Source organism: Conger conger, chromosome 1 (assembly GCF_963514075.1).
Source record: "Conger conger chromosome 1, fConCon1.1, whole genome shotgun sequence".
In the NCBI taxonomy this organism is placed as follows: Eukaryota; Metazoa; Chordata; class Actinopteri; order Anguilliformes; family Congridae; genus Conger; species Conger conger.
In genome coordinates this window covers 67,372,459-67,425,377 of record NC_083760.1, presented here as the reverse complement: position 1 = coordinate 67,425,377, position 52,919 = coordinate 67,372,459, and the positions used below count along the sequence as shown (strand labels likewise).

The following is a 52,919-nucleotide window of genomic DNA, read 5'->3' as shown; positions in this document are numbered from 1 at the left end:
CTGGGCAGAACAGAGGAGATGTAAAATTCTAAATCTTACATGACAATTCGTTTGTTTCTTTCAGTTATTTTTTTATGAATTGACTTAGGAGAGAGTCCCTGTGCTTCTACCACTTCTGGAGAAGTTGTTAAATTAGTTTCAATTATGTTACTGTTTTGTCATGGCAAGAGGGTATTCCTTCTACAACCGAGAGGAAATAAGGTAGTATAGGTAGCAATATGAAGGTGTGATACAGGAAGTAGAGGGGTCAATAACAATATGAAGGTGTGATATAACCCTGGACCTGGACAGGCAGCCTCTGCTTGTTTTTGTTAATTGGCAACACATTTAGACCTCAGAAGAGCTGAGTTAACTGTGTAATCATGTGCAGTGAAATGCACAACATTGAAAAACAACCACAATCTTTCAAACAGAAGTACTTACTGTACATATTTCTGTCTGAATGTTTACTGCTGGGAAAAAATGTCTTAAAGGACACAACAGGATACTTCAACTCCAGAGTGATCCAGAAATGTGGGCTTTTTGTCTGAGAGGTTGTTTGTTAATCTTGGAAATGTCCTGATCTGATGTACAATGAAGCCTGATTGCAGGTGATTATCACAGTTGGCATTTTTAATGATATTACATGGCTGCTCATGGAGAAGGTTGTGAGGTGAGCATGGTAAAAGACTGTTGGAGAAAAACAAAGAAATTGGAAAGATATATTAGAGATGAGGTGTAGAAGAGAGGTGTAGAATTATGTATATGTAGAGGGTAGATTATGAGAGAAACACTGAGAGTAACACTGAGAGTTTGTTTAAAATTAAGCAGTCTTTTCCTATTGTTTTTCCACATGGGATTTCTTGGAGTCTGTTGATGTTGTCAGGTGGAAGGCGCTGTAGGGGAAATGCTCAAACTGAGAGAAATCAGAAACTCTGAAATTTCCACAAGGGGTGGGCCAAGGGGAGATATTTTTGAGTCTTGACTAATTGTGTTTCATGACAGATAATGCATTTTATTTACTTTAGCCAATTTCTATAAATGAGCTAGAAAAGGGTAATGAAAATTTAAATTGAAGTCCATTCAGAGATTCAGTCATCACTTCAGAATAAAGGATGCCTTCTTCTTTCTTCTATTTATCTACATGTAGACCTACTTGAGTGCTTATTTCACCAATATATTATCATATTATTTTTATATGTTCATGTACAAGTTACTCATATCCATCATGGGAAGATGCTATGCAGTATTTAGACTTCCATATCAGGCTCAGAGAACGAGCATCTCAAATCTACACTGCAGTACATCGAGCAGATAGTCATAGCTTCTTTATTTTCCTTATTGATTTCTTTTCTCCCTGTTTTCTCGGTCTCTGTTGTTGTCTCTGTTCACTCTCTGAGCACGGTGGCTCTGGTGATGCTGATGAGATGAGCTTCCAGCTGCCCCCCTCCCCCAGTGCCGTTCTGCCTGAGGAGGCATGCCAGTCTGTGGCCACATGTGCTGCTGTCACCCCCTGGCATTTCTGCTCTGTGTGCAGTGCCGAGTGGCAGCTCTCCATCTGTCTCTGCTTGGCTCCTGCTCTGAGCGGCAGCCTGACGGTGTGTTAGCCTCAACCTTCACAAACAAGAGAGCCTGCGCACATACACGCTCATGAACACACACACAAACGCACACATGTACGCACACACTCACACACATGCTCACCGGACCTCTTGCACACACGTTCACATGGGCTGCCTGCCGTCATTATCCTTGATATTGACCTTGAAAATGAGTTTTGTACAGGCAGAAGAAGAGCAGCTCATTGTACTGACAGTGCTAAAGCGGTTGGATGTGTGTCAGTGCACACAGTGTGTCTGGTACAACGGAGGCCGAGAAACAGTTTTTCACCCTGCCAGGGAGGTCCTACAGAAATAAAATGTGTTTTGGCCTGCATGCTGTAGTGCTCTGTATCATCTGCAGGATGGTGTTGGCAATAACATGGAGTGAGGACTGAGGGGTGGTCAGGTGGCTGATAGCACCACCTCATCACTAGACAAGGCAGGCAGGCAGGCAGGCAGGCAGGCCACTGGCAGGGTGCGTGTGTGCGGGGGTGGGGAGGGTGGGGGTGTTAGCGCAGAAACCTCTCTGTGCAGATGGTGCTCTGGATCAGGATGTCCTATTCCTGTCCTGCTCAAGGTTCCTGGTTAAAAAGCCCCTGGAATCACCTCACCTCATTTACCTGCCTCCTCCCCCCAAAGCCCCGCCTACCCTTTTTTAGCACACATTGGCACATTCAGATAAACTTTTTACAGAGAAGAGGCTAATTATTTTAATGTGGCATTTATTGTGGCATTTTGATGTGTTCAAATTCCTTAATATGGCATTCCACTCAAAAATGTGAGTTTTAATGTCATGGATTTTTTCTTGTGTATGGTCACCCTGCCTGCTTCGTCTCTATTGGAGGCATATTAGAGTGGCTGTCCCAAGCATTCCTGTGTGTTGGGCAAAAGTGAAACAAGACTTTAAAAGTGGTTCCAAGGTCAAGTATCATGTAAAATATTTTGCTCAAGAGAAAATAAGATTTCAGTGAATCTATTGAGGAATTATATCAAAGACCACATCATCAGAAACAGCCAAGTCAAGCCAAGTCAAGCCAATTCCACCTTACCACTCTTTTGCTTTGTACTTTACAGTAGCTACAGTTATATATACTTTATATAAAGGAATAAAAGTACAACAAACTGCAAATACTAAAAATTAAAACATTCTCAAGTGGAATTCTTAAGCTTCATCACTGGCAATCATTTTACTGAATAATGTAGGCCTAAATAGTGACTTGATTTTTTCGTTGGAAGGAACATAGTCTCATTGAGGAAAACATTTCTCAGCTAATTCTAAGGCTAATCCTCAGATGTATGTATCTAGGGTAGATGCATTTATGGAATAATTGCATTCTATAGATTTGTTCTGTTACTTTTGTTAATTTGACTTGCCGCTGATTGTTTGACTCTGTTTGTCTGTTCCTTTGCGAGTATACTTGTTTCTGAAATGTGCTTCATTGTGCAGATTATTCCTGACACACAAAGAGAGTGGGCTGTGTATTTTGATATTCCAAAATGGTTTTGCCTATTGTTCTCCTCTCCAAGACTAATTACTTGGAACAAGTGCCAATTTTACTTTTCTTAGAATGATAATTAACAATGGGAAAAACTATTTAAGCAGTGTTGTTTTTCCCCTTTGTCTACATAATGCTGTAGGATGTGATGTAGAATTGTTACCATGGATACAGTAAGTTAATTACTGTACAGTACATCATTTTGATGTGCAGTAATGGAGGGGTTCCTTGAAACTGGAGCAGATTTGCATAGAAGTGATGTTTTGAGTGGCACTCAGCTCAGTAAGGGTGGGAGGTACCTCACTGTCGGGGGAGATGTGATATGTGTGGGAATGGGGTGAGGGTTTCAGCTGCTGGAGTTTCAGTTAGCAATTAGCAAGTGCAGTATCACCTTAAAATGGGGGAAGTTGTTGTTTCTTATCATGGGCTCCCTGGTTTAAAGACTAATTTGGCTTTGACGAAGACAGCAAAGTTTAGATTGGTTCATTGAGTCGGTGATATGGAGTACCGTGGATGAGTATTATTCCGTCAGTGTGCCTTTGATGAGCCACCGTTTTATTTCAGAGTCAGTTGGTGCTTTAAGAGCACATGCAGGAGATGAGATGGGGAAGGAAGATAGCACATGGTGCTGTTGTTGAGGAACCATGCTGTATTTTCCTTTTTTCCTCATTATGTCCATGGTGTATATATGGTGTTTATTGCAGTTTGGGGGAGCACAGACACACATCTGCCCCCCTCTGAAGCACATGATGTCAGCCTCCACTTCTTATCACACCGTAGTTTGGAGGTCGGAGGTGGAGGCATAATGTACAGCTCAACAGGTGGACGTCCTGCTGCTCATGGTCCCCCGGCTGATTGAGAACCACCTGTCCCTGGGTGATGATTGAGGCAGCTGTGTGATGGCTGTCAGCCCTGGCACGGTCTGGATTCAGGATCACGCTGTGGGCTCATCCGTGCCCTAGAACAGTGCCTTAACAGGACGTGCCGCACAGCAGCCCTTTAGATTTCCTCCAGGAGATTGAGTGTGAGCTGGGGAGACAGACAGATACACTAACCACACACCCATAAAAAAACATATTGAGTGCACGTGTTGCAATCTTACCGTATGAGTTAACAGTTACTTGGCAATCTTGGTTTGACGTAGAAAAAGAAATGAACAGCATTTAAGCTGAATTGCATTTGTAGCTCTCTAGTTGTAGACATATATAGATGTTTTGAATATTTTGAATTGAAACATAAGGGTGACATGGCTCAGGCAGTAAGAGCAGTTGTCTGGCAGTCGGAGGGTTGCCGGTTCGATCCCCCACCCGGGCTGTGTGGAAGTGTCCTTGAGCAAGACACCTAATCCCCAAATGCTCCTGATGAGCTGGTCAGCACCTTGCATGGCAGCCAATCGCTGTCGGTGTGTGAGTGTGTGTATGAATGGGTGAATGACAATCATAAATTGTACAGTGCTTTGGATAAAGGTGCTATATAAATGCCAACCATTTACCAAACATTAGCTGTGCACTTCAGATAAAATTAGTTATATTGAGAAAGCATTATGAAACAGTTAATTTCAAGTGATAATTACTACCTGTTCTTTGGTTATGCATAATATTATTTATTGTAACCCAATGGTTTCATCTTGATTAAAATTGTTTTTGAATGCTGCAAAATTCAACATAAAAATATGGAAAGAAAACAATAAAACATTGTTCACAAAAAAAGACACAATAAATGAGAATGATAAAGGCCTCCCAAAATATCTAATCAAATTGATAACAAGATATCAAAAGAAGGATTTTGACAGGGGGAAGGGGGCATCTAATCTCTCCAGTCTTCAGTAGTTCTTGGTCCACAGGCACTCACCACACATGTGGGAATCTTTACTGCAGTCCTGGCTGCGCCCCTGCTGCCTGCTGTGCTAAAGAACACAGTTGTGTTCTAAATGCATAATTGTTATTTTTATTGTCTGGCTGCTATATTTAAATTCACTCACCAGGAGATAGCATGTGTAATGGTACATGTGCACAGGTTGTCTGCCAGTGCAGCTGGTAAAGTGAAAGTGAGCGAGTCCTGGTGAACACAGTCCTCAAACCCTCACCAGTGTTTTGTTGAGATGAGATGAATCAAGGCCACACTGGTACCATTGGCAATCCAAAAAGCATACGGGGCAGAGAATTCTTGGGAAGTGAATGAATCAGTCAATGCATAATATACATGACCAGGTTGGAATAGATAAATGCATCAATATATAAATGCAGGCAATTGCAACCAGAGAAACAGGGACATTAATTACATTTTCCTGACAAGTTGGGGGTTTGATGGAACATGCACTGCCTACTGTTCCATCTGGTGCTGATGACTGCATGGAGTATTAGTACTGTGTGAGTTACTAATGTATTCTGGGGAGAGACTGCACCTGCATACCAATGGACCCCCACGCCCCACCACTTCTCCTTTGCATGTCACTTTGACACCTGCCTCCCAATTTTAATCATCTGACGTCTCTTTTTTCCTTTTCCATTCATCTTGCATATCTTCCATATCTTTTTCCCAAAGCTCAGCCTTTGTTTTCTTTTTCTCTTTTTTGCTTTTTCTTTTTCTGCTCCCCATAACTTACCATTTTGTTCTATAACCCCTTCCTGTCTCATTTATTCACAGATGTCACTCTGAGCATGTGTGTATTTGTTACTTTAAACAGTTTATTCTTCATTTATCAGTCTATCCCTGTTATACTGTATGATGTGGTCAACAAACAAATTTCATCACACCGTATGAAGTACTGTACATGAGCAAACATACGCACATGTCCCCACAGGGGTGCCATACACACGCATGTGGACACACACACTCGCAGACACACACTCGCTGAAACAGACAAAGCAGTGCCAATATTAAAATAAAGATATTATTTTTACAACAATCGTAAACTTGGTGGCTTAGTACACCACATAGGGTTAATAGAACAATGAAAAACAAAAAGGAAGTAAAATGACTTTAAATATGATGTATTTATGTATGTATACGAATTTATGGCTGGCCAATGTTAGCCAATGTTAGTTTTTACAAATATATATAATGTTTTAATTATTTATTATTTTTTTTCTGCACTGACAGATCGGGGGTGGGGCGGTGCCCAATGCACTCCTATTGAACAACTGCCACTGTGTCCCAGCTGACATATACCGTCATTGTGTCCCAGTTGACATATACCTTCATAGTGTCCAATGCTAAGTGAAAGAAGGCCTTTGATATTAGAACATGAAGTTATTATACTTGTATATTGCAATATCAAGATTTTTGCAATGTTGCCCTTGATCTTACACAGTAGTCTGTGGTGAACACACTCTTGTCAGAAGATATTTGAATACCTGACTATTTTAAATCATTAAAGAAAGAACATTGCTCCAAAAAGATGTTTTGATGATGATATTTTACGTATTCTGCTAGTCATTCAATGACATAGCAGCTGTTGGACAGCTAATATGCATGCATGCACACTCTCAGTAGTGATTGTGTGTGCTGTGTTATACCGTTTGTACTGTATGTGTATTGTAAATAATTGTGACCATGCAGTCAATAGCAGAACATGGAAAAATGTTCATACTTCTATCCTGAATGTAGCAGGCTCGTCAGTACTGTACTTGTAGGTAATGACATCCATTAGGAGTGAGGTGAAGTTGAGGTCTTTAGTGCACTTTTCTGCTTAAATAAGCGGCTGGGTGCCCTCAGTTAATGGCTATTTATAATGCCACAGTGCTTCTCCAAATGCATTAAAAGAAATCTCTTCGCACACAAAATGGAAAACACTTCACTCCTCTTGCAAGCACCAGTGAATCATTTAGCATTTCAATATCTATCCTGATATTACCTATGAAATATTTATGGGATCTGTATTTGGTTTCCAAATCACATTTATCATCAGTTTTTCTCTCTCTGAGAAAGCTACAGCAGAAATATCTAATAAGTGAAGTCTGCTTGTGAAAACAACATGTCTCCTGTCTTTTTGCCACTTTCATTCAAAGCCATGGAAACTACACAGGGAATTTCTTACTGAATAAGTACCCACTTTAATGGCATATTGCTGTGGTGAATGTTTATACAGTACTGAACCCTATGTGTGGTATATACAAAATAATCTGCAGCTCATCAGCTGTTAAGTGTATATGTTTCAATAAATATGAAAAGTGAGAATGTATGTGGGCAAGATGTGTTATATACAGTATGCCACAGAGCAATTGTATTCACAGAGCAGGTTTTCCAATGTAATAAAAAGACTGAAGTAAAAGTACAAGCAAATTTTGTTTATTAATTTATTATTATTATTATTATTATTATTATTATTATTATTAATATTATTATTATTATTCATTTAGACATAATGGTTGCTGAAATAGCTTTGAATGTCAATGGATTATTTATTTCACAGGATTATAGTCACTGAAAATCAACAGGTACAAAAGCTATGAAATGAAATTACTCTGAAATGTCTTCCTCAGCGAACAGGGTGTACTATAGGTTAAATTGAGTGTGGGCCTCAGAGTCTGTGCAGCATCGTATGAGTATATAACTCCAACTCCGTCGGGCAGGAGACTTATTGTAGCACGTTACACGCTCGGGGGAGCCTCTGGCCCACCCACTGCAATCCCCACCCCAAGGAAAGAGCACTACTTAGGAGGAGGTGGGGGGGGGCAGTATTGTCTGTGCTTGGATGGGCTGCATCATGACTGCATGTTGAGATACGAAGGCGTTTACGGTCACTGCGGTGATGAGTGCACGTGTGGGACGTTCATTAGAGGAGAAGACATCTGCCCACCTTGCAGGACAGGCGCGGTGGTGCTGCAGCAGATGGGATAATGAGCCCTATGCCATCTGAGGCCTGCTTGGAGCATTGCCTCTTTGGGAGCATTGCACAAGGCTCAGGGACTCATTACACTGGTCTGGATTACAGTTATCCAGCCTGCTCTTGGATGGAGCCCGAAGTTGCTTGTTTTCACAGTTGGGTAGTGATGATTTGGATGAACGACTGGTGCTTTGACTCATTACCACAGGGTTGTGGGTTTGAATATCTTTGGGTTAATGCTGCTGAACTGCACACTAAACAGTCACAGTACTCCAGAAGAGGTGGATAATATTGCCCTGGAACAGGGCAACTGCAGACATAAAAATCTTGTAAGTTTTTAAGGTTTTAATACTCGGATGATTCTAACAGTGGAGTTTTTGCAGAGATTCTATAGAAATTTCACCAGAATTCTGTTAAATTCTGTTAAGCCGCTGAGGGGATTTGTGTGTAGTAGGAGTAGAAGTAACAGAAGTAACCCATTTCTTAATGGACTGAGCTGTTGCATAGAATGCACAGGATGGAAAAGTTCCTGTTATTGATGATATTCGTACTGTCTTTCACAGCAATGTTTGAGTTGCATCTCGGCTACAGGACAGTGGCTTCTCACCTCTTTAGAAAGCCAATTCAAAGTTCAGACTATGGCTAATATACAAGAAATGAAGACATGGTGTGCCTTGGTCAACAGATTTTAGTCTTCTTTGAGGCCTTTGCAGAATGATTGAAAAGGGGTGACAGAAGACGTGATTCACCCTTACGATTCGAACTGCATGACTGACAGGCCACTTGCCAATCTCACTTTGATCAGAGTTCTGGATGGATACTGTTTCCAGATGTCTCTCTTTTGACCAAGTTGAACATCAGTGCACATAGAAAGCCCAGGTGGTTTTTGGGTTTGGGTTTGGGTTCAGGTGCATTTATTAGATACAATAACATGTCATTAGTCATTCCGGAACACTGCACGATGCATACTGCATGCACATAACATGACACATAACTCATAACTCGGAAAGCAATATTTTATTTGGACCTACAGTACATTTTTAGATGCATAGTTCTTCCACAGAAAATATAACCCAGATAAAGAAAATGTAGCTGCTAAGTATGCAAGGAGTTGTGTGTATTTAAGGAAAGACACAGAGTGCCCACTGTCACCAGCTTCTAACACAGTTGCAGCACATTCTTTCAGTCACCCAGTTCATGGATCGGGTAGCTGGACGATCATACAAGCAAAGCTGTAGCATTTTGACATCCGTGTGTAGTCATGCGAAGCAAGCTGTAATGCTGCAGGTCAAGTGTATTATATTCTCAGCAGGGGAGAGACTGCAGATAGAAACCATAATCAATTGTTCGTGTTCAAATTGTAATTGTGCATTCTAGTCTGTGACAGTGGCTATTATGTATGTTTATCATAGCAGATTTGCGTTTCAGTGTGCATATGCAGATGAGGTAGTTGAGTAAGGTCATACTTGAATAGGGTCATAGAGTAGGTAATTTTTTAAGAAGCTGTCAGTAACTAAAGTGAGCAGGGGTAAAATCAGTGTATTGTTAGATGGGGAATTACTTACAGGGAGACTGGCTGTTTCTGAGTGCTTTTATTGGAGCCATTGATGGCTACCCATCAGCGCTTTTGAATTCTGTTCAAGGTAAAGTTTTGTACAGGGGCTGTGAAGCCGATGAACAGATCTGTTCAGGAAAGCTAAAGCAAGGCCTAAAGAGGAGTCTGTGTGATGGGCACATTACTGACCTCCATTAGACAAAACTGTCAGTCTGTAGTTGAGGTTTCAGAGGCTCATTATGGATGAAGCCTCTTTCTGTATTCAATTCTGATCCCATATACTATGATTTTTCAGTCCTTCTATTATTTTTTCCCTTTTATTTAAAGGTGGCTATATTTGGGGATTTGGTGCAGACTTTTGGGAAACATTCTATTTTGAGTTGTATGAAGAAGTAAATAAAATGTCAACTGATTGATTTTTCTAGGTTGGGCAAAGTCAGGAATGTATGCAGTATGAGCAGGAAAAATTAAGGGCAAGAGCTGGACTTGGCATTTATAAATGTAGTCAAAGCAAGGATTACTGTACCATTAATTACATTACACATTAATTAAATGAATGAAACATAGGCTAACATTTGAAAAAAGAAGCACTTAATATGTCATTCCTTGTCATGTGTTTATCATTTTGCTTTGCAGTGTGTATTGTTAGTCTTTGACGTTGATGTAGATGAAGATGTAATGCCAGAACAAAACATATTATGTTCAAAGCACAGTTGATAGAAAATTTGCTGGTTTGAAATAAAGCTAAAACCTTTTCAAGGTTTTTTAATTGTAGGTTTTTCCTCAAGAACTGTACAAACATGGCCAGTTGTCACAGTAGATCTTTCCAACTAGTGCTGATGTCCTTCAGTGTAAGTCAGCCTGAAATGGATGAACCTAAAATGGATTGCTCTTATAGAGAATAAGAGGGGAAGTTCCCTAATACAGCTCTGCATTTAATATACAGGATAGCGGATGTGCATCATTATTTCACAGAGTACAGTGATTGTCTTCAGTTTTCAGGTTTAATCCTTTGGTTCATTTTGCTGAACGCAAGATGATCCCATATTTTATTTAGAAAAAGAAGAGAGAGCTACCTAGAGAGCAATACGATGATTTCAGCAATATCTTTTCTCTTTTAAAGATTTAGATATTATTACACAATAGATTATGTATGCTGTCTTGCTATATTAAAATATGCCAGAAATTCAGACTCAGCTGCAGAAAGAATTGGTAGCATGTTCTAGCATGTTGACTCCCAAAGTGAAGTTGTCCTTGTTTCCCTGAGATCTGTCTTTTTTCTATTAGTGTTTAATTGTATTCTTGTCCAGACTGTATTCTTGATTCTAAATGAGACAGTGCTTGTTTTAATCCCGGTTCTGCCGGTGACAGCAGGACATAATCTTGTGCATAGTGTAAGAATTAAGTTAAGTTATTTTTAATTTAATATTTTGGTAATTAAATTATTTAATGTATGCATTTTAATGTCAATTTCGTGATTTTGGTCTCATACAACAGGCTGATTTAATAGTCATTTGTACCCAATTAAATCAAAGACATTTTCATTTTCCAGTAATCTTTAAAAAGTTTATCTGTCATGTACTGGAGATTGTAGTAGGTGTGCTTATTTCCAAGAAAGCTAATTAGGCTCCTACTGAAGATATGACCCAGATAACTGCTCCCACACATTTTGGGGTTGAATTTTATTGCACTTTAATTACAGCCTTGATTCCAGGTCAGCATGCAGCATTAGATGGAAAGGCTTGCATAGAGCCTCTTGCAGCCACTTGTTGTTGGGTCCGACATTTTATGTATGATCTCTTTCTGATTTATTTAAATGTGCATTTATCTATTTGTCTTTTTATTTTTTTAACTGTTCTCTCTATTTATGCCAGCTTTTGACTTAATGTTTTTCTTGGAATGTATTGTTTCTTGGGTATTTGTTCCATTTATTTGATACATGCATGTTTCTCACACAATTCCAAGGAGGGCTTGGGTATTTGGGTAAATGTAATGCCTCCCCTTTTCTACTAGCTTTTATTTATTTATAAATTTATTATTTTGTGTGGCTTGGTAATGTCACTGGGATTTATATTTGGGTAAATATACATATCTCAGACACATGCCAGCTGAACCTGAAAGCTTGTTGCTCTTGATAAAATATAAATGAAACTTATTATTATTATTTTTATATAGTCAAGGGCAAGATGAGTTTGGCTGTTCTGTTTGCAAATGTTCTCATGTTCATTATCATAATCTCTCTCTCTCTCTCTCTCTCTCTCTCTCTCTCTCTCTCCCTCTCTCTCTCTCTCTTTCTCGCTCTCTTCTGCTCCCAGGCCACACTGAGACGCATTCTATCATGCCAGACTCACCTGTGGATGTAAAAACACAATCCAGGTCGACTCCACCCACTATGCCACCACCTCCTCCCACACAGACGGCCCCCAGGACCAGCTCCTTCACTCCCACTGCGTGTGAGCATTAAGCCACTTTCACTGAAACACCCACTGCCAGTATTCAAATCGTTATTTGCTAAATAGCAGCCCTGCCCTGCTATATAGTCATGATTTGGAATTGAGCGACTTTTTGTATTTTCCTCTTCAGTAACCAATGGAAACAGCCACTCTCCCACCACATCTAATGGAGCACCCTCTCCGCCCAGCAGTTTTGGCAATGGACCTTCCTCGTCATCCTCTTCCTCATCTTCCTCCTCTTCCTCGCTGGCTAATCAGCCACTCCCACCTGCATGTGGGGCCCGGCAGCTTAGCAAGCTGAAGCGCTTCCTGACCACCCTGCAGCAGTTTGGCAATGACATATCCCCCGAGATCGGAGAGAGGGTGCGAGCTCTGGTGCTGGGTCTGGTAGTGAGTACAGCCTGCCTCAGATGTATCCCACAATGTTTCACTCACCATCCAGATTTCTCTCCTGGTTTTTTCATTGAAGCCAGTGGCACACTAATTAGTACTAAACGTTGCATACAAAAAGCTAAATATGATGTCAAAGTAGGTCAGTGCAATATGTGTCAAGAGACACAGAAGCAAAGGCTCTGATCAGAAACCTTTCCTGCAGTATGGAACTATTTTGGGGGAAATGAAATGGTGAAACCTTCCCCTTCATGCAAAGTCACAGCTAAGTAAAGGCGTAAATACAGGCTTTACTATGAAAATATAATCTTCAAATGGATCCAAATAATCACATCACTTTTTTAAAAAGGTCAGGTACCTGTCCCAATAAAACAATGGCCCATCTGAGACTCAAACTTGTGGTTACTTGTGGTTTAACTTGTGGTTTAATTTATCCTGTTGAATACATGCTTATGCATTACATGGAATGGCATGTCTGTGTGTATTATTGTCTCTCCCAGAACTCAACCTTAACCATAGAAGAGTTTCATTCCAAACTGCAAGAGGCAACAAACTTTCCACTACGACCATTTGTTGTCCCGTTTCTGAAGGTACTGCACACTGCTCTGGATGCTTTCACACAGGAGTACACACTTTCACATGTACTGCAGGAGTGGATGGTGACTAGGTGACTGCACTGGAGTGGCTGCACTGTAGTGGCCATTTTTCCATTTGCTGAGATAAATTGTTTTTCAGTCATACTGTATCTGTATCAAAGTTGTTACCTTGAGTGACCCTCCTGAGAAGTAAAAAAGTAGAAGTGTCATTTAGCTTTACTAAAAATGCATCTTTCTGCTTAAATCCATTAGCGTGTAATTATTGTAAGTCATTTTGCTTATAATGCATTTAGTGCCCAATCGCTTTAAAGTGCTACTGCTCTTGTTGAAATGCTTAAAAGGCTGAAATATGTGATGTGCCTCTGGCTCTCCCCGCAGGCCAACCTGCCCCTCTTGCAGAGGGAGCTCCTGCACTGTGCGCGGACAGCCAAGCAGAACCCAGCCCAGTACCTGGCTCAGCACGAGCAGCTGCTCCTGGACAGCAGCACCAGCTCGCCCCTGGACTCCTCTGACCTGCTGCTGGACGTCAGTGAAAACAGCAAGAGAAAGTCTCCAGACAGGTGAGTGCCCAACTGTCTCTGTCTTTTTGTGATTTCATTGCACGTGCCCTTCTGATTACGTCTTTGAAATGATACCAGTGGGACATTGAGCTGACATTATCAGTACTGTGTGTGTGTGTGTACGTGTGAAGTGTTATTACATACATACTTTTACAGGTGCAATTATAGCTTTAATCACAAGTAGTATATATATATATATATATATATATATATATATATATATATATATATATATATACAGTCAGGTCCATAAATATAGGGACATCGACACAATTCTCATGTTTTTGGCTCTATACACCACCACAATGGATTTGAAATATGCTTTAACTGCAGACTTTCAGCTTTAATTTGAGGGTATTTACATCCAAATCAGGTGAACGGTGTAGGAATTACAACAGTTTCTATATGTGCCTCCCACTTTTTAAGGGACCAAAAGTAATGGGACAATTGGCTGCTCAGCTGTTCCATGGCCAGGTGTGTGTTATTCCCTCATTGTCTCGTTTACAAGGAGCAGATAAAAGGTCTAGAGTTCATTTCAAGCATGCTATTTGCATTTGGAATCTATTGCAGTCAACTCTCAATATGAGATCCAAAGAGCTGTCACTATCAGTGAAGCAAGCCATCATTAGGCTGAAATCTAAACAAACCCATCAGAGAGATAGCAAAAACATTAGGTGTGGCCAAATCAACTGTTTGGAACATTCTTAAAAAGAAAGAACGCACCGGCGAGCTCAGCAACACCAAAAGACCCAGAAGACCACGGAAAACAACTGTGGTGGATGACAGAAGAATTCTTTCCCTGGTGAAGAAAAACCCCTTCACAACAGTTGGCCAGATCAAGAACACTCTCCAGGAGGTAGGTGTATGTGTGTCAAAGTCAACAATCAAGAGAAGACTTCACCAGAGTGAATACAGAGGGTTCACCACAAGATGTAAACCATTGGTGAGCCTCAAAAACAGGTAGACCAGATTAGAGTTTGCCAAACAACATCTAAAAAAGCCTTTACAGTTCTGGAACAACATCCTATGGACAGATGAGACAAAGATCAACTTGTACCAGAATGATGGGAAGAGAAGAGTATGGAGAAGGAAAGGAACTGCTCATGATCCAAAACATACCACCTCATCAGTGAAGCATGGTGGTGGTAGTGTCATGGCGTGGGCATGTATGGCTGCCAATGGAACTGGTTCCCTTGTATTTATTGATGATGTGACTGCTGACAAAAGCAGCAGGATGAATTCTGAAGTGTTTCGGGCAATAATATCTGCTCATATTCAGCCAAATGCTTCAGAACTCTTTGGACGGCGCTTCACAGTGCAGATGGACAATGACCCGAAGCATACTGCGAAAGCAACCAAATAGTTTTTTAAGGCAAAGAAGTGGAATGTTATGCAATGGCCAAGTCAATCACCTGACCTGAATCCGATTGAACATGCATTTCACTTGCTGAAGACAAAACTGAAGGGAAAATGCCCCAAAAACAAGCAGGAACTGAAGACAGTTGCAGTAGAGGCCTGGCAGAGCATCACCAGGGATGAAACCCAGCGTCTGGTGATGTCTATGCGTTCCAGACTTCAGGCTGTAATTGACTGCAAAGGATTTGCAACCAAGTATTAAAAAGTGAAAGTTTGATTTATGATTGTTAGTTTGTCCCATTACTTTTGGTCCCTTAAAAAGCGGGAGGCACATATACAAACTGTTGTAATTCCTACACCGTTCACCTGATTTGGATGTAAATACCCTCAAATTAAAGCTGAAAGTCTGCAGTTAAAGCCCATCTTCATTTCATTTCAAAACCAATGTGGTGGTGTATAGAGCCAAAAAGATGAGAATTGTGTCGATGTCCCAATATTTATGGACCTGACTATATATATATATATATATATATATATATATATATATATATATATATATATACACATATATATATATATTATTTTTTTTCAGCAAAAGCAGAGGAAGTAATCTGAATGATTTCCATAATGAGGACAAACTCTTCTCAATTGAACTGTAACTTAAGTTTATTTTTTGCATGTGCATTATTTTGCATTGTGTACCTAACGCTTCATACAGAGACACTACGTATGCCTTCATTTTGTGAAAGTATATTTGTGTGAGCAGCTGGGAAGCAGGATGGAATGACACACCCTCGCTCTCGCCTCAGTGTGTGTAAATTGCAGATGCTGCTCAGTGAAACCTGCCAGCTGTCACTGATTGCTCAGTTCCAGATTTTGCCTGTGGCTCTTTCTTCATCTATTCCATGTTATGGACACAGTCATGTTTTCAGTTTATTCTTTTATGTTTCAGTGTTCATGTTTGGATACATAGACATAAAGGAAAAGAATATACTGTTGCTAAAAGTGAGTCGAGGATCTATACATGTCTACGTATTTTTTGGAGGTTGTGTAGTAGGAAAATGCAAAGGGCAAAATTGTGTCAGCCTGCTCATTAGCACACCAGAATTAGTCATATTTCTGTTTACCTCCAGAACATGCAGTACCTTTCAGCAATATCAAGTTATCTCAGTATAGTACACATAGTACATGCTTAAGTGGTGCTTGGCCTGCTGACAAGCCTATTGCACTGCAACATGGCCATCATATACAGTATGTTATGTTAATTGAATGATTATTTGAGATGATTAAGGTTCTGCAATACACTGATTGCTAAACAAGTCACTTCAGGAAGTCCTATATGGATCTTAATGTTGGAGGACTGAACTAAGAGTTTCATCCTTCCTGCCCAGAACCAAAGAGAATGGCTTCAACAGGGAGCCGTTGAACTCGCAGCCCCCCAGCAAGAGGCCCTGCACAGCCAGCCCTGGCCTGCGTTTCAGCCCTAACAGTGGCCCGTCCTACCAGCCCAATGGCCTGCCCCACCCGACACCCCCAGCGCCTCAGCACTACCGCCTGGAGGACATGGGCCTCACTCACCCTTACAGACACCTCGCCCACAGGGAGCCCAGGGACCGCCACAGGCAGCTGGGTGAGTGGGGCGGGGCAGGAGGATGTGTGCACAGAAGCATGGTCTGAGCAGGGTATGATTTAATGCCCCCCCCTTAATGACCCAGCAGGGGTTAATACTTGACACAGGATCTATTTTTTCCAGATGTTGGTTTTACATTCTCTCTCTTGCAGGGTATATACACTACTCTAAAGTGCAGGGAGTATACCAGCAGTTTAGTTGTATTTAATTGTACCTTTTACAGTTATCACACAGTATTCTGTGCACTTCAGATTGAGAGATGTCTGGTTACGTTAATTTGTTTTTCACACAAATGAGATGGAGGCTGCTTCTTAACTGCAGGCTGAGGAGGTGGTGTCAGTACTGCTTGCTCTCTTACAGGGATGCACGGAGCGCGTGCGGAGGGGGGCATCGATCATCGGCTTAATGACAGGGAATGGGCAGAGGAGTGGAAGCACCTTGACCATGTAAGAAAAGTAATGAAGCCTTTTTATTACTACACCTGTAAAATGTCTGTCTGTATATTGTGTGGGTCATGCTTTTTACTTGCTGTTTATTTTGTAATCCTGGTTAATCTTCTAGTCAAGCAGCATGAGATGACGATTCCTTATTGGCTGAATTGTGTTCTCAAAACAACAGTAAACACACTGTTGCTGTGATAATATTAAATTTGTTGAACAATTAAAACGCATTGAAATTGTATCTGTATACAGCAGTATAATAATCATGATGGGTTACAGTATGAATTATTCAGGTGTCCCTAGGATTACAAAATATGTGATGCAGCTTTTTTATCTCATGAGTGTATGTTCAGTGTATGTTTATGTGTGCCCGTGTCATTTTTCAGTGAAAGTCAATGCTCTCCTCAATGTGTTTTGCACATTTAATTTGTCCATCACTGTCCAGGGTGTGATCCTGCCTCTCACCCAGTGCGTGCTGGTCAGGGTCTTAGATAATGGGCGGATGGATTTCTCCATCGAAAAGGATTTTGATGGTGTAATTTAAAAATGAATGGATATCTAATGGATGACGAAGGTCCGGCTAAAGATTTGCATAATAAGCCTTATTTACGGAAAAGTACAGCAGTAAGGGGTCATTCCAACTCATAGGACATCAAATGGTTTCTTCATCTTCTCACAAGTTTAGTGCTTTCTGTACCAGAGTTGGAAAATGTCCCAAAAAAGTTGATTTTTGACCGTTGAAGCACTCTGTATACATTCATGTTAGATGAGTGAAATGTTTGGAATGATGCTAGATGTTGCTCCTTGCAGCTGCTGAACTGCATCATGGACATGGTGGAGAAGACCCGACGCTCACTCACGGTTCTCCGTCGGTGCCAGGAGGTGGACCGGGAGGAACTGAACTTCTGGATACGCCGCTACAGTGATGCTGAGGACCAAAAGAAGGGCACAGGCAGCAATAGCGCCCTCTCCAGGCAGCAGAGTCCCATCAGTCATGATGCCACCACACCAGGTACCATGGCTCTCTGGATTAGACTCACTTGGAGAATGTCAGTTACTGACATTGAGTAATTACAGGAAATTGGTTATCCATAGCTAAATACTATATTCAAATCCGTGTGTGATTTATTACTGAAATATGGTCTTCCTCTTTTTTTTTTTTAAGAAATTCAAAGGGAGTTATTCCACAGAACAGGGATGGGATATGTTCCAGAAGACATCTGGAAAAAAGCTGGTGAGAACCATGTCTTCTCTGCCATATTGTCTGCCTTTTATATTGTGGCCTGGTTCCATGGAGTTCAAAGGGGAAAGAAATGTCATGTTTTGCTTTCCTTAAAAACAAGGGTTTAATTAAATGAAAGGGTGACTTACATTACTTTTATTTGAAATGTATAACAATCACTACTGGTAATCAAAAGCAATGAAGTTCTAGAACACTAACATTCCAAAGAACCTACTGTTAACATAAAGTATTTCCACAGCACAATCTTTTGTAAGTATTTTCATGTTAAATAACCTTGTGCTTTGGGCGAAGTTGCCCATCTAGGGATTCAGACCTGCAGTCTTTTGAATAAAGGCTGGAATAACTGCCCATAACAGTAACTCAATAGCTTTCCCATCAAGAGAGTGGCAAGCATAAGTGATTCCCACATTAAACTATTATGTTGGAGCATTCTCTTAAGGTCAGTAATAAAACATAGGGATGTGGTGTACTCCCCTCATTATGTATTTATCCTTTATTTATCCAGGAGAAGGATTCCCATTGAGGTTTCCATCTCTCTTTTTCAAGGGGGACTGCTAAAATTACTTCTAATGCATTTTACTCTCGCTTTAGGGGGAATGGTAAATTACTGCTGGTGTGATGTCAGGAGGAGTCTCTCTTCTCCTTTATTCAGTACCATGTTAAGGGAATGTTCTAATTTGAAATTTTAGTATAAATTGGAGTTTGCCTGAAGCTTCATTTTCAAAAGTAAAATTGAATTATTTTAAAGTGAGAGAACACAGCACAACACTTTAAAACATGTATAAACATATATTCCTCCACTCATGTATTCACAGACTTCGTTCTTTGTACAAGAGCAAATTTGATAAAAGTCAGCTACCTCCATTTTGAAAATGACAGACATCCACCTCCTGGGAGGAAAACACCCAATAGTCAATGAACTGCTATTTCATGATGCATTTCAGTGAAAGGGATGAAGTTTCCACTCTCAACGGACAGCAGTGCAGAAAATAGTTTGCTGTGAAATGAGTCCATGTTTGTGTGTGTGCGTCTCATCTCTCAGAGGAGGCTGTGAACGAGGTGAAGAGGCAGGCGATGTCAGAGCTGCAGAAGGCAGTGTCGGAGGCAGAGCATAAAGCCCATGAGATGATCAGCATGGAGAGAGCCAAAATGGAGCGCACGGTGGCTGATGCAAAACGACAGGCAGCTGAGGAAGCACTGTCCCTCATCAATCAGCAGGAAGACTCCAGTGAGGTAAGACCTTTCCCTGGACCCCAACACATGCAGAAACACTTGGTCAAGGACAAGGGGTCGCGCTTCCGTTCTTTATCTATTGGCATTGATTCCCACTGCAAAGAGTAACTGGGTCAACAATATGGAGTTATTGCAAGGAACCTTGAATTGTGACAAGCAGGTCATGGATTTAAATTCTGAATTACTTTGGTTTTAAATCCATAATCCTGTTATTTTAATGGTTAATGGCCTATTTGTAATATTTAGAGCTCAGAATACAGAACACAAGCAGCATTAAGTGATAAAACTCCCCATCGATCCTATATTTTCCTAAAATATTTTTTGTTTGATTTGTTCATTGTTATAAGATACCAATTATCAGTTAAATCACCAGATATGTTGACAGGCAGAGCAACCTGGTGAACCAGCCTTGGCCAAATGTATAACGCAACATCAGATTAAAATTAAGAAAGGGTTTATTGTAGTTACAGTTACAACACAAAAACTGAAATAATTCAACATCTGACTCCAGACTCCAAAGACCCCCCAAAAAAACTAAGTGGAAAGTGCGCTTAACATGTTGAAAAGACAGTGGGAGACTAATTAATTAGGGGAGGACCAGAGAAGTACAGGTCTGTAGCCCTATTTTATATTATTGTTTTGGTCACTAAAACAAGGTTGTTATGAAAATATTAATCTCTCAATGAAAATCATGGAGACACCAAACCAAACATTTCTTGTCTTGCCCAACTTATTACATGTTGCCCTTATGGGCCATAAACACCTGTATTCATCGTATTTCTGTTGCTTATTTGATTTAGGCTTCTAAAGAGCCTAGAACATACCAAATGGTGGATCCTTGGACAGGGCCATCAAATGTGTAGCTGTCCCATCTATGTGTATACTTCATTCACATAGCATACATTTTCTTTGTAAGATATTCATGAAAACATAAAAAATGTTTGTATTAGCTGTATTAGAATGTGCTGTGTCTGTTCCCACCTGCGTCCTGTGCAGAGCTGCTGGAACTGTGGGCGCAAAGCTAGCGAGACCTGCAGCGGCTGCAACGCTGCACGGTACTGCGGGGCCTTCTGCCAGCACAAGGACTGGGAGAAGCACCACCACGTGTGCGGCCAGACCGCGCAGGGCCAGCCGCAGACTGACGTACCCGCCGCCGTCAGCTCCACAGCCACGCCCCGCAGCGGCCCAGCCAGCCCAGAGAGCCCACCCTCTATCCTGCCCCGCTCCATAACCCCCTGCTCTGTCACACTGGTCTCGCCCTCCACCACAGACACCACTCCACGTGGATAAACCCCACCCTCTAAATGGTCTCACATTCCTCATGAGATCAAAGAGTTGGAGACATCCAGACTAGTGCTTGCATGTTGAAGACCAATAACGGGTCATATTGACTTATGGTTAAAAACACACACAAGGATATTATTTACCTTTTGTTATTGCTGTTGTTATTTGAGCTGTTATTGATGTTGGTGTTATGTTGTTACTGTTGTTGTTATTTTATATTTCTGTTCTTGGAAAAAGGTGAACTTGTGTAAATACAGCAAAATGTTGACAGCAGATGAGCATACTTGACTTTCACCCTGTTCTTTTTTATCAGTAGCTGGGATTACAAACTAGCTGACCTCATTGAAAGACACTTTACAAGACCACTAACCAAGGGACTTATGTATGTTGTTAACAGCTAAAATGTTCATTAACAGAATATGGATTATTGTTTTGGAAGAAAAAGTGGAGAGAGTACAAAAAACCTCAAGAGCATGAATTATGGAAAGTGGTTTGAAGATCCCAAGGACTACTAATTGAACTGAAGCCACTCTTCTCTTACCTAATTCACAGCAGACTGTCAAGCAGCACAGATCTTCATACTTTTACTTATGCAAGAAATATAATAAATTATTTTTGAAGAGAAAAGGAATGGTGTCTCCTGTTTAAGAGTCAGCAGGACTGAAGATGGCTATACAGCAGCAAGAGGATGAGTAACAATAAAAACATCAGTTTTGTATCACTTTTGTAGTAACAAAATAGATAGTACATCAGCCATCAACTGCAGATCTAGTCCAGCCTGACATGACTGGTGAGACGAGTGTTAACGCCCTGAGTATTTTCCAGAAAAATGGGAGAAAGAAAAAAATTAACATATCTGAGGAAAATCTTTTATAATTCGGGCCACTTCATGTCTCTCCTTAAGTATTTTTTTGCCATTTACTTTCCATATTTTTTGTTTTTGAACAAGTTATTTTTGTGTAAAAACTGTCCTGTGTACTTTTATTTATTTATTGTGATGTATTGTGTATGGCAGTTGTGATGCAGAGTAGTGTTATCCATGTCAACAAGTTTCTTTGTTTAGACTGTGCAGAAGGAAAACTGTGTTTAAGCTGCTTTTAATATTTGTATATACAATTTCTCAAGCTTTTTGAATAGAAGAGTACAACGAGACAAGCTTTTTCTCACAGCTGCTACTGTACAGTACATCACGCAGGGGCTCAGCTTGTCTGAGAACTAGCATGCTTTATGGCCATCAACATCAATCATTTACAAAAGGGGTGTGTAGAAATGTGTCTTGCACCTTCTCCAAGGCTCCGAATTCATGGCTCTTTTGGCAAACCCTTTTGTTCGATACAAACTACTGTATGTTTCACAGATTTTACTGAGATTTGTTGCATATCAGTGATTTACACTGCAATTCTCTGAAGAGACAGAAGTCATAAATATTAATAGTTATTATTATTAGAAAATGAAATGAGATGGTGCATTCATATGAAGGCTATTAGGTATTCTGGATTCTGGAGATAAGGAAATGAGAGCAGATAGTAATTTTCCAAATGTAGGAGTGCCGATTGACAGCTTTAAAAATGGCTGGGTGCCAGTTTAGACAGTATTACAGAGTAAAACACAGAAGTCAGCCAAAGACAGACATGAAGGACCAAATGTTATTTTGATTGAGCTGAATGAGATGCATTCAAATAGAGGCCGAGTCATCTACAATTTTTTTTTAAATCCTTGGTCATTAGGCGAAAGCAATGCTTTTAACTTGTAAACCCATCAGCCTAGAACCAAATCATTTGACTATGTTAGTCTAGAAAGATACTATTGAAAGATGTGGATATGTACATGTGAATGTGCAATAATGTCATGTTGAGGTAAATCTGCTGTTTCCAGGGGACTAAACCAATATTGCATGTTACCATCATAACAGGTTTTTGTTAACCTTTGTAAGGGATTTTATATTATTTTCAGATCCATTAGGTGTTGTTGAAAACATTATTTTTGAGTACAGTTTGTTCAGAAGGCTATTATGACATTAAAATCAGTAGATATTAGGTTTCATGTTTTGATCGGTGCTAATTTATTATTGATTCCATGGCCACTTTTTTTTCTGCCACTCTTAGCAGGCCTAAGATAAGTGACAGAGTAGAGCTGTTATACTAGGGCATAGACTGTGGCTTGACAAACTCCACAGGACAAAGCACATTGTGTGCTGATGCCTTAGTGCAGGTATGTCTTGCATTACCAGTGATCTTGAGCTCTGTAAACGGAATGGAAAAATCTGTACTTGAAGAGGCAACAGCAAATGTACAGCAAACTCACTGTACAGTATACTCACTGAAATATAAAGGCCATCTGCGATGCTTGGTATGCCAGAAAATTGTAACCCGCAGGAATGGAAAATATAGTATAGGTGAATTATGGGAGTTAATCATATCCCTTATTATTCCATGTCTGAATAATTTGCCATTATGGTAATTTGACATTACCTTACTTATACAGAAATAAGATAAATGAAAGAATACAAAAGGGGCATCAGCCTAGTGTGAATAAGAGACAGGAGACAGGACAGGACCCTAATAAGAGTCTTATCTGTGTCTTTTGTTCAGATGGCTAATGTTATCTTTAGTTGTGCAGTTTGGGTAGCAAGAGCCGAGGTGCTAACCCTGTCGCAGACTGATCCCTGTTACATTCAGCTGGAAAGTAATAGCACTTACTCTGAGCAATGCAGAGAGCTCTTCTGGTCCACAGGCAGAAATGATGGCAACCTCTGATCTCTCTGATGATGTATGTGTGCTGTCTGAGATTGCTTGTTTTTGCATGTCATCCCACTTCCTGTATCGAAAGAGACACTTGCTCCAAAAGGTATCTGACAACTATTGATGTTTCAAAAGCTGTTATTCCACCTGGTTTTCCATCTGCCACGATGCAAAAAATGTGTATTTCTCGATAATATGAGATCAATTAATTACAGCACACTGTTAATAATAATAAAATGTCTCCTCTCCCCTGCTTTTATTTTGCCACAACCTTTTCAGTGTGAAGAAATGTCTCATTCTACCTCTGATAGAGTGCGTAAAGCACTAGTAGCAGAACTGAACTGGCCTAGGCAAACCAAATGCAAGAAACAGGTCAAACCAAAATGTACAGCTCATACAGCTGCAGAACCATATCAGTACTTGGTTACAATATAGACCTCATACACTTGATACACAGCCGTACAGAAACTTTTTTTCTATTACTTTATGCTTGTCACTCACACTCAAGTAAAATGTACCATTTGTTTGCTTAATGTTTAAAAATATATATTAAATAAAAATATTGACTTCATTTACAACAAGGAAGTGAAAATATTTCACTATTTTTATTGTTGTGGCATTGCCACCTGTTGATGGTGTTTCAGTGCATGTCAGGGAGATGTTTCTGTAATGAAATGAAAATTATAAAAGCAGGGTGGTTGGCTGATGACTGATGCATGCTTGTTTTGACAACTTAATAATTAGAGTTACACGCAGACTGATGTGGATTTTAAAGGATTCTTTGGGTTTTCGTCTTTGAAGAATAAAAGATTGAAATTAGTGCAATACTGTACATGATTATTCATATGTACCACACATTAAGGGTAGATGAGCAATGGGGTTCAAAACATCACATATTTTCAACAGATCCTTCAGCTTTTACACCCTCAATGTTAGGATTACTTTCCTATTTATTCATTTTTCATTAATTGAACTGTAATGTATGATATATAAATCTGTGAGTCTTCAAGGTAAGATTCGGGTATTGTTGTACTCTTTACTGTGTAATAAATATGGTAATATCTGTCCATTCGAGGGTGGTTGGTGTTTCTTTGTACATGTTATTACAACTTTTATTTATATCCATATTATCCAAAATAAAAGCCAATTGTGTGTTTCCAAGGGGCAATATGGGTTTCAGATACAAGTGATGCTCCCCATGTTCAAGCATGAGATTCCCACTGCACTGGTAAGTATGCTAGCAGTGTATTGCCACAATGACATCACCATTGTTGCTGAAGCCCAGCATATTTTACCAGTCAGATTGATGCATGACGCTGGTTTATACAAGGATTATTAATCAAACAGCCTAAATTAATCACAAGGAACTGGATTAAAATTGATTAGGGCAATTTACTTTTCTTTAAAAAAAGAAATTCAACAAGAAGTCAACAAGTACATTAAAAGGAATGCCAGTGAACTGAGTTGGTATTTGATACCAAACACATACACACAGTATAAAGTCTCTACAAGTTGTACAATATTTGCCTGTTAAAAACATGTTAGGAAAAATGCTCTCTAAGAATTGAATTACTGATTTTTCTATCAGCCAAGAAGTTATCTCCATCGTCAGGCCCATGTCCCCAGTGGAGGTAATAATGTGTGCGCAGACCTTCTTTCATTTAGTACGTCTCCAAACCACTGATACATTCATTTTTCATACCTTTTCCTTTATATAGGAAAAATGTAATGTAATGTAATGTGGGTGCTTGGACATACCTGCAGGTCACGGGTCATCAACCCTGTACCTGGAGTTGGAGTGAAAACCAATAGGACGGCAGATATCCAGGAACAGGGTTGGTGACCACTGCTGTAGGTGCTCGAAAGAGACATATCTCCCTCTAGTGGTGAGTATGGGTATTTGCAGCATAAATACTGAATGGAGTCTGTTGGCTCCATAAAAAGTCTTAATTCACAATTCACTTGACCCAGGTCATTTCCAAAGATGACTACTAGCCTATGTGAGGACCGCAGGCTGTTATAGCATTTGCTAATTAAATATTTTTGTAATATTAACAAATATAATGTGCGTAGGGGAAAGATAAGTGCGATGGCGATGACAATGTAAATACAACGGCATTTAAAGTTTAAAGTATTGTCTGTCTTAGAAAAATTTTAAAAAATTTTAAAAAATAATTTTACACGTTAACCACATCAATTTATTTCAATCACTGCTCTAATGATCACTAAGTGCCATAGAAATGTCAAATAGTAGGCCAGGCTACATGAAATGCTAGCAATCTTAAGGACTCACAACTTGGGCCTGCACCGGACACATAAGAATATAAAATTAAACAAACTAGTTAAAAATTTAGAATGCTGGTTTTAGTTAACATTGTAAGACATTTAAATATGCTGTATATTTATTTTTGACATCTTCGGGACAATGCAGCTAGCTAGCATTGGTTATGAAATGATAAATAGGCTACTCTATTTGAAGAACAAATAAGAGTTTTTGCGCGTCGGCTGCAGTCCGACAATTTACGTAGCACGTTATACCTAGCTACCTATATTATAACCACTTGCGCTGCACTGCGCAGCAATACACTCCACTGTAATTATATTTTCCACTTCCAAACTGCCAGTGAACGTCTTTAGCTAACCCCGCCCCTTAACTGCTATCCTAGCCGAAGCTTCAGGAGGGCTCTGAAAGCTTGGAGGATCCTGTGTTGTTCTGTCCTACAACCGCTACCGCTTTCGCTGCGGACATGGCTTCTGATGGCATGGATGAGCGATCTCCGCTGTTATCAGAACCAAAATCCGGGAATGCCACACCTACAACAGCACCTCCGTACCTAGGAGACACCAGTCCAAGAGGTAAAATAAGCGTATACGTTATGGCAGAATGGAGTGTGTTGCAATGCATCATACATGTAACGTCAGCTAAATTATCTTAGCTAGCTAGTACTAGCTCCGATTGGCATCTGCAGTATCCACTGGCCCGTTCGCGAGGTGCACAGTCAGATATGGCCTCACTTACAAGTCAGAAAAAGGCCTGCGGAGTTCTACACAAATATTATAACCCTTGTTATAATTCGGCAATGTATTGCTGACCAAACACACTGACATTACTACTACTACTACTAACACGTTAGCTACTAGCTAGCTACATAGAAAGCGCAAGTTATTAGTGTTGGATAAACACGGACGTCGGTGGAAGTCCACAAACGTTATTGATACTGATAGCTATGCTAGAATAAGGCAGCTATCGTTTCTTGCCTACTAGCTAAACCTAGCAAGACTGCTTGCTAACAACGTTAGTGTGGCAGCCTTGGCTAATACAAGGTAGTTCGCTAGATTACTTGGCTAACGTTATTAGCTAGTACTTTACAATCCATCATATGTGGCAAATGACCATTGAATTAAAGAAACGCAAACGGGCGAGGTTCCGCACAATGTGGTACTGTGTGCTGTCATCAACAACTATGTGATTATGATACAAATACATTGTAAAGAATTTCCTGTGGCACAGCTTCTATAATAAAATCATTGGGGTGAAACAAAATTTGTTTACAAAACAATGTCCAAAGATATATTTCAAGGGGATGATGGCAGATCTTGTTTAATTTGGAATTAATACATTTGGAATAACCTCCATTTATATTATATATACTTTATGTTGATGACATTAAGTTTCACGACAGTAAATAACGAGAGCAAATGATGGTCTCTCTGTTTCCTTAAATCTATTGATATTTCTACTGAGTTTATTTTTGTAATGATAATGGAGAGGTGATATTCGGTTACAGTACATGTAGACCTATTTTGCTTTTGCTTCTGGTTCTAACTCCAGAATGACACTTATTTGATCATTTGGGAATATTTCTTTACAGACTTGGTGTTTCTGAAGCTCAACTAGTTTATGTGACTCTGCAGGGGTAAATCTGGACAGTAGAGAAGCCCTGAAACTAAAAACCTACCCAGCAACAGGGTATAGTCTGGAGGGCTCTAATAATAAATTGGCCCACGGCCTTTAATTGTCAGGGATTTGCTTCATTTGGAGAGTCAAATAAATGCCACTGGGATAGTCGAGCTTAAAAAAAGTGTATGAATAAAATATTTTTCTGCCTTACCAGTTCAATGTAACAATCTCCTATTTTGCACCTATGTACAATGAAATATAAACTTAATTCACGATTGCTAACCATAAAAAGTTAGGCAACAGACTAACTCTCACAGAAAGTGATGCTTCCTGTACTGTGGGTTATACATATCATGTCTTATAAAAGCTGGAAAAGCCAAAAATACAGACGAAAGATGTAATATAAATTAATTCTTGACTGTATTTCACGTCTTTCATTAATACTGATGACAAAATGGAGGAATCTGTGGACTTGGTACTGCTGGTTATGTACTTGGTTTAAGGGAAGAACAGCAGTGCCACGTGGGCTTCTAACATGCAGTCCTAGGTTCACAGTCCATTTCTCTCAGCACTAACTTCTACTGTTACTACAGGTGTAACATACTGAGCCCCTTTCTCCCTACCCCCCTACCCTGGTTTTCATCTTCCTTCCACAGCTGAGCTCCCTCCCCCATACACAGCGATCGCCAGTCCAGATGCAGGGGGTGTGCCTGTGATTAATTGCAGGGTGTGTCAGTCTCTTATTAACCTGGATGGAAAGCTCCACCAGCACGTGGTCAAGTGCACCATCTGCAACGAAGCCACGGTAAGATTCTGTTGGGGATTGGCCCGGCTGCTCTGTTTATTTTTAGCAGTTGTTATCATTATCTGCCACCCCCCATTTCTTGTTAACAACCCGTGTCTGAGCAATGGGAAGATTTAAGGGAGGCCAAGGTGCTAATCTGCTAAGAGAGTTAGACTTCATGAACCCCAAAATGGCTGGAGATGGGGGCTGTCATAGATGTCATGACTTAATAGATCTCTACCATTCATAGTGTATTTATATGGAGAGTTAAAGCTACACTTGGTAAGATTTTTGTGTTAAAACATTGTTACAAGACCATTGTAAATCCCTTCCTATTATTAAAATAGGCTCACTGACATGTTGACTCACCCTCTGCCTTTATAGTCCTTAAATCTGGGTTTCAAAGTGTAGCCACGTTTGTCAGGCCGTCACTCTGTATCAAAACATTGTACAGCTTTATAACAATTCAAGCTCATTGGTTGAAAATTGCTTCTAACTGCCACAGCCAATTGGTATGGGGGCTTTTATTGCTTATTATCCGAGCGAAGACGACATATCTAGTTATAAAACAATACCAGTTTGCTATCGGTAGCAACAAGCAAATTAGCTATAGTTAGTTAGTAAATGTATAAATATCCACTTACGATAAAATATAGGCAATACGAACATAGTAGTGATGCCTCAGGTGGATATTTGTAAATTTGGGAAGCTAACTAGTAATAGCTAATTTGCTTGTTGTTACTGATAGTGAACTGGTATTGTTTTCTAACTATATAGTCGTAATAGTATACAGAGTTTGTGATCGCATGTCTGGAGTGCAGTTTGGGCAGCTACACGTTCCTTTTATCTCTTTACATGTTCAATCATCAATGTTTAGCTAAACCTTTACTTTTCTCTCAAACTGTAAGTTACAGTTGCATTGTTTGTGGTAGACTATCATTCTTAATTATATAGCCAGCTAGTTACATAGCCACATAACTTGCTTGCTCATAATATAGTTGGTTATTTAAAGTGAAAACTATAAATAGTGTTGTGTAGCACACCAAAGTCAAGATTTCATAAAGTCACCTGTTTTGCGAACATTTTCTTAATAGAACACTATGAAAAGATGACAGGCTCTGTTGCGTTTGTCACTGTCAGCTTTCCAAAACATTGAACACTGAACTGTATAATAACGCTTTATATTACATGTTGTATTCATAGACTGTGGGAACAGTGTTGTGGTTTGAGGTTGTTTGTTGCTGCAATTCCTCTCTTGACCGTTAGGATTACGAAATTACCTATTGTACCTTTAAGTCTCTTAATATGCTTCATGTAGTAACCCCAGCGGTTATGGGGTTCACATGGCATCACTACATAAAACTCCATGTATTGCAGGATGAATCCCTGCTTTTGCTTTAGATCAGATTGCTCTTGATGATGAAGAAAATTATGACAAATCATCTTGTTCTTCTTTTATTATGACTAATTTTATGTTTTGTAGCAGGTGCCTATATTGAGGGTGATATAGCGTGCATTGTTACATATTCTTCATTGACGGAAGTTGTTATTTATGTTCAGACTAGGCAGAGAAAAATATATTTTGTCTCCCAAGAGTGAATATCCAAATCTTTGTTCTCGGAGAACAGTATTAAACTATGTTCGTTGTTGTGTAAACAATGCTTCAGAGATATAATACATGAATGAATATTGATTAGAAAGATGAAATATCTATAATTATATATATATATATATATATATATATATATAATTTTTCTTCTTAATTGAAAACCATTAAAAAAAGCATTCAATTTTACTGACCCAGTGACTGTTCTGTCCAGCATAGTTCACAGGATTTGTCATTTGTGGCTCCCCCACCCCTCCAACCTCCCTGGATAAACAAGGCATAAATAAATGCTTGGCCTAGCTAGAGTGATGGATTAAAGTAAGTGCTGTGCTGTCAGAATCCATGCTTGCGCACCGCGGTGTACAATGAGATCCAAGCTAAGCGACATAATTGAACAATCGTAGCAGGCCCCCACACCCCACGCAGTGGTGTCCTTGTGCTCCAGGCCGGAATGGTGCATACAAACACACTCTGTAATGAGGAAGTGGCAGCAGCTCTTGCAAGTTTAGTATGAGATAGTAATGTTCCTCTCATACTTTACTTGTGGAGTATCTGTAAGTGCACATTTGCACTAATATTGTGCAAACCAGAATTCCCCTCGTTCTGCGCTGAAAATAAAATTAATTCATTTGTGATACTCATTTCCTCAATGATTGTGATGATTCCTATCTCTGCCTGTGATTTCTGAGTTTACAGTTCATTCTTAAGAACAGGTATTACCTGTTTTTCCCGATCACTCATCATTACTCATTACTCAGGACAATGGGCTCTATTCATATGTATGTTTTTCTTTACTCATAGAACTCTCCAGTTTTCAAAATGGTGGAATTAGTGGATTCTTAATTGTGAAATGCAAAATATAATGACATGGACATTTTATATTAAAGTTTACAGTACAGAGTACAGAAAAACTGTATATTTTAGTAGACTCTATTGTATTGTATTTGACACTCACATTGCCTTGTAAATCGAAAGTGTCTTCAGACCCCACAAATCTCTCCAGGATCTGGAGCCTTCCTCTCATCTGAAGTAAATTTAGTTGGTATGTTAGGTGTTGCAATTCTTCTCATCAGACTGTTTATGAGAAGCTCCTCACAGTTGACACGCTTTCCAGCAGGGAAAGCATAGCAAAGCAACATAGTTATGAAACCTGCAGTCTGGTCACTGATCCTTGTTATTCTTAGGTCATCACATCAATAAGACCTCAAGTCTTAATATTTCCTGTTTCCACGACTGTTTCTACTTCTGTTTGTCTGACTTGGCTGATCATGTGATCTGCTCATGTCATATCTACTGAAAGAAAGAAGTGGAGCTTAATTTATATGACCAACTTCTGTTTTCCCACCTTTCACTAGTTACTGTAGCTCGACAACCAATGGGCCTATAGGCAAAGATATTTTTGCCCAATAGGTTCTGTTACTTAAATGAATAAGCATACTTACTTTTTTTCAACAATCTTTGTTAATTGAATTAGTTTTTGTGTTTGTAAATTCAAACATGTTGCAAATTGTTGAAATTGGTAACCTTGTATTTATTCTGGTAGTATTCATAACAAACGTAGCTTTGACATGAGTAAGTTACAAATTGTGCCTTATTCGAATACTGTCATGCTCAGTAAAATCGGTTTTTAATTTCAGATATACTTACACCTTACATACAATCCCTGATCACTCCCTACTCCCCAGCTAGACCACTCCGGTCTGCCAGCTCTGGTCGCCTTACGGTTCCCTCTCTACGTGCACCTGGCGGTCGAGCTGCACGTTCACGCCTGTTTTCCGTTCTGGTTCCTCAGTGGTGGAATGACCTGCCTACCACTGTCAGAACAGCAGAATCCCTCCCCCTATTTCGACGCAGACTCAAAACCCACCTTTTCAAACTCTACCTTAGTCCTCCCTCCTGATTTCCTCTGCCCCTCCTTTCTGATATCCCTATCCTTGTCTAACCCCCCCCCAAAAAAATAAAAAAATAAAAATAAAAAATAAACTTCTGATGACAACTATGTTTAGAACAGCATTTCCTGTGTATTTTGCTAGTTTCTGGATGTGATGCTCTGACTTATGGTAGAACCTATGCACCTGTAAGTCGCTTTGGATTAAAAGCGTCTGCCAAATGACTAAAATGTAAATGTAAATGTAAATATATAAAGATTAGAATTGAAGTGTTTTAACGTGATTTCTGTTAAACAGTTGTACTTTTAGTGCGTTCCACTACTGGTCGAAACACAGATTTTGAGTTAAAAGAACAATTTTTTGTGTGTGGTCTGGGTCAACATCAGCAAAGACAAATGCTTCACAAATGCTATAGATGGGAAGAAGCACTAGCTACATCCCGTCAACATGGCCCCCCCTTCCCACAACCCCCCTAATTCAGTGGCTCTCTGCTGAATATTTACACACAGTTAAGTGGTGCATTATGGTGTATAAACTTTGAATCAAAGCTGCAATGATAGCTGAAATGTGGTAGTCGTTTTACGTGTGTAGAATATTAATGATTTTCTGTTCCTTCTTGTCTAGCCCATCAAAAACCCACCCACTGGAAAAAAGTATGTGAGGTGTCCGTGTAATTGCTTGCTAATCTGTAAAGACACATCCCGGAGGATAGGATGTCCAAGGCCCAACTGGTAAGTGTGATATTCTGTGACTACATTATGCTTCATTCTCAGGGATTCATAGAAAATGTATTTTACACTTGGACTCTATGTGGATATGCATACAGTTGGTTGTGTGTGTGAACTTGCATACAAATGTATAAGTGTGCAGGCTTCTGCTTTTGTAAGTGCAGGACAATATGACCATATATACAAATAGTAACTAAAATGGCTGACTCAATGCTTCACATTGTGTGTACTCTGTATTGTTAAATTTAAAGTTCCAAAAGTAGAACTAAGATCTTTTTGTTTTATAGTGAATGAAACCCTAATTTTCAACCCTTAGTCAGGACCAGGGTTGTAAATTAAGGTTAAGACTGATATATCAATCTGTCAAATCTGCAAATCTGAACTAAGCAGCTCCATGCATGTGGAACACTACCTCTTCCACACCCATATATGGATACAATATGTTCTAAATATGTATTGATAACCCTGGTAAAAAAAAAAAAACTGGAATTGCAGTGTGTGGCTGTGTGCATTTTCTTAATGCTTAAAGATTGAGGATATGACGTCTGTGTTTGGGATTGTGGAGACTGCCAGCGAAGCATCCCATGACCAGCAGGCATTGTAACATCATTGTGCCGTTTCTCCTCCCGCCTCCTGCAGCAGACGTGTCATCAACTTGAGCCCTGTGATGGTGATCCCAGAGGAGCAGCCAGCCCAGCCAGCCCTACCCATCCAGCCCGAGGGCATGCGTGTTGTCTGTGGACACTGTGGGAACACATTCCTGGTATGTGGCCACCAGCATCCCTGTTGAGCAGTTGTTAACATGTGTCAGGGTCATGCACCATTCACAATTGTATTGTGGAATTCCACTTCCATTTTTGAATTCAATTTTTTAATTTGAATTAAAGGGCGTAGAATTTAAATGGAGTGAACAATTTTGTGCACAAGTGAACCTGGTTGGAAACACCTGAAATTAGAAAAAACTGAAATATTGCAAAACGGTTTTCATGCATCGGCAAGGTGGAAACATTAGTGCATCGATAAAGTTTGGGACAGCACATACAATAGAATGCGTGGTCATGGCATCAGCTGAGGGGTACTGCTTCATTCAGCAGGGCAACTCCTGCCCTTTGGGCCATGGCCAGTGCAGGACCCCCACGGGACATGCATGCTTCATACGGTCATGGTTTGGTGTTGCACCAATGGAATGAGTTCTAGTGCATGGATGAGGGATCCATGTCTGTAGAGACCCCGCTGGTTGATTGGGTGCCTGTAAGTCTGCATGTTAAGCTACACAAAAGTGGGTTACTGAGGGTCCAGTTATGGGCGCTGATATACGGCACATACACTACCGTTCAAAAGTTTCTTTTTCTGATTTAATATTTTATTTTCTCTGTTTGTAATCAGAGAACATATGGTCAAAGCACAGACTCAAGAGCTTTTATTAAAGAGTATTGTTACATTTTGGTTTCACCATGTGGGACTAGATTCAGCTGTAAATTATGCTGATACAGTATGGAACACATGTGTTGGCTTAGCGGATTTAAGTAATCAAGGGTCCAAGATATCAAATAAGCCTCAAACTATCATGCTGCTGCCAGATATGTAGTAGACACGACAAGAATTGTTTCTACTGACAAATTTTTTTTTAATTAAATGTATTCAGGAGAAACAATTATTGTAGTATCTACTGCATATCTGGCAGCAGCACAGTGGTTTTGAGGCTCATTTGATACCTTGGTGACTTAAACGATGTAGCCAAAAACATACTGCATCAGCATAATTTACAGCTGGATCCCCAATTCCTGTAGAGATCCATTCAAATGCAAAGAGTTTTATTGTCACTTGTAGGACAACCTGAAAATAAGATGTCTAGACTCTGATCATGTTGAAAGGATATGCAACCAAATACAAAACATGACTGTCTTATTTGACATTGTTCATTTGTCTCAAACATTGAAAGTGCTGTAATTACTGCATGGTGAGACCAAAATGTATAAAAATACACTTTTAATAAAAGCTCTGCGCTTTGACTATGTGTGACTATGTGTTTGATTACAAAAACAGAAAATAAAATATTAAATCAGAAAAAGCAGACCAGGTGTTTCCAAACTTCTGAACAGGAGTGTGTAGCATTCCAAATGTGGAGAAAATGGGAGACATGGGAATAGAGAGTCAAATCAGCTGCAGACAGTGATGAAACCAGTGGAGTGTAGGACCTGAAATCTAAACCAGGCTGCTCTGGTTCAGCACTAATCAATCTATGCTTTTCCTTACAGTGGATGGAGCTCAGATTTAACACATTGGCCAAGTGTCCACACTGCAAAAAAATGTAAGATTCTAAAGTATCACATTCTCATTTATGTGTGTGTGTGTATGTGTATTTAATTACTCATTAAAATCCATGTCAGTCAGATATAATAATACATAATTATTTTCTCGTTAAAATCTAAGCTATGCAATAATGCAAAAATACATTAATAATCACGTTTTTCAGATTCCCCAGGAATTTCCATCATTCCAGCATTAAGTGTGTACTTTTATCATTCAAACAAAAGAGTTATTTCTGCAACTAACAATAATGTTAAAAATGTTAAAATGTTATTTTCTTTGTGACTGATCATTTGCATAGAGGAGCCATGAATATGTCCCAGTGTAGAATGAGGTCTCAATTCTGATGGTTGATGTGAACATTAACTGAAGCTTCTCACCTGTATCTGCTTGGTTTTATGCATTGCCCTGTTGCCATGAGATTGGCTGATTTGATAATCACATGAATAAGTAGGGGTATAAATAATTGTGTTTTATAAGCCCATATGGGCATTCTTATGGATGCATGACAAACAAAAGTAAACATCAATCAATCATACATTTAAAGTACAATTTAAAATTATCATGAATGAATAAACGGTTATTCACCCCTAGTATAGGTGCACTTAAGGTGAGCTCAAAGGAAGCAAAAACAGGGTGTTTCCTACTGGGAGAAGCACACAGTTTTTCAACCGTGTGACTGTTTTGGCTGTCTGTCATGCAATGTCTGAGTTGTTTGGCCCAATTATTTAATCTGTGGACATTATATTGCAGTGCGCAAAAAAATTGACTGCTTCGACTTTTCAATTCAATGGGTTGGATATCTTTGTTTTGCCTATGGTTTGTTTGCATCTGTCCAAAACAACCTAACCCCTGTAACAGTGGCTTTTAAGTGCAGCAAAATAATCAGAATCTTAGTTTAGGTTTTGGATTTTGAGGGAGCACTACTGTTGTACTCAGAACCTAAAATCAGAGTTTTTAAAATCTTATACAAATGTATGAAGTGCATATGTGTATTTGATCATAATGGAAGTGACAAAAAGCAGAGATTGCAGATGTGCAGGTCACTAAAAAAAAAAATAAAGCAGACTAAGTATGCATGAAAAAGGCCGAGAGCCTGGAGTGGGGAGAGATTAATTTGTCTGAGCCTGCCAGTGTGATAATTCTCTACAAGATTTTATCTGGTCACATGTGAGGTCTAACGTGAAGGGATATCAGGTGATTGGACTAAGAGCTGCACCAGTCATGTGATGCACAGAGGCATTACATTAACCGTGGCTTGTTCAGCTGACAAGTTCAGAGGCACGAATCAGGGCTTAAACTCACAGTTCAAGTTCAGTTGCTCCACCCATCCCCCTGCATCTATCCCTAAAAAATGGATGTATGAGTGTCGGCAGCTGGGGTGTTGCTCCCATTGCATGAGCCGAGGGGGGGGGGGGAAGGGGGAGGGGGTAGTGGTGGTGGTGAGTGGTGGTGGTTGTCTTGGTCTCAATACCAGAATGTTATATCACATGGGTGGTGTCTGTTAATGTCACATTCATGGTCGGTCATACATAGAATATACAGTATGTGTATTATGTCAATCCTCTCAGAAAAGGATCCAAAGAAAATAATTTAGGTTAATGGTCACATGGAGAGTTGAATGTTTATCATAAGTGCAATTATGAGTAGGGATGTTACTTGAGAGTAAATACATGGGGGATAGTGTTCATGGTTTGTGTTACTGGCTGGATTTCAAAAGAATGCTACTAAACTGGCCAACTTCTTCTGATATGTGAGAGAGCAGCTAGTGATTGCTAGCTACTTATCATCTGCCCATCACCATGTCTGTCCTCCCCAGACGGAGTCTTACTTCCCACTGTGTAAAGTTAATATGGAAACAAGAACCCACACATAAAACATGGTCACAATGAAATCTTGGAATAAATATTTTCAGTTTTGTGAAGCTGGTTCACATTGTGGAATTGAGGGATTACATTGAGTCTGTGTAAAGATAGTGCCCTTTTAGCTGCCCCTAATAAGAATCAAATCAACTTTAAAGGCTACCTGTTTATTCAGTTGGATCTGTTCTTGTTTCCAGATCTTCCGTGGGCAGTGCTCTCCCGCGACGACGCTGCTGTGCCTACATCACTGTTGGTATGATCTGCATCTTCATTGGTGTTGGCTTAACTGTAAGTACTCTCCAACAATCCCATGGGTGTACAAGACCAAACATCTTCCTGCTCCTAAAAAATCCATAGGATTTATATAGGACTTATACCTGAGTGTTTGCTATGACTAATATTGTGGGTTTTGTGCCCAGTCTGGTCTTTCATAGCATTAAGCTATTTCAGACTGCAGAAATTGTCATTTGTGGTGGCACAGTCTGAGTCTTAGATCATAACCCTTTGTACACTTGAGCATGGTAACTAACCTGTTTTGCTTCTATAAATATCTAGCCATATGAAACAATACTTTAAAATTGTATCCAATATGAGTAATCCTTGTTATTGGCATCTGGCTAGTAGCCAAGCGTGAAGTTACAGCATTCATCAGTCTTTGAACCACTCACTCTTCAAAGACTGTAAAGCGTCCAATAAAGATACAGCACTTGCTGTGCTACATTGTTTTACTTAAAAGCTAGATCTGGTGAAAATGTCCACTGATGTTTCCTAACCTTTCTTACTGCATGCTCCTCTCTGCAAGGTGGGAACCCAGGACTTTGCAAGACGTTACCACGCCACTTACGTGTCTTGGGCTTTTGCATATCTGCTGGGTTTGATCTGTCTGGTACGGGCCTGTTACTGGGGAGTCATTAAAGTCAGCTACCCAGAAAACAGCTTTGCATAGACATGTCTGTTAAGTACAGGCAATCCTTTATTGTTCATTTTATCTGGATCTGGATTCAATTTAGGGTCTGCCAATGCCGGTCTTCAAGATAGCAGTCCTCATACTGATTTAAATAGTGAAATCAATACAGCAGTTCTGTAATTAACCATTTGAGGAGTAGGTAGTTTGAGTCTTTTCAATTACCATTACTGATTGCTACATCAGCATTAGTTAAGAACATTCTAATCACATATTTATGATATTCCACCTTAAAGCAGAGGTCCTCAATCTTATCCATAAAGGGCCATTGTGGATGCAGGTTTTGGTTCCAACCAAGCATTTACACACCTTTGCTAAGGATATTGTAGACCTCTAGTAGAATCAGGTGTGTAATTGTTTGGTTTGAACAAAAGCCTGCATCCACACTGGCCCTTTCTGGGTAAGACCGATGACCTCTGCCCTAAAGGGTTAAATGGTACAGAATGATCTGTTATCATTCTTCTGGGAGGGTATATCTGCTGGATTAGTCTCTTGAGGATCAGTATTGGCCACTACTGGATATTTTACATGTTTTAAGTGCTGTTATGTTACAGAGTAGACCAAAAGAGTTAACCTTTTTAAAAACAATTGCTCATTGCACAAGTGTTATGCAGTAATTCTGTTCTGCTGCTGCTAGATTATCCAGCTGTTAAAAGCTGAAAATTCACTTCAAATTCATTGAACTGTAAATGGTCAAAAGTTCATTATTTAAGTAATTCCAGTAATTATTTAATAAATTGAACATTACTGACCTTGTCCTTTTCTGTCATTATCAATCCCCTTGCCATACACCTTTATTAGCCTTTCAAAATTGGCCCATGCTTATTTTTTAATCATGCTAGAAATAATAATAAAAATAACAACATAAAATTGTAAAGCACATTCTCTGCACATTCATCTTTATGTTGGCTAATTTAAGGGTGAAAATGTCTGTTCCCTTGTATGCGCATGATTTTATTTTATTTTATATTTTGCACCATTTTATGTATTTTCCAGAACTTACTGTTTAAGCGTTTGGGCATCTTTGTTCTCATTGTTTGTATAGTATGCAGTCCTTTCTCCTCACAACTCAGTGAAACAAGAGTATTGCAGTAGTTAAATGTTCCCTTAAGAAAATGGGCACAGCTAATCATCCTCTGAATGTTAATACCCAAACTCTTTGTACATACATAAATACTGATGTTGGGTGAGTTGCAGTATGCCTTGTGTCTTTTTAAAAAAGGATAATTAATTTATCAATAAAACGTTCAAATGATTAACTCCTTGTTTGTGACTGTCATGATTCAACATGTTTTATGTATCTGCCGACTGCTGAAACGAGTTATTTTAGTGCCATAAACAGTACAGCTGTGAGGCATAGTAGTTGGGGAGTTCACCTTTAACCGGAAGGTTGCAGGTGCAACTCTTAGGTGGGGCAATGATGTTGTAAAATTATGCATGGGCAATAATGTAATTTATATATTAACTCATATACTTTACAACGATGTAATTTAATTACAAAAGTACTGAATACCATATCCCGTTCCAAAATGTGAACACCTGCAAATAACAGCTTTTTTGCAGCAGCAGTCAAATTCTGGAGGATGATAACGTAGGGCCTAATTGCCGAACTGTCACCTCTGGGGAAAAAAGGAAATGATCTCCATGAACATTTTGCCTAAAGGTGTAAACTATTAAATGATTACATTTGATGGCAAATTAGATTTAACATTACAGTAATTTTATAGGCTATTGGATCGTAGCTATATCGTAGCTAGGGTAAAACACTTTTGTTTATTCAGCGAACCTATAGAGAAATATTGATTATATAAGTATGACAACCATGTTAACCGAATCAGAAGGACAAAGAGTAAGAAACTGGAAACCTATAACGAATTCTACATCGGAGAAAAGGAAGCGTCACGAGTTGAAATCCCAACGGCGTGGTTTCTGGGGCAGGAGGACTGGCGGAGCTCACCGCATTTCTGTGGAGGGCAAGCTAGGGGGAGGCGGTGTGACTGGGAGAGGACCAGGATCACATGAGATCGCGGAGATAATCTGTCGTGTGTGACATGCAGTAAAATTCCTTTGGCTGATAGCGCTACATATTACATACAAGGTATGCGGAATGTGAACGAGCTAATGAGAAAAAAAAACCTTTCCTCGATCGATAGCCTGCTGCTATGTTTCTAGATAGAGAGCTAATTGGCATTAGCGAACTAGCCAACTGGTTATTCTATCTAGCGAAGATTTTAAAAGTTAGGATGGGGCCCGCCCCTTCTCTTCGCTTGGTTTGGGATGACATTTTCGAAGTTTGCTGCTTTGCCTTAAAACTGTTGCGAGCAATCGATGCTGAAAAGTAAAATATATAAAATATTGTTAGCTAACTGTACCTAGGGAAGATGACAATACACATGTGTGAGTCGCTTAGCTAGCAGAGTCGGTGCCTCTGAATAACGTTACGTGGTGGATCGTACTATCTAATATTAGGAAAACAATAACGTTATAACCACACAATCAGTGAATATATCTAGCAAATATCAGTTGCTGTGTTATTTAACTTTTTTTTACAAGAGATTGCAATATAGCGTTAGCTATCTGATATGAACTAGATTATCGTCTTGTCTAGTTGCATAGGGCTAGATTCCTGGATTGCGTGTCGTGCACCTAGCTAGCTAGCTACGACTGGGCTAAGCAGGTAACCGTGTTATGGTTAGCGGTAAGTTATTTAAATAGCGTTGTCCATGTATTGAACTAGGAACTTTTCTCACGTCATTTTGACAGCAAAACGATTGAATGCCCTTAAATTACACGCTAGCAGCTAGCTACAGCCCTGTCCTGTGCTTCAACCCCCCATTAATTGTCATTAATTTCGTTTGCGCGAGCTAAAACACATGGCTATTTTAGTCTAGATAGCTCATTGATAGTGTTTTATCGTGGATGGATACACACGTTATTTTTTGTGAACAACATTTTATTGTAAAACAAATGTATATACAAGTCGATACACACGTTGCACACACAAAAGCATTCGAAATAACCAACACATACACAAAACAGTCTATAAATCGTTACAGCAGCTCTAATGGATTCTATACTTTTGGTCTATTCATTAATTATCTTCTAAAAGGCTCCATGTTACTAACATATGGGCACAAGCTTCTGTCATCATTTAAAAGACTGGTGATGGCGAAAGGGGAACTGGAGTCCCAATAATTCTTCTGTCCAGAAAAGAACACATTAGTACTTTACTAGAGGTGGTTACCCATTCATTGTCGCGTGAATATCTTTATACGTTTGTCAATTATAAAGACGGCGGTTAGGGTCTTGTTACAAATAACCATCTCTAATTTCTAGCAAAAGAAATGTGGCACCTAGGTACTCGGAATTTGCCATGGCTTGAGGCTATTAATCTAAGGCAGAGGTCACCAACCCTGGTCCTGGAGAGCTACTGGGTCTGCTGGTTTTCGCTGTTACTCTGCACTTAATTTATCAATTAGAGCAGATGATTACACAGCTAACTCACCTCACCTGGTTACCTGGGTCTCAACAGGGTGCTGATTTTAAGGTGAAAACAAAAACCAGCAGACCCAGTAGCTCTCCAGGGCCAGGGTTGGTGACCTCTGATCTAAGGTCTCAACACAGTGCCATGGAGGGCTGTGCCATTCCAGCCTCAGTCGATTATTATACAATTATTTGCTTAATTGGAGCTGTATGTTTGCTGCACAGAATGCATATAAAGTGATATGATATATTTGTTTTGTCTAAACAGGTGCTGCTTATAGTATGTGCTTTAATGCAGTTAAATTCTGAATGAGTTGGTGTAATTGGAATTGGCAGCATTAATCGGTTGGAATGAAAACCTGCATACCACACAGCACTCCGTAGCAAAGAGTTTGAAACAACTGACCTAAACCCTATAATTTGAGTACCAGAATTCAAACCTGCCCGAAATTACCATATCAATTAAAAAATACAAGACTGATTCACCACATGGAACTTGAAAACGCGCGTGTAAATAAAGTGACCATACGGAATTTAGAAAAATCATGATATGTTTTATTTCACACTTTACTATTAAATTCAAGGTCTGGTCAATTTCGCGTGACTCTGAATAAGACTCACTCTCACCTCTTTACTCAATTTGTGACCCGGGCGAAGTGAACATGTTTCTGCCAGTTATATTTTTGCCGTTTAAGTTTTAATTCATCAACACGCTTGCTAGTTAATCATTGCTTTCCAATTCTGACTTTTTTTTAAACTAATTTTGTTAGCGCAGTTGAATGGGCACCTAATTAACATGCATATTGCTGTCCGGGTCACAGGCGATTTTCACTTGGAAACCGTTTAAAATCTCAGATGGAAGTGGGAACGAATGAACGTTAAGGTATGACAACAAACGGGAGATTGGACGTATTCATTGGCTAACAAAACACTCAATTGAACGACGATACTTAGCTGCATTAACAAGCAAGTAACGTTAAGTCTCGACGTTTAGTAGTGTGTTTATTTTCAATACATGGCATGCCATTGCCAGTCACTGGAAAGGTCAGCAGGACTCTGTCTTTTCACTATCAAAAGTAGATTCAATGGGTGGGAACTGACCTTTTGATTGACACGTGCAGTTCCACTTCATTGAAAAAAGCAGACGTCGAAATGGCAATGCAAGTATTGAATGAAAACACGGTACGACTTTTTAAAATGTGGTCATTGGCCAAATTATGTGTTGTACTTACAAAATTGGGCTCTTAAATGAATGTATTGAGATTTTAAAATACGATGTAGTCGTTTCTAAATTCATATTTTGAGTTCAAAATTGAGTTCTATCATGTAGTTTATGCTGCGATGTTATTCATTAATTTCACGATTTTTTACAATTCGATGTGGCCATTGATTTTTCGTAATTGGTCTTAATTCACGTGTTAACTCGACGTGGTTCATTCATGCAGGTTTTTAAAAATTCGATGTGGTCGTCTGGTAGTTCTCTATGTATCATAAATAGCTAGCATCCATCTTGGTTTCCACACCTGATGTAAGGTACCTTCACAGTTTGATTGTTAAATATGGCTGATTGCTGAAACTGTTAATTATTTGGCTAGAAATGTATTATTAAATTAAATGTTTTGCAATTTATGTCGCAAGAAGGCGAGGGTAAATGTTTCCAAATGTTACCACGGGGATTGGTCCCTAGCTTGCTTGACCTTGTGCCAGTAACTTTACAGTGTGACATAACATTGCTTTTGTCTTATATTTTTCAGGGGAAAATGGAAGTGTCAAGAAGAAGGATCTACAACAAGCACCTCCAACCAGCAAGGCCATTGCGTCGCTTGAATATTGATCCTGGTAGCTAATTGGATAATTTATTATTTGTTGTATATTGTTTGGTTATTAATGATACCAAGACTTGCCCATTTGATTATTTTTAATGTGTGAAGGTCAGTGTTTTTTCAACTGGTTCTCCACACTGAGCTGTAGTGTATTCTCCCTGTGTGCAAAAGAAGGCATTACTCGGATGTGAATCCTGTCATAGGAACATAATAATGGTAATTACTATAACTTATTTTTTGAGTAATTGTACCCAACCCCCATCAACAAGTCAAACACATTCCACATTTCACAAGCTATCTATTATTCAAAAGCAGACTTACTCCATATTTATAAGCATACTGAATAATAATTGAGAACATATTTAGATGCTCAACAATATAAAATGGGGTCACGTCACTGAAAATGCCCTCTTGTGTTTTCACTGTCTTCATCGGAAATATACACTCCGACGACAGATTCCTTGGAACATCTCCAAAGGAAGTCCTCTATTTAGATGTAGGCATTGCAAAATCTTGTTTTTGGCATAAAATCTAGGGCTGAGCGATTTGAGAAAATGATCTAATTGCGATTTTTCAGAGCAATATTTTGCGATTTGCTCTTAAAAAAAAAACACAATATTTCACAGTACATAACATTAAAATAATTATATGGCATAACAATCACGACATTACATGCTGTCAAATATAAACTGCTCTTATAAGTGTTAATATGTTAGGGTGAAATTATATGAACTAATATGTAAACATATTGATAAAAAATAATAATAATAATTATTATATATATATTCAGTTAACTTTTGAATTGAAAAACCAAAGGTTCACAATAAAAAATCTTTGATATGCTTTTAGCATATAGTGGGTAGTAGAGAGTGGACAATTTCACGTTCCTTGAGGGGGTATCATAGTGCGGCTGCTACACATCATTCAGTCACTGTCGAGTGTTTATTTTTTCATTATTTTGCATCATTTCTGTGCTGTTGGATCATGTTAGCTGGATGTGGCAGAGTTAACATTTGGCTTTATTTTCTGGTATCTGCTCAAAGTCAGACTAAATGACACTTGTCTTGTTATTTTTTAGCAACGCCTATGTTTTATTTACTTAGGTGGAACATATTTCTCAAGTCACTCAAAATCAAAACCGATACAAGATCAGTAGGCTACCAATAGCCAACTTTTAAATGCTAGCCAAAGATCGCCTAACACAAATGGTTATAAATAATTTTTGTAACCTTATAAGTGAGTTCAGTAGCACTATTAAAGATGCTAATTTAACGTTTAGAAGTCACACCTCGAGAGACACATCATGCAGCCTTTGCTGATAAGTATCCAGCTTGCCCTTGCCTGTCAATCTAAGTTTTTGATGTTCAAAAGCGTTGTTAGGCAAACCATGCAACATAATTAATATGTTGTGATGTTGTATGTGCAGTTCACGCTAGAGTTGTGCTACATATTTGCCAGTGTAAAGCAACAGCATACATATGTTCTATTTTGTGTCATTCCTGTCGATTGGGTTACTAACCTCACTTTTCTTCCAGATGGACAACTTTATAAGCACTCCTGAACCTAAACACTAATTTATATAAATAAAAATGTCCAAATTGCGTTCTTTTAAATCGTGATTTTGGTGTGAAATGATTTAATCACTGAGCCCTAATAAAATCTCGAACAGTTTTTACTGAAGCATAACAGTCTCAGCGTGTATATTGCAAATGCTATGTTTTCGTTACACAGGCAAAAAAATGCTGTGTTTTATGCAAGACGAACAAACTATACACTGTTGGAAACATAATGTCATTAGCTAAAAAGCTTTTTAGCCGTCACTTCAACAACATTTCCGTAGTAGGTTCTTTGAACTGAAGTTATACTGAATTTTCTTGCACACGGATGGGGTTAACACATTTTCTCTGCAACTACGTTACCGATACTGGTCAGAGATGCTTTGACTTGGGCTCATTGTGTTCTAAAACGAAGATGATAACATTCCTATGTACTTTCGTGGAAGTATACAATGGTGGAATGACAATAATGATAATTTCTCCAGAGAAATTCTAAGTAAACAATGGGCATTCTATCAATGTTTCTCCAAGTTTTTAGAATGAGAAACTATAATGCATTTGGTCCGCTGGACCATTGTTGTGAGAAAGACACTGATATTACCTTAATCTGGATTTCCAAAATGCAGAGAATGTGAGGTCCCCTCACACTTTTACCACCCACATAATTACAGAATAAGGAACTGTTGTCGCTAAAGCAATGCCATCTGAAAATAGGTTATACAGATAGAACGTGAGTTTTCACACTTTCAAATGGTATATCCTATTATCATAGTGATAGAAAATTGCACCGTTGGGAAAAAAAGGAACGAACAAAACCCTTCGTTCCTTAAGGGGTTAACATCATATAATTTTTAAAAAATATATTATTTGTTAGTGATTATGTAAATATTACCACTGTGAAACAATGTGAAGCAAATTCGTTTTTATATATATATATATATATATATATATATATAGATAAAAACTTTGCATTTCATTTATGTATGAGACAAATGAACAAAAAGTTTATTATTTTTAGTATTGCCAAGAGTATGTAAAAAAAAAAAAAAATGCTGGTCAGAGGAATTGGAGTGCAACAGTGTCTGCAGGGCTTGCTTCACTTTGCAATATGCACTTTTATTAATTGCTAGAGGTAAATGATTACCTCATGACTACATCGGAAAGTCTATTAAAGATAGACTTTAAAAGGTCTTGTCTTCCTTTCAAAATGCTCTTCTCACAGTAATGGCTTGTTCATCTACAAGAACCTTGCTTACAAAAGATGAGCTCTTTTTTGCTGTCTGAGTGTGATTTCAAGTATTAAGTCTGCCTAAATTGTGAGCTCCCTTTCTGAAACTGAAAAATCCTGACTTCATCCCAAAGTGTCAGCGAGTGATCGGCGTAGCCGAGTCAGCCATGTATATGAAAAGGGCCTGGTGAACTCCATAATCTAAGGGGCTGGTAGGCCAAGGAAGATCTCTACAGTTGATGACCAAATACTTACAGACTGTACTGTACCTTTGAGTTTAGTTTTAATATTTGCTTAATATTTGTTTTCCTCATTCAGAACCTCAGAGAAATGTTGAAATTGAGACGTATGCATGCTCACACACAGAGGACAAGCCAGTGAGTGCTTTTATTATTATTTTTTCTTTTTCTTTTTTTTCTTTCCCATTTCATGATTTTGTATTGAATCTGAATTTGAAGTACATATTGGGGAAGGCATGAAGCAGGGTGATATGGACTTTCACCAGGCCAGAGAACACACTGTTTTAGTGTTAATATTATCTCATTAAAAAGCACAACTAACTTTGGTTAGTATTTAATCCTGTGTAATGAGAAATATGTTAGGTAAATGGGGGGGAAATAAATGTGAAATAATTTGTAACTATTCATTTGTTAATCTATGTTCTGTCTTTTTAAAAGATAAATAACATTGGAGTGGATCAGCTTTATGAAATTATTCATCTTCATAGCCAAAGTCACCAAAAATCCAAGAAAGGTACGTGAATTTTCACTTGTAGTTGAGGGGAATGTGTAGTGTGGGGAATTTTGCATTGTGGTCTGTATGTCTTATGTAGGCTGCCAATTGATGGAGGTTCATAACACCAAAAAAATCTATTATTGGCTATATCTTGTTTGATCCGATTATTTCTGGACGTATAGTAGTATACAATTTTATGCTTGCCCTAACATTTGTAATAAAGTAAAGAAAATTCCTGCTCAAATGAAAATACAAAATAAATTTTTGACATTTGGAATAATACCATGGCAGTGTTTGTTATCCTGCACGAACGCTTGAAGCATTGTTTGGATATTTATTTTAGTTTTTACATTACAATCGCTTAGTAAAACTATGAACAGAAGTGCAATATCACCAAGAAGGTGCAGAAATACATTTATAATCAATAGATGTCAACTGAACCAAACAGTTCAGGAGGATAATCTTCTTGGCCACAGCTATGACAATGAAAGAGGAATGGTGGTTGTACTGTAGATAAGTTGCCTAATGAGCACAGGCAGGAGGACGTCCTAAAAGGGAATAGTATTTTTTAGCATTTCTTGCTAGAATTGATGTACGAGTGGAGAGTGGCAGGTTGCATGGAGATTGTCTTCTATGCTGTTTGGGGGGCAATGTGAACAAGCTTCTGATTCTAAGATGCCCATTTGGTGCATTTTTCCTGTAATGTGTGCTATGATTTATTATATTATGTCATGTCTAATTATTAAGTTGTAGGTTAGTATTGTTAATTTTGTGTAATGTGTTTTTGCAGGGTTCGGTCCAGAAATTGGCATTAGGGGTATATTTACCCATAATGGGGAATATTTACAGGGAGCGAAGTTAGTGATTTTGTGGACTTCCCACCAGGCTGTCAGAGCAGCTGCATGCAATGATGATGGTTTTGAGGGGTTGATTAATGGCTGATTTCTTGGCATTGTGATTGTTCACTTTCTATCCAGGGGTTGCACTGGTTAGTGGGGTGGATCCAACTTAATGATGAACTTCAGCTGATTGATGATTATGAAAATAAGTATATAAATGTGGTACTTCAAGCGATATGAGGACTCATTGGTAATATAAATAAATTGATGTCATCCTGATAGATGAACCAGGAGAGGGCCTGTCACAAAGGCCAAGAAGATGAGAATAAGATGGCATCAAAGCTGCACTTAGGTCTAGAAGCACAAGTAAGGAGATGCAGCCATTGTCAGAGGAGAGGAGTAGATCATTAAGCACATGAGCAGCTTCAGTGCTGTGATGGGGTCTAAACGCAGACAAAGACTTCCAGAGTGCTATTGGATTGTAGAAAGGAGCAGAGTTGCTTTGTTACTTTTTCTAAAATCTTTGACAGGAATGGGAGGTTTGAGATAGGCTTGTAGTTAGATAGTTCATTTGGATCCAGATTGGGCTTCTTGTGGATAGGCTGGATAACTGCTACTTTGAAGGACTGAGGTACATGTCCAGATGTTAGGGAGGCATTGATAAGATTAAGCAATGGTGTACCATTTGCAGGAAGCAGCTGTTTTGAGAATCCTGTCAGTAAAGGGGCTGCTACCCAGTGGAGTTTTTAGATTAATTAGTTAAGGAAGTGAATTCATTGAATTCAATGGAAGTGAAAGAATCTGGGCATATGGCTGGCCTAAAAGACATATCCACATTATCAGAGACTGGAGAGGCCATGCTGTGGGCAGAGGAAAGCTTTTGTATTGTGTACTGTCTCTTATCTTTATGATTTTAGTGTCAAAGAAGTTCATAAAGTCATCACTACTGTAAATAGCCGGATTGCATGGGTCAGCTGAGGCATGGCTCTTTGTTAGAAGGCGACCATGTGGAACTGGTCTGGTACCAGGGATTGTTTTTTATGTTCCTCTATTGGGGTAGAAAAATATGAAGATCTGGCATCTGTGAGGGTATGCTTGTAGCTTGTGAGATTTTCTTTCCATGCCATGAAGAAGACTTGTAGTTTGGTTGAACACCATTTTCTTTCAAGTTTCTGTGAAACTTGTTTAAGAGCATGCGTATGGTCATGATACCATGGTTCAAACTTTTTTGTGGGAGATTTTCTTCTTTTTAAGGGGTACAACAGCATCCAGGGTTTGCGCAGGGTGAACTCAATGCTGCCCATGAGTTTATTCATTTTAGCCACACTAAAGTATGCAGTTATGATTAGGGAGTCTTCATTGACCAGACTGTGTGATCCAGGAAGCACATTAATAAAGGCATTAGCAGTATCAGAGAAGATTGTACGCCTTAAAAATAAAATAAATAACTAGTTTTGTAAAGAAAAGTAAATACTATTATCTAGCTAACTTCTCTTTGCACAACTATAACCTTATTATCCCAAAAGTAAATCCAAGAAGGAAGTATATATCAGTGGTGGACCTCATTTGTGATTAAAATGCATAAATCTTACTGTATGATTGTACGGAATACCATAGAAATGCATTCCCAAGTGAATTATGTCAAACATATTGCAAATATCAAAGTATGAGTGATTAAACGAGTCCTTGTGCAGCCATTTTTACTTGCATAAATCCACATTTGTTCAGCTCTAACTCTACCAGAAGCAATGTCAACATCTTGGTTTGTTTGTTTGTTTGGTTTGGTTTGCCAATAATGTATTCTGCCCTACTCCATTAGAAAGAATATCCTACAGCAGAGAATTTCTGATCAAGTTGGCCAGCTCCCCAATTGCCAAAAGAAGGCCTGATTTCTTACCTGAACACCCAGTTGTTCTGGAGAAGCCGGTATGTTTGCAACATTTTCAAAAAAGGAAGGATAACGTTTTATATTTAATTGATAATTTATAGAGAATTTAGTACGAATAAGGTTTAAATATACTATTGATTGTGCTTTTTATTTCATCCTTTAAATTTAATCCTCCAAAAAAATCGAATTGCTATGTTCTTAAGATCTAGACAAAGTTCTGCCTTCATGACTGAAGTAATCAAAGGCTGTTTTGTCAGTAGCATGTGTTAGTTGATGTCACTGAGTCTTTCATTAGTATTTAATTAACATCTTGCTCCAACAGAGAGACCATGATGGATCAAGACTATATGTCTGACATGTCCTGAATCAAGATGACTTGTAGGTACAATTAACAAGCATTTACTACCCTATTGAAAGTTGTTTATATAATGTTAATATACTGTGTATATGATAATTGTTCGGATACTGATTGACCCTTGAAAGGTTACAATGAGATTGAAATAAATAAATAATTAAATAAGTCTAATGTTAAATTGACAGCAGTATAAATGTCTCTATACCCAAAGTGCTATCAGTGTGAGAAACGTTTTATAAGAATTTGCCTAGGCAACATATCATATGTGGTTACAATAGGTTTGACTACTACAGTTTTATTGTTGTATCAATTTTTTTTTTTCCAACCTTATTAAGTGTCTAAAAGTAAAAATAATTTTGTTTCAACTTGCAGAATTGGCCTACTGTACTGAACCAGGTTGGGGGAAAAAAATGTTTTATATATCTTTTGTCTTTATCTTGGTATTACATATTTGCAGTAGTGTGATACAGTGTTTCCCTATTGTACTATTTATAATATGATTAGATAGATGTAGTCATAGCAATGTTTTGTGCTACGGACTATTTTATTCTATTGTGCCTTGTTTTTGCCTCTCTCCTCACCCCCCCACTAGAACCGAGAACCTGGAATTCAGCATAGCTCAAGATTTATGTGTAATAATGGCACCAGGTCCTGGCCGCCTTGTTCACATGACAGCTTGCATATATGGAGCAATACGCAAAATATTCTGCTTCTGTACGGCAATGTAGGTCAAAAGTTTTATAAAGGAGAAATTACTCATTTCTGTTTGTCTGATGTCTCCTGTGTGTAGTTCTATATTTGTATATTACTAAGTGGAAAATAAGTTGTCCATTTAACTTATTGTAGATTAGCACATTTTCCCTTTTTTTTGCAGAAATTGGTTTAAAGTAAACACTATTGTTTTGTATTATTGTATTTCTAGCTTGAAGTAGTCTCCAAGTAGTACAGTAGCATTGTTTTAAACATGACCTTTTGCTTTTCCATATTTGTGTGTTTTGAAAACAAATCATAAATCTTGTCTGGAATTCAACACCGAAAATGTTTGTATGACATTTATTTCAGGTGTATCACCAAAGACAAAAGACTGAGGTCACCTTGTAACCTCTGCAAACCACTTGTTTAATGATATTATGGGGATTGACATTTCACTGAGAGGTTCTACATTTCAGGTCTCTACACTGCTCCCATTTTAGGAGCATTTGCTTTGATGTGTGCTGACTGGAACAATAATTTAGGAGCATTTATTGTCTTAAGTGCTTAATGGAAGTCATTAATTGGCTAAAGTACATGAATTCCTTCCAGGGAACAATAGCCTACACGTGGAGAGGAGCAATTCACCTAATCAATTTCAAAATATGCTTGTGTGATTGCCTCTTTGATTGGCCTGTGATGGCTAGGTTTGCACCAGTTGGTCTAGTCAATGTTTCCACAAATGCGTCTCCACGAAAGCCTTCCCACCCACAGGTCTTTATTTGAACCATTTTTTCAATGCATTGCTTAAAACCTGAGCAAAGAATTTGGGAATATTGCTTGGATGTATTTTTCCCATTCAAGGAAATGTTGATTTTTGTCTTAATTTTTCCTTGTAAAAGCATGCTCTTATTATTTGGTCCAGCAGATGGCAACATTAAATTACAGAAAATCTATACATCTGGACATGCACTATATCAACAAAGATGTTGGTCTGAAATCACAAAAGGAGAAAGGTCCCTGGTGTGAAATCCAGCCAGACCAGCTTGAAATGACCAGCTACCATCTGTTTCAAAACATAGCTTGCGCTGCTCAAACCATTTTGCATATGGAACTGGTCAACCAGCTACCAGCTGTTTCAAAGCCTAGCTTCACCTGTTTTTTTCAGCAAGGAATCCAATGTATGCTGTGCAGAGGTGTGCCTGCATATGAGGAGGAGTCTAATTCTGGCAAGGCTGTGATGTGCAGTAGCCTATCCCAAGCTGTGAATGTTTCCAGCCCTCAAATCAACCCAAATATGATCATACACACCCTTCATTCTAACAGAAGGTGCATATTAATTATTCTTCCCTTCCCAAATACTCACGTCACGCCCCTGCTGACTTCCCTCCACTGACTACCTGTCATGGCTCAAAACATTGGTGCTAGCTAGTTACGGGGTCAGCCCCAGCTTACCTACAAAAAATCATCAGACCCTACACCCCTGCCAGACCTCTTCGTTCAACCTCCACAGGCCGCTTGGCACCTCCCCCTCTCCGAACTTCCACCTCACGCTCACGACTACTGTCTGTTCTGGCTCCACGGTGGTGGAACGAACTCCCCGTTGAGGTCAGAACTGTATCTCTGTATCTGAATCTCTTCCCACCTTCAAGCGCAAACTGAAAACGCACCTCTTCAAGCAGCACCTCTCCCCGTCCCTCCCTACCTCCCTGTGAACCTTAATTGTTGTCTTTCTGTGATTTACTTTTTTGTGTATCAGTATTTTTAGTTTGGCTAGGTAAGCAGTGTTTGGCTAGTTAAGGGGTTTGGTCATGCGTTTTGTTTGTTTGTTTGTTTGTTTAAAAAAAACAAAAAACATTCAAATTGGCCCTGGTCCTTATCTTTGTTGTACTGATAGCAGTTGAAATTGTACTTCCCTCTAAGGTCTTTCAGCGCACTTATCCCTGGTTATGGGTATGCACTTTGTTGTACGTCGCTCCGGATAAGAGCGTCTGCCAAATACCATTAATGTAATGTAATGTTTTAGGTATTGCTACCGTTTATTCTGTCCCCTTCACTTTTTGCACGCTTACATCAGCACACTGTGTTGATTTAATTTTAAATGGATTACATTTTTGCCCATCAATCTACACTTGATAACCTGAATTTTATTTGCTATATATGGTCCCACTATTCATGCTGCACGTCACGACAAAAAACAAGCCATGAAGTCCAAGGAACTCTGTAGACCGCCACGATAAAATTGTGGTGGGGCATAGATCAGGGTAAGGGTATAAAATCATTTCTGAAGCTTTTAGTCTTCCCAGGATCACAGTGGCCTTGATAATTGTGAATTGGAAGAGGCTTGGAACCACCAGGACTCTTAGTTGGCAGTCCAGCTAAACTGAGTAACCAGGCAAGAAGGACCATGGACAGGGAGGACCCAAGAACCGAACGGTCACTCTAACAGAGCTTCCGAAATTTTAGCAAATTTATAAAAAATCAAAAACTGGCGGTTGCAGTTCGCTGCAGTTGCACACCTGGGATTGGGGTTCGATTCTCGGTCCTGCCAAAAAGCCAAGTTTGGCCGGCTCACGTGGAGCAGCAACAATTGGCTTGCTGCTCCAGAGGGAGGGACTTGGCAGGGTTAGTAGATCGCCGCACAATAACAAGCACCACGGGCGCCTCGGAATCACGGTTACGACTTGGTAGGCGAGACGGCTTGAAGAAAGCGTGTCGCTCTCCCGTTGGCCGCCGAGGGACGGGGTGTGGGCGGTGTATCTAATACTAGCTCTAATTGAATCAGACGGGGTCCAATTGGCTACCAAATTGGGAGAAAAAGGGAAAAATCTGATAAAATTTATATTAAAAAAAAAAAATCAAAAACTGAAATCTTTCATTTATACAAGTATTT

The 52,919-nt window shown here is 39.1% G+C and overlaps 3 protein-coding genes across 5 annotated transcripts; all 3 read left to right on the top strand.

Moving 5' to 3' along the window:
* Positions 1 to 11,773: 11,773 nt before the first annotated feature.
* On the top strand, positions 11,774 to 20,650 carry LOC133129786 (protein CBFA2T1-like). The gene is made up of 10 exons (XM_061244130.1): positions 11,774 to 11,912; positions 12,043 to 12,302; positions 12,803 to 12,892; positions 13,277 to 13,458; positions 16,206 to 16,444; positions 16,805 to 16,890; positions 17,695 to 17,896; positions 18,050 to 18,118; positions 19,170 to 19,360; positions 20,357 to 20,650. Exons 1-10 carry the CDS (start codon positions 11,798 to 11,800, stop codon positions 20,648 to 20,650), a joined length of 1,728 nt encoding a protein of 575 aa, XP_061100114.1. The 5' UTR covers positions 11,774 to 11,797.
* A 5,334-nt stretch (positions 20,651 to 25,984) lies between these two features.
* On the top strand, positions 25,985 to 38,688 carry LOC133126683 (type 2 phosphatidylinositol 4,5-bisphosphate 4-phosphatase-like). Its single transcript, XM_061239055.1, has 7 exons — positions 25,985 to 26,241; positions 27,943 to 28,091; positions 32,190 to 32,296; positions 32,933 to 33,056; positions 34,552 to 34,604; positions 36,663 to 36,753; positions 37,268 to 38,688. The coding sequence occupies exons 1-7, from the start codon at positions 26,133 to 26,135 to the stop codon at positions 37,409 to 37,411; spliced, it is 777 nt and encodes a 258-aa protein (XP_061095039.1). The 5' UTR covers positions 25,985 to 26,132; the 3' UTR covers positions 37,412 to 38,688.
* Positions 38,689 to 41,338: 2,650 nt separating this feature from the next.
* Positions 41,339 to 50,375, top strand: gra (granulito). Of its 3 annotated transcripts, none has more exons than XM_061239341.1 (7): positions 41,339 to 41,795; positions 42,667 to 42,751; positions 45,838 to 45,896; positions 46,197 to 46,272; positions 48,913 to 49,019; positions 49,304 to 49,359; positions 49,929 to 50,375. In XM_061239341.1, the coding sequence occupies exons 1-6, from the start codon at positions 41,784 to 41,786 to the stop codon at positions 49,334 to 49,336; spliced, it is 372 nt and encodes a 123-aa protein (XP_061095325.1). In that variant the 5' UTR covers positions 41,339 to 41,783; the 3' UTR covers positions 49,337 to 49,359; positions 49,929 to 50,375. The 3 variants fall into 3 exon arrangements, with proteins under 3 accessions (XP_061095325.1, XP_061095239.1, XP_061095156.1); XM_061239255.1 differs by lacking the exon at positions 41,339 to 41,795 and adding an exon at positions 41,838 to 41,956; XM_061239172.1 differs by lacking the exon at positions 41,339 to 41,795 and adding an exon at positions 41,885 to 42,094.
* The last annotated feature ends 2,544 nt before the right edge of the window (positions 50,376 to 52,919 follow it).

What these genes read in the sequence shown, in the direction of transcription:
- LOC133129786 (XM_061244130.1), top strand. Translation starts at nt 11,798, where the DNA reads ATGCCAGACTCACCTGTGGATGTAAAAACACAATCCAGGTCGACTCCA. An exon ending in AGTGGAAGCACCTTGACCAT is followed by an intron (nt 16,891 to 17,694) that starts GTAAGAAAAGTA and finishes TGCTCCTTGCAG; the next exon opens with CTGCTGAACTGCATCATGGA. An exon ending in TCATGATGCCACCACACCAG is followed by an intron (nt 17,897 to 18,049) that starts GTACCATGGCTC and finishes TTTTTTTTTAAG; the next exon opens with AAATTCAAAGGGAGTTATTC.
- LOC133126683 (XM_061239055.1), top strand. Translation starts at nt 26,133, where the DNA reads ATGGCTTCTGATGGCATGGATGAGCGATCTCCGCTGTTATCAGAACCA. An exon ending in CCATCTGCAACGAAGCCACG is followed by an intron (nt 28,092 to 32,189) that starts GTAAGATTCTGT and finishes CTTCTTGTCTAG; the next exon opens with CCCATCAAAAACCCACCCAC. An exon ending in TCATTGGTGTTGGCTTAACT is followed by an intron (nt 36,754 to 37,267) that starts GTAAGTACTCTC and finishes CCTCTCTGCAAG; the next exon opens with GTGGGAACCCAGGACTTTGC.
- gra (XM_061239172.1), top strand. Translation starts at nt 42,065, where the DNA reads ATGGCAATGCAAGTATTGAATGAAAACACG. An exon ending in CACACACAGAGGACAAGCCA is followed by an intron (nt 45,897 to 46,196) that starts GTGAGTGCTTTT and finishes TCTTTTTAAAAG; the next exon opens with ATAAATAACATTGGAGTGGA. An exon ending in CAGTTGTTCTGGAGAAGCCG is followed by an intron (nt 49,020 to 49,303) that starts GTATGTTTGCAA and finishes TTGCTCCAACAG; the next exon opens with AGAGACCATGATGGATCAAG.